Source organism: Capra hircus, chromosome 29 (assembly GCF_001704415.2).
Source record: "Capra hircus breed San Clemente chromosome 29, ASM170441v1, whole genome shotgun sequence".
Lineage (NCBI taxonomy): Eukaryota > Metazoa > Chordata > Mammalia > Artiodactyla > Bovidae > Capra > Capra hircus.
In genome coordinates this window covers 51,238,601-51,308,356 of record NC_030836.1, presented here as the reverse complement: position 1 = coordinate 51,308,356, position 69,756 = coordinate 51,238,601, and the positions used below count along the sequence as shown (strand labels likewise).

The following is a 69,756-nucleotide window of genomic DNA, read 5'->3' as shown; positions in this document are numbered from 1 at the left end:
ATAGACAATCACCCCACAGGGTGTTCTGGGTGACTGGGGATAGACAATCACCCCGCAGGGTGTTCTGGGAGACTGTGAATAGACAATCACCTGCAGGGTGTTCTGGGCAGCTGTGGATAGATAATCACTCTGCAGGGTGTTCTGGGTGACTGGGGATAGACAATCACCCTGCAGGGTGGTAGGTGGTGCAGCCCTCACCTCTCTTGGAACCGCTCAGATTCCCCAGTGGCCCACGGCAGCCTCTGAGCCTGGGGGGCTCTACCAGCTCTGCGCAGGGCGGGCACTGGGGGCCGTCCTTCCGTCTCCACCTCTAGCCCTTCTGGAAGTGTCTTTAGTCCTGGCACGTCACTCAGTTGTGCCCAGGTGTTGAGGTTTCCATTTCTCTCAGTGGGTTGCCCCTGAATCCCTTTCTTCTGAGGACTTTCATTTTTTACTGTGGGAAAATGTTCCATTATTACTTTAACACTTTCCTTCTCCATTAAAATTTTAAAACTTTTTATCTGTGGTAAGAAACACATCACACAGAATTTGCCATGTCAGTCGTTTCCAGGCGCACAGCTCGGGACACTGAGACGTTTCCCTGGCTGTGTTACCTTCCTCACTGCCATCCCCAGAACCTGTTCATCTTCCCAAACAGATACCCTGTCCCCACTGGACACTCACTCCCCTGCCCCATGGCCCCAGGCCCTGGCCCTCCATCCGCTTCCTATGTCTGTGGAGGAGACACCCCCAGGGACCTCCTCTGGGGGGAAGTCAGAGAGCACCCGTCCTTCTGTGCCTGGATTATCTCTCTGAGAACCACGTCCTTGAGGGGCATCCATGCTGCAGCCTGTGTCAGAGTTTCCTTCCCCTTTAAGGCTGAGCAACGTCCACCGATGGACAGACTGCATTCCGTGTGTCCATCCGCTCACCCACCGATGGGCACTCGGGTTGCCCACCTGGGCTGCTGTGAACACTAATACACAGGCCCTTGGCACCTGCTCTCAGCTGCCTGGGGGCCTCCAGGGCTCTCGAGGAGAAAAAGGGCTGAGCCCAGGCCCAGATTCACCCTGACATGTCCCCCTGGACCAGATCCTCTTGGTCAGACCTTCCCCAGGATGCTCTGGGGGAGGCGCATATGCAGGCCTGACTCTCCAGCCAGGAGCTCAGAGTAGGATGCAGGGAGGAGGGATTCTGGGTGGGCTGGTCCATGGCCCTGCCCGGCTATTGCCATTACAGTACCCATCGTCTCCCTCCCACCATTCACTGCTGCCAACCTCTGACCTCTGACCCCAGAGCCCAGGAGCCTGTTTGGGGCTGAGACCAGAGAGTGGCCAGAAGGCCTCATCCGGCCTGCCCACCCGGCCACCTGGCCACCCAGCCACCTGCCCCCCCAGCCGCCCGCCCGCCCGGGCAGCAAGGCCACCTGCCCACCTGCCCACCTGCCCACCCGCCCACCGGACCAGCAAGGCAGCCTCCGCTCTCCCGCTCAGCACCTCTGTGTCTGTCTCTCTCTCCCCATCTCTGTCTGTGTCTCTCTCATTCTCTCTGTCTCTCAGACCATTCCCCACTCTGGGTGCTGATCAGTAACTGCGTCAATAGATAGGACTTAATTAAAACCTTGTAAATCTCAAAACTAAATAAAGCATCTGGGCCAGCCCTGTGTGCAAACAAGAAGCATCCGTGTGGCCTCCGCCCCACTGCTGGGGAGGGCAGGACAGCCCCCAGCCTCCGGCACTTTCCTGCCAAACCCATGGACACCTCCGGCTCCGAGGCTTCGAGGCGGAAGGAGGCTGCATCTGTGCTGGGATTCTCACAGAGGAGGGGCCGCCCCAAGGCTGAGAGAGCCCCGAGAGCAGGTGGGGGGTGCCCAGCATACCCGGGGCTCAGATCCATTCCTGGCCTCCCTGCCTCCCGCGGACCCCCCAGCACCAGGCTCTGTCCTCGAGGGTGAAGGGGGGCGGGAGCTTCCTGCCCTTCAAGCCCTACCTGTGGGGTTGGTCACCTGCGGGCTGGGCTGATGCCACCCTCCTGCCCACGGTGCCCTGAAGGGACAGAGGGAGTAAGGCTATGGGGGCCAATCCCCCACCAATAGGCATCCCCTCACTGAGGTCCCTGGGGGCTGCAGGACCACTGCCCGGGGTCTAGTGTCCCTCTGGGATGGGATGGCCATAACCCGAGCATGGGCTGACCTGCTGGTCCCCAGCGGTGAGTCCGGGAGGCAGGCCATGTTCACAGGTCCCTGAGCTCCACCCCCAGGCCCATGTCTGTGGCCCCAGAAAAGCGGTGTCCCCGGGGGCAGCGGGCCAGGCCTGCGTCCCTGAGGCCAGAAGAGCAGGCACTCAGGCAGCTCCAGGAGGCCTGGCCCGGCCTGCAGGTGGTGGCTGCCCTGCCCTCTGGGGCTGGGCCGGCATCGCTGAAGACAGGGCCCCCTCCCTCCTGCACAGGCCTGGATGTGGCCTCAGGGTCCTGGTGAACAGCCTGCCCTGGGCAGCCCCGTGCCCAGGGCCACTGTGTAAGGAGCACCCCCCGCCGTCTGGGAAGCCTGGCTTCCCTGTGTGATGAGGGTGCTGCTGGGCAGAGAGTCTGATTTGCCAGGAGGGGTCTGTAAGAGTGGGGCACCTGGAGGCCCCGACACGGGTGTCTCTCACCCTCAGTACCCTGCTGTGGAGTGGGAGCAGCAGCCACAGAGACGTCTGGTCGACCTGTAGGCAGCCTGGGGCTTGGCCACATTCTGAGCCGTATTCCCTTCCTTCCTTCCTCTCTGGCCTGGAGCCTTTGTTTTCCTGGGGAGGGGAGATCCCAGGAGATCTCTCCTTTGCTGGGGATAGCCCTGCTTTCACTGGCCCCAAGCTGAGCGCACGGCTGCAGGCCTGAGGACCCACAGATCCGTGTGGACCTGGTGAACCCGGCTCCCAACGGGAGGTGCCGGCCCTGGGCTTGAGAGACCCCCATGAGCCCCTGAGGGCAGCCAGCTGCCTGTGCCAGCCCGTCCTCAGATCCCCTTGGGAAGCAGTGCCCGCCTGGCCCCTCCCTGCACAACCCCGGGTCAGCCTGTGGGGTTCGGGCAGACAGCAGTGTCCCGCGTGTGTGCACGGCGGGGCTTCATCAGTATCTGCGGCACAAGAAAAGGAGAGAATGGTTCCAGCCCCGGTCAGCGGGACGTGTGTCCATGCAGCCCCCAGGAAATCTCAGTCCTCCTGGTCTGGAGCTGCAGGTCAAGTCCTCTGGTGTGGAGGGTGGGCAGGGGCCAGGTCTGTGCTGGGAGCGGGCCTGGACACAGCTCTTCCCTGACCCTGCTCCTCCGTCCAGGAGGTGCCCTGCCTTCTTTCCTATAGATTACGCTGCCCAGAGGGGTTGGTTTTTAAAGTTATTTTTTTAACAATGTGGCAAAATGCACACAACCTAAAGCCTGCCATCTTAACCTTTTGTAAATGGGGTTTCAGCAGCGCTGAGCTCATTCGCATGGCTGTGCAACCATCACCAATATCTGCTCCAGAAATTTCTCACCTTTCCAAGCAGACCCTCTGTCCCCACTGAAGGCCCGCTCCCCTCCGCCTCCGCCAGCCCCTGCCCCTCCACACACTTCTTGTGTCTATGGCTGTGGCCCCTCCAGGGACCTCCTGTGGGTGGAGTCAGACAGCATCTGTCCTTCTGTGACTGGATTGCTTCTCTGAGCAGCGTGTCCCCCAAGTCTGCCCAGGTCGCAGCTCGTGTCAGGGTTTCCTTCCTCTTTAAGGCTGAGCGCTGTTCCACCGGTGGACGGACCACGTTTTGTGGATCCACTCACCCACGGCTAAACACTGGGTTGCCTCCTCCTCTTGGCAACTGTAGCCCTGCTGTGAGCACAGGTGTGCAAGGGGCTGACGTTCTGTAATGAGTGGGCAGGTGTGATCTGAGGTCATGCAAGAAACATGGGGGCTCCCACACCCTGCAGAGGCGTGGCCCCTGCATGGGCCCAGCGGCAGCTGGCTGGGGCTCAGTGCGCAGGGGCTGGGCAGGGATGGGGCCCCCCAGCCCCCCCACATGCTCAGTCTTGCTGGAAACCCCTCATCGAATGTCTTGCAGGTCTGGTGAGAAGCCCTGGGGACCCCTGCCCATGATGGCATTGCAGTGGGCTCAGAGTGGGCAGCCAGGCGTAGCACTCTCAACTTTAGAGTCCCTGAAAAGCCCCAAGCCTGTTCTCAGGTCAAGGGTGGACCTCAGCCTGACCCTGGGGCTGAAGGTGGCAGAAACCACGAGCTGACCAACATGTCAGGGTCTGCCTAAAGCCGTCTATCCTCAGCGATGCCCCGTGGCTGCCCCCGCACCTGGCGGTGCTGAGCTGCTCTCTCTCCTACAAGGCCCAGTGGGCCCACCCCCACCCAGGAGCTCAGATTTCCCTCTAGACCTCCAGCATGACGTTCACATAAGAAGGCTTTCCTTGTTATTTTCTGGAACTCGGCACTCAGCTGGGCATATCTTTCCCTGCGGCTTCCCTGATGGCTTAAATGGTAAAGCCGTTGTCTGCAATGCAGGAGACGTGTGTTCGATTCCTGGGTCAGGAAGATCCCCTGGAGAAGGGAGTGGCAACCCACTCCAGTCTTCTTGCCTGGAGAATTCCACGGATGAGGAGCCCGGCAGGCTACAGTCCATGGGGTCACAAAGAGCTGGACACAACTGAATGACTAACACCTTCATTCTGATCTTTCCCTTTCTCCTTTGCCTTCAGCTTCTCTTCTTTTCTCAACTATTTGTAAGGCCTCCTCAGACAATCACTTTGCTTTCTTGAATTTCTTTTTCTTTCGGATGGTTTTGGTCTTGCCTCCTGTACAGTATTATGAATCTCTATCCATAGTTCTTCAGGCACTCTGTCTATAAGACATAATCCCTTGAATTTATTCACCATCTTCACTATATAATCCTAAGGGGTTTGACTTAGGTCATACCTGAATGGTGTAGTGGTTTTCCCTACTTTCTTCAATTTAAGCCTGAATTCTGCAATAAGGAGCTGATGATATGAGCCACTTCAACAGTACGTGAACCATGAACTTCCAGATGTTCAAGATGGATTTATAAAATGCAGAGGAACTAGAGATCAAATTGCCAACATCCATTGGATCATAGAAAAAAGAGAGAGTTCTAGAAAAACACCTACTTCTGCTTTATTGACTATGCCAAAGCCTTTTACGTGTGGATCACAACAAACTGTGGAAAATTCTTAAAGAGATGGTAATTCCAGACCACCTGATCTACCTCTTGTGAAATCTGTATGCAGGTCGGGAAGCAACAGTTAGAACTGGACATGGAACAACAGACTGGTTCCAAATAGGAAAAGGTGTATGTCAAGGCTGTATTTTGTCACCCTGCTTGTTTAACTTATATGCAGAGTACATCATGAGAAATGCTGGGCTGGATGAAGCATAAGCTGGAATCAAGATTGCTGGGAGAAATATCAGTAACCTCAGATATGCAGATGACACCACCCTTATGGCAGAAAGTAAGGAAGAACTAAAGAGCCTTTTGATGAAAGTGAAAGAGGAGAGTGAAAAATTTGGCTTAAAATTCAATATTCAGAAAACTAAGATCATCGCATCTGGTCCCATCATTTCATGGAAAATAGATGGGGAAACAGTGGAAACAGTGTCAGACTTTATTTTTTGGGTTAGAAAATCACTGCAGATGGTGACTGCTGCCATGAAATTAAAAGATACTTGCTCCTTGGAAGGAAAGTAATGATCAACCTAGACAGCAGATTAAAAAAGCAGAGACATTACTTTGCCAACAAAGATCCATCTAGTCAAAGCTATGGTTTTTCCAGTGGTCATGTATGGATGTGAGAGTTGGACTGTGAAGAAAGCTGAGTGCTGAAGAATTGATGCTTTTGAACTGTGGTGTTGGAGAAGACTCTTGAGAGTCCCTTGGGCTGCAAGAAGATCCAACCAGTCCATTCTGTAGGAGATCAGGTCTGAATGTTCATTAAAGGACTGATGCTGAAGCTGAAGCTGAAGCTCCAATACTCTGACCACATGACGCAAAGAAAAGACCCTGACGCTGGGAAAGATTGCAGACAGGAGGAAAAGGGGGTGACGGAGGATGAGATGTTTAGATGGCATCACCGACTCGATGGATGTGAGTCTGAGTGAACCCCGGGAGTTAGTGATGGGCAGAGAGGCTACAGCCCATGGGGATGCAGAGTCAGACAAGACTGAGCGGCTGAGCAGAATTGAACCGATCTGAGCCACAGTCAGCTCTGGGTCTTGTTTTTGCTGACTGTGTAGAGCTTCTCCATCTTCGTCTGCAGAGAAGAAATCGATCTGATCTCAGTATTGACCACTGGTGATGTGCACGTGTGGAGTCACCTCTTGTGGTGTTGGAAGAGGGTGTTTTCTATGACCAGTGTGTTCTCTGGGTAAAACTCTGTTAGCCTTTGCCCTCCTTCATCTTGTACTCCAAGGCCAAACTTGCCTGTTACTCCAAGTATCTCTTGACTTCCTACTTTTGCATTCTAGTCCCCTATGATGAAAAGGACATCTTTTTTGATGTTAGTTCTAGAAGGTCTTGTAGGCCATCATAGAACCATTCAAATTCAGCTTCTTCGGCATTAGTGGTTGAGGCATAGACGTGGATTACTGTGATAGTGAATGATTTGCCCTGGAAACAGAGATCATTCTGTCATTTTTGAGACTGTACCCAAGTACTGCATTTTGGGCCCTTTTTGTTAACTATGAGGGCTACTCCATTTCTTTATAATAGAAATAGAGGGAAACAATGGAGTGAGAAAGACTAGAGATTTCTTCAAGAAAATTAAAGATACCAAGGGGATATTTCATGCAAAGATCGGCACAATAGAGGAAAGAAACAGCAAGGGCCTAACAGACACAAAATAGATTAAGAAGAGGAAACAAGAATACACAGAAAAACTATACAAAAAGGGTCTTCATGACCCAGATAACCATGATGGTGTGATCACTCACCTAGAGCCAGACATCCCGGAGTGTGAGGTCAAGTAGGTCTTAGGAAGCATCATTACAAACAAAGCTAGTGGAGGTGATAGGATATCAGCTGAGCTATTTTAAGACCTAAAACTTCATACTGTGAAATTGCTGCACTAAACATGCCAGCAAATTTGGAAAACTCAGCAGGGACCACAGGATTGGAAAAGTTGTTTTCATTCCAGCCCCAGAGAAATGCAATGCCAAAGAATGCTCAAACTACCGCACAATTGTGCTCATTTCACATGCGAGCAGGTTCATGCTCAAAATCCTTCCAGTTAGGCTCCAGTAGTACGTGAACCAAGAACTTCCAGATGTTCACGCTGGATTTAGAAAAGGCAGAGGAACCAGAGATCAAGTTGCCAACATCCATTGGATTATAGAAAAAGCAAGGGAGTTCCAGAAAAATATCTGCTTCTGCTTCATTGACTATGCTAAAGCCTTTGACTGTGGATCACAACAAACTGCGGAACATTCTTAAAGAGATGGGAATACCAGACCCCTGGTCGGCCTCCTGAGAAACCTGTTTGCAGGTCAAGAAGAAAAAGTTAGAACCAGACATGGAACAATGCAGTGGTTCAAAATTGGGAAAGGAGTTTGTCAAGGCTGTACATTGTCACCCTGCTTATTTAACTTCTATGCATCATCCGAAATGCTGGGCCGGACGAAGCCCAAGCTGGAATCAAGATTGCTGGGAGAAATATCAGTAACCTCAGACATGCAGATGTTGCCATTCTAATGGCAGAAAGTGAAGAGGAGCTGAGGAGCCTCTTGGTGAGGGTGAAAGAGGAGAGTGAAAAATCTGGCTTAAAACACAACATTCAGAAAACTAAAATCATGGCATCTGGTCTCATCACGTCATGAAAATTTGTTGGGGTTGTTGTTCAGCTGCTCAGTCATGTCCGACCCTTTGTGACCCCATGGACTGCAGCACGCCAGGCTCCCCTGTCCATCACCAACTCCCGGAGTTTACTCAAACTCATGTCCATTGAGTCGGTGATGCATTCCAACCATCTCATCCTCTGGCGTCCCCTTCTTCTCCTGCCCTCAATCTTTCCCAGCATCAGGGTCTTTTCTAATGATTCAGCTCTTTGCATCAGGTGGCCAAAGTATCGGAGCTTCAGCATCAGCATCAGCCCTTCCAGTGAATATTCAGGATTGATTTCCTTTAGGATGGACTTGTTTGGTCTCCTTGCAGCCCAAGGGATTCTGAAGAATCTTCTTCAGCACCACAGTTCAAAAGCATCAACCCTTTGGCACTCAGCTTTCTTTATGGTCTAACTCTAATATCCGTACATGTCATGGCAAATAGATGGGGAAAAATGGAAACAGTGACAGATTTTCTTTTCTTGGGCTCCAAAATCACTGTGGACTGTGACTGCAGCCATGAAATTAAGATGCTTGCTCCTTGGAAAGAAAGCTATGAGAAACCTAAACGGTGTATGAAAAGGCAGAGACATCACTTTGCCGACAAAGGTCTAAATAGTCAAAGCTGTGGTCTTTCCAGTAGTCATGCATGGATGTGAGAGCTGGACCAGAATTTCTAAAACCTCTTAGCAGCAGAGCCCAGGGGAGAGGGCAGAGGGGCCGACCCGGAGGCCTGCGGGGCCCCTGGTGCGGATGGTGATCTGGCCCCATTCCCTCCGGTTGCTGGGTCTGGCCGACCCTTACCAGGCTGGGCTGGTGCTGTCCTCACAGCCTCCCAGACGGCGGCAAGTACACACCTGCCCTAGGGACGGGAGACCCACCTGCCCTGGCACAGGGGTGCAGTCATACCAAGACTCACCTGCCCTGGGGGTCCCAGCCTTGGGGGCCCAGATGCATGGTGTCCAAGTAGAGTCCCCTGCTCTCTGACCCAGTGGGGGTCTAGCACTTGTGACTGAGCCTCCCACAGACTCACCGGGGTCAGAGTCCCTGCTGTGCCTGCATCACCCCTCACCCTGCTGCGCCCGCATCGCCCCTCACCCTGCTGCGACCGCATCGCCCTTCACCCTGCTGCGCCCGCATCGCCCCTCACCCTGCTGCCCCCACAGCATCGCCCCTCACCCTGCTGCCCCCATATCACCCCTCACCCTGCTGCATCAATGCCCATGAACAGTGTGTCCCCCAAACCTCAGGGGGTCTGAAGCAGGGGCTCCATAAACAGTGGGATAAACAGATGACTGAAGGTGAGCACAGGTGAGCCAGTGGCATCTGACCAGCTGCTGAGCCAGCTGCAGGCACGGCCCTGGCGTCCTCAGAGCCTCCTGGGTTGAGCTGGCCTGGCAGTCAAGGCAGGAGCATCTCCCGGCCGGATCTGCCTGCCCCACGTGCCCGTGCCCCCACCCTGGTGCTGACCTGTGGGGATGGGGGCAACAGGCAGGGGGCCGCAGCCAGCTCCCTCGCTGTGCGGCCACTCAGGGCCTGTCAGCCACTAGGGTGCCCGTGGCTGCTTAGCATAGGGCCACACCCTCCCAGCCTGAGCTCCTGGAGGTGTGTGGTGATCCCGGCCACCACGACCAATGACCCAGGCTGGAGAACATCACCCCCAGAGAACATTGCTCCAACCAGGGGTCGGAGGTCAGGGAACTGGAGGCCACAAGGATGTGGCTTTGGCCACTCAGTCAGCCCCAGGGGCGCTGGTGTCCTGGGCTCACGGCAGCAGCCCTCCTGTGCTCACCCCATCTCCAAGGCCGTGCCCCCTGTGGCTCATGTCTCGCCTCCGCCTCCCCATCCGCTCACCACGACCCTTGCCTTGGAGCTGGACCCATCAGGGAATCAGGATGAAGAGGGCTCAAGGGCCTCCCCTTAGTTACAGCCGTGAAGACCTGTTTCCCAAATGAGCATACTCATAGCTTCTGGGGCTGGGGTGCAGGTGTGAATTTTGGGGGCCACTATTCACTAGCTTCACTCGCAGCCCAAGACAGGGTGGTCCAGAGGGCAGGCAGGGCATCCCGCACGGCCGAGGGTCAGAGTCCCCGCAGGCCTGACCGTGCCAGATCATGGTCACATCTGCCCTGGGCTGTTCCCACTTTCTGGAAAGTCCCCAGGCCTCTCACCTCTGGGACAAAGACCCTGGGGGTCAAGCTGACTGGTCACTAAGGTCCTTCAAGCACTGGAGGTGGAGCCACATCACCTCCCCCGCCCCTCGCCCCCACGGACTAAACCCACTGTGTCCCCTGCTCCCAAGATAACAGCCAAGGTCCCTGGAGACACAGAGCCTGTTCCTGGGCTCCACTCCGCAGCTCCCAGGCAGGCCCGGGGGCTGAGCATCCCTGGGACCCCCTGCCATTTGGGGAGGACGCCATCCAAGCCCTCCAGGCTGGCCGTCTCAGGCACAGTGGCGCACAGCCGACCCGCCCACCCGGCCTGTGTCCTGGCCCTCACCTTGCCCACCTGACAGCCCTGCTGGGGGAGGGCATCTGTGGGGACCAGCGGCCTGGAACCTGCCCTCAGAGCCTGCATACCTCCCAGAGGCCCTGTGTCCTTGCTTCTGAAACCACCGCCCTGCCCCGCACCACCCTGCCCTGCATTGCCCTGGCCCGCACCACCTGGCCAAGGTCTTCCTGGGGTTTATCGCCGGCCACCAGCATCAGAGCCGCAGCGGGGCGGGGGTGGTCTGTGCTGAGAGCAGGCCCGCGGCCGGCCTCCCGACTGAAGGAAGCGGCGGCTCACTCACGTGCCACCAGCCGCGTGTCCCCCGGCTTCATCCTCGCAGCCGCTGCGGGGTGGGGGGTGTCCTCACAATGTAGGAGGGGTCCCCAGCCTGCAGTCCCGAGTGGGGCTCCCCGGGGCCAGGGTCAGCATGAGCACTGGGCACCCAGGGGGAGGGGAGTGAGAGCCACCTGCCTTGTGGGCGAGCTGGGGGCTGGGGGCCAGCGGCAAGCATGCTCCAGCCAGAGCTGCCCGGTGGGGAGGGGCACAGGCCACGTGTGTGGACACAGTCCAGCGATGGGAGGGGGTTAGGATGGCCTGGGCTGAGGAGGCTCGGACACCACCGTGGAGGAGGTCCCTTCCCGGCCCAGGTGTCCTGCAGGTGGACACGACTCCACGGTGACCCCTGCAGCCGTGGGGCATGGGGAAGCGGGCACGCCAGGCGCTCAGCTCTGGCCTTTGCCGACAGGCTAGCTGAGCTGGGGTGGCAGACACGCCTCCCTCCTATCAGGCCCAGGGGCGCTCCTCAGGGAGTGGCCTGGTGGGTCCCCACGTCAGCAAGTCGAGGCTGTGAAATCAGCCTTATCGGCAGGGATGTTGTCTCAGGCGGAACTGGGCTGCCAAGTCTGGAGGGCGTTCCCTGCCCCTCCCGCGGCCCGGGGGGCAGGGTGGCAGCAGCTTGGGTTAGGGGCCTAGGAGGGCCAGGCGGGGCGGGCAGCAGGGTGTCCACTGCTCGGTGCGTGGCCTGGTCTCCAAGGGCCTGTCCTGCCCCTGATCCTCTTGGAGCTTCTGCATTGGGGGCCAGGTGACGCTAGGGTACAGGGGGCCTGGCCTGCCCAGGGCCCTGCTGGGGAGGGGCCGCGGGAACCGGCTGGGCAGTGTCTACAGTGGCATCGGGGTGCCTGGTGTGCCCAAGAGCACATGCCCTCTGCCTGGATTCTCAAGAGGGGACCCCCGCCCACAAGTGAGGAAAAAGTCTCAGGGGTGCGTCTGCCTCGCATGAGGTCACTGGCTGGTGGTTCTGACCATCACGGTCAGAGCTCACCTCATCCCGCAGGGCCGGGCACCTCGCAGAGACACGCAGTGTAGGAAAAAAGGCAGCCCCGTGGGGAAACAGGGAAAGAGAGGCTGCCCGGAATGCGGGTAGGGCCAGGCCGGCAGTGGGCACTGTTTAGGTGGGCACTGCTCACTCATGGCGGGGGTGGCACCAAGTCTTCCTGTCACTGCTGCCTGGATGTGGGAGGTGGGGTCACAGAGAGGGAGGGGGGCCAGGGCTCCAGGGCCCTGGGGGTTACAGGAGGGAGGGGCAGAGGGCCGGGGGTGCAGACTCACAGCTGCCGGGGCCTCCACATCCGCCAGGCTGAGCCTCATCTTCGCTCCCAGAACATCAGGTTCTGGGTCTGCCCCCAGGACCCCTGCCAGCTCCCAGCTCTGTGTCCACTTCATGAAGGCCCAGCCTGCATCCAAGCCCCCCTGCACACCCCTGCACGATGCCCTTCCCTGCCCCGAGCCTGTCCTCACCCCACCTGCCCCTCGGCCACAGGTGGGCAGCTGGTCCGAGGTCAAGCTCCCAGGCCAGGCCCTCCGGCTGGCCCTGGACCTGGGTATTCGTCCTGGGAGCTGCAGCCCCGAGGCGCTCTGGGCGGGGGGCCTGGGCCTCGCTCTGGCCCAGAGCCAGGGGGCGTCTCCAGCGAGAGAGGAAGGCAAACACCCCTTTGTCTGCAGCCTCAGCTTCTGCTTGAGGGTCTCAGGGGACAAAAGCCAGGTGGGCCAAGGAGCCTGCAGGCTGTCTAGACGGCCCCACCGGCGGGGGAGGACAGGGACGCACAGGTGTGGTGGCCGGGTGCCTGCAGAGGGGCTGGAGCCTGGGCACGGAGCCCGGCCGTGGTCCCGCCCTGCCACCCTTCTCCTGCCCCCGCTTGGCCCTCCGCGAGGTCACCTCCTCCAGGAAGCCGGCAGGATGTGGCTTCCCTCCTGTCTCCCCCACTGGCCTCAGAGCCCCTCCAGCAGGCCTGTGATGGGGGAGCCGCCTGCGAGACTTGATCTAAGGGGCTGGCCGGGGAGTGATGTCCTGCTGTGGTCCAGTGTTGCCCGGCCTCTGCCACTGGCCATCGAGACCCCCTGTCCTGGGAACCGGTGGGCTTCATGCCTGCTTCCAACCATCGCCCCTCACAGGCCCCCACTTCCTCTCTGCATCCCAGCCCCCGGCAGCTTGTCACCAGCGTCCATCCTCAGCACGCGGCATCCTCCCGGCCCCGTGCAAGCGTTCCTCACCCAGGTGTGCGCGCTGTTGGAAATGCCCTGCGGCCTCCGGGCAGGCCCCCCTCCTTGGAGCACTGCTCCCTTGGCCTCCTGTCCGTCATCTCCAGACCTGCCAGAGACCCGGTCATCACCACCCCATTCTTACTCCATCAGCCCTGCCAGGATTTAACCCTTCAAGGCCATTTTCTCCTGGCACCAGCCTTCTCATGTGCTCACAGCTCTCTGCTTATTCAGGATTACTTTATTGCCCTGGGCAATAAAGATGCAGAAATAGGAACATCTCTAGCAATACTCTTGGCCCAGGGTTCTGTCCTCTGCCACAGCGTGGGGCAATGCCCCAGGAGCCCAGGTCCCGCAGCGACAGTGCCAGACACAAGGCCCCAGCCAGTCCTCAACGGACGTGCCTGCTGCGTGGGCCCCAGTTAGAGCTTGGAGAGTTTGAACCTCGGACTTTTAACAAACTGACTGATACACTAACCAGTCACTGAGCCCTGGGACGAGGAGAACGCATGATCCGCTCCACAGAAAGTGCCAGAGGCCTGGAGAAGTTACTTCATAGCAGGCAAACCACAAGCAAATAAAACCAACTGGAGCGGAGCCCTCAAAAAGAGGCATTCGCTAGTATGAAGGAAACGTTTCTGCTGAGAGACAGAGGAGACGTAATAGTTTTGTAAGAAAAAAATACAGCAGAGAAGTAAAGTGTGCTTCAGAAGGTATCTATTAATTCAAGGAACTACTGACTCTGAAACAAGCAGTGAAAGATGCAGCATGAGAGATGGCTGATTAGTCCCCCCAAGACCAAGTGACCCGCCGAAAGGTTAACTCCCTGCTGACCCAGAACACAGCCTTCTCCTGAGGACGAGAACAGGACCCAGAGCCTCGGCATGCATCCTGCACAAGGGTCCTGTGTGCAGTGAAATCCACTGGGGAGTAAAGAGAAGGGGCAGCCGAGGACGAGACGGTCAGACAGCATCACCAGCTCAGTGGACTCGAACCTGAGCAAACTCCAGGAGGTAGTGGAGGACAGGGAAGCCTGGCGTGCTGCACACCATGGGGCCAAAGAGCTGGACACGACTGAGCAACTAAGCTGCCACCAGCATCCCCACCGTAAGGCCACAGGGACCGCGAGGATAATGCCAGGCCATACAGCAAGTCTCAACAGACTTTTGAGAGTTGGTATCATCCAAGCATGTTCTCTCACTGAAATATAAATTCACTAAAACCCAGAAACAATAGTTGGTAAGAACACCCTTAAATGTTTGACAGTCAAGCAGCATCATGAGTTCTAAATAACCTATGGATTGAAGGTGGCCCAGTAAGAATGACAGCTGATTTCTCCTTGGAAATAACAGTGGCCAGAGGATGATAGAAGAGCATCCTTCCAGAGCAGCAGCCAACCACCAGTGGAGCTGAGGTGAACAGGAGCAGAGCGCCAGAAGCAGCAATTAGAAGGCAAACACAGGTGAAAGAAATTTCAGCTTTCTTAGTTTCTCTTAGAGAACTATTAACTGTTTAAAGCAAAAAAAAGAAGGACTTGACTGGTGGTCCAGTGGTTAAGAATCCTTCTGTCAAGGCTGAGGATGTGGGTTCGAGCCCTGGTCCAAGCAGACTCTACATGCTGGGGAGCAGCTAAGCCACACACCCCAACCGCGACAAGAGGAGGCAGCGCGGTGAGAAGCCCTCAGACCACAGCGAGGAGCGGCCCCTGCTCGCTGCAGCCAGAGCACGCCTGTGCGGCAGTGCAGACCCAGAGCGGACAAGAGCAAGCAAATCAGGAAGGGAGGCGAAACACCGGCCATGAGCGCGAGCCGCACACGCGGAGTAGCGCGCAGGGAACAGCGCCCACGCAGTAGCGCCTGTGACACGGATAGCGCCTCCCACTGGGGAGAAATGGAACCAGAATGTTCTAAAGTCCTCACGGTTCAGCCATTTCCCAACAAAACCTTTGCTTGAGCCCTGAGAACCGCAATGTCAATTTCCAAAAGAAAATATTCGTTTCAACTGTAAGTTTCTAGGGCAGACATGGAAGCCCAAATTCACATTTTTGTTTATGACACTCATCAGATCAATGTTCTCACACACAAAAGAAATAAAGTTCTTACACCTCGCATTGAGGTATATGATGTTAATTCAAAATAGATTCTGATAAGTTAAGGATGGTGCTATAATATTTTAAAAAGCCACTAGAAATATAAACGTAGGCAGATGAAAAGACAACATGTGTGTGCGCGCGCTCAGTCGTGCCCAACCCCTTGTGGCCCCACGGACTCCCGCCAGGCTCATGCTATGGGCCCCCTGGACTCCTGCCAGGCTCCTCTGTCCATGGAATTTTCTAGGCATGGATTCTGGGCAGGGGTGTCATTCTCTCCTCCAGGGGTTCTTTCCGACCCAGGGATTCAATCTGCGCCTTTTGCATCCCCTGCATTTGCAGGCAGATTCTTCACCATCACACCACCTGGGAAGCCCCAAAAGTCGATGGAGGTATTCAAATTACATATTGAAAAATACTTAACCAACTATGCCAATTGTTGGCAAGAATGTGGAATAAGTGTCCAACTTTTCGCGACCCCATCTCCTCTGTCGACGGGATTCTCCAGACAAGAATTCCGGAGTGGGTTGCTATGCCCTCCTCCAGGGGGTCTTCCCAGCCCAGGGCCTGACTGTAGAGTGGAACAAACAACTCTTTTGGAGGTGGAGGAAATGTCATATCTGGATCGCAGTGGCGGTTTTGTGAGTGTAAACGTTTGTTAAAACTCATTGACTAAGAGCTTGAAACGAATTAATCTTATGGTGTGTGAATTATATCTCAGTAACGTTTACTTTAAAAGAAGAAAAAAAATTAATTGAAAGGAAATCAGGAGAGGAACAAAGAACAGGAGCGTAAGACACAGAACAAACTGAGAGATGGGAGGCTGAAGCCCGACTGTGCGGGCGCCTGGCAGCTGAGGACACGGCAGGAGAAAGCCTTTCTGAGCTGAGGCACGATGTGAGTTTTGCTCATTTATTTAGCTGTTTGAGAACCTGACTGTCCTTTTTCACTGAGCAAAAGTCACAAGAACAGACAAAGCCCTTGCTCTCATGGGAAATAAAACATAGTGGGACCATCATCTTCTGGTTCTACAGTCTCATTAATCAGGGTATAGTTGAAAAAGGAACATAATTCTATGGGAATACACACTTCCTGGGAGGTGAGCCACCGGAAGCAGAGAACAGCCAGAGAAGGTGTCCCTAACTGGGTGATGGAGGCTCAGACACAGGTGTTCAGCTGGAGAGGGAGAGGACAGGGCCTCTGAACACTGTTCAGTCCAAGGATTATTATTTCTATTCTTTTTTTAAATGATTTTTTGATGTGGACCATTTTAAAGTCTTTGTTGAATTTTGCTACAATATTGTTTCTCTTTAATGTTTTAAAGGCATGAGGCATAGGGATCTCAGCTCCCTGACCAGGAGTTGAACCCACAGCCCCTGCCATGGACAGCAAAGTCTTAACTGCTTCAAGCTCTTAGACCACCAGGGAATCCCAAAGGATCAGAAAGAATAAATACTCCCCATGTACTTTTCCTGGAAACTAAAAGGACTCAAAGACATGCTTGGAGATGATACAATCAAGAAACGATCTCTGTGGATGTCCCTGGCTGTCCATTGTTTGGGACTCTGCCCTCCCAGTGCCTGGGGCAAGGATTCATCCCCTGGATGAGAAATAAGATCCACAAGCTGGATGGAGTGGCCTAAAACAAAATTCTTAATAAACTTTCAAATTCTGTTAAAAAAGAAATTGCAGCCTGAATAGGAATGCTCAAGAATGAGGAAGCTGCAAGCTAAGGAGGCCAGCGGGGGTCCTGGAGCACTCTGGCGTGGGCGCCACTCAGGTGGCCTCGTGCTGTGGCAACAGCTCTGAGTGCGAAGATGACAAATAGCTCTTGCGGGACAGACACAAGGGGTGAAATTGTTATCACCATCCGGGGTGAACATTCCAGAATAATGCCTGGAAGAACAGAAGGGTGGTGGCTTTTCTGCCATCCACAGTGGTGAGTCAATATTGTTGGAAGAAAAAGATAGTCTCTATGGTGAGGTGAAATTACAGAGTGAGGGCTCACAAGGCAAAAAAGGCAAAGCAAACATGAGCCAAGCGGCGAGAGAAGGCGGGCTGAAGAGAGAGGCAGAGGGGCACCGACATGGCCCGGGGAGCCCACTCTCACCTGTGACGGCAAAGGCCCGTCCAGCCCCTCCTGAGCACGAAGCTGCCAGTCAGGCCGAAAAGGGATGAAGGTACCCACAGGCTGACTGCACGTTCTGTGTAAGAGACGTGTCTAGAAACCACGCCACAGCACCCGAATGTTCGTTGCAGCACTATTTACAACATCCTGTTCATGGAAACCACGTAAATGTCCATCAGCAGAGAAATGGGCAAAGAGGATGCTGTGCATCTGAGCAGTGGAATATTACTCCACCACGAGACAGAGTGAAATGGCGCCATTAGCAGCAGCATGGATGAACCCAGAGATGATACCGATTCAAGCAAGTCAGGCAGAGAGGAGAAATATCGTTTGACACCCATTACATGTGGAGTCTAAAAAGAAATGATCCAAATGAGATTAGAAAGCAAAAAAAAAAGATTCACAGACTTAGAGAACCACCTTATGGTTGCTGGGGGGAAGGATGGGGGAACGGATAGTTAGGGGGTTGGGGATGGACACGTACACACGGCTGATTTAACATGGGTGATCGACAAGGACCTGCTGTACAGCGCTGGGAACGTTGCTCAGCCTGGATGGGAGGGGAGTTTGGGGGAGAATGGACATGTGTATGTGGGGCTGAGCCCCTTAGCTGTTCACCTGAAACAGCCACAACATTGTTAATCGGCGATACCCCAATATAAAAGAAAACGTTTAAATAAATAAATAAAAACCCACGCCACAGAAAAGTCAGAGGAGAAAAGCAACACAAAGTTGACAAAGGCCAGAAGCAGAGTCACCGCAACAGTGTCAGTAAACCAAAAAAGCAGGGTGGGAGCAGGGAGTGTAATAGGACAAAGGGGAAGACCTGGGTCAGCTGACTACCCTGAGTATCCTTGATAGAGCAAGAGACAGAAAATCAACAAGGATGCGGAAGAATCGAATGCTGTCCACCAACAGGATCTAATCACCATTTGCAGAACGCTCCACCCAGCAGTAGCAGAATGCATGGTTTCAGGTGCCCACAGAAGATACACACCAAGATGGGCTGTATCCTGGGACACAAAACAAATTCAGCAAACTTAATGTGACTGAAACCACGCGGAGTCTGTCCTCTGACCACATAGCCAGAGAATCAGATTAGAAACCAGTCGACGAAAGTTAACAAGAAGACCTCCACATGCTCAGAACCGCGTTTCTAAATAATTCATGGAGCAGCGAGGAAGCCTTGAGGGAAACACAAAGATCCATGCAAAGGACTGAAATGAAAACTCAGCCCATCCCAATCGAGGGGCAGAGCTAAAGCAGCGCTGGGGAATGTTATATCAGCAAGTGCACATCCTAGGAAAGAGGGAGCATCAGATCGGGACACGAAGCTCCCACCTCAGAACCTAGGAAGAGAAGAGGGAAAACAGACTCAGGTCAGAAGGGGGAGTAAGCAAAGACAACAGCAGATTTCAGTGAAACTGAAAACAGGAACAAAATGAATTTTAATTCATTCCAACGAAGGAAAGGAAAGGAAAAATGTCAACAAAATTAACAAAACTCTAGAAAGTCTGCAAAGAAAAAAGAGAGACGACCTAAGCTGCCAATATCAGGGATGAAACAGAGGCTATCACTACAGACCCCACAGTCATAGAAAGGGTGATGAGCAAGTGCTGGAAACGAGAGACAGAAACGACAACTTAGACGAAATTCACCAGTTCTTCAGAAAGCACAAGCTACACAGCTCGATATAGACAGTTTGTACAGCCTTGTGACCCTTACGAAAATTAGATTCATAATTTTAAACTCCAAAAGGTGAACCTGGGGTCAGACGGTTTCAGGGAAGAATTTTCTCAACCTTTTAAAGAATTGACACCAAGTCTTCACAATTTCTTCCAGAAAATAGAAGAGGAGGGGCTTGTCCCAATTTATTTCACAAAGCTAGTGTTACCCAGATATAATCATAGAGACAGCACACAAAAAATTAAAACCAACTCTCAAAACTACAGATCAACATCCCTGATAAATATAGACAGAAAAATGGTCACTAAAGCCACAGCACACAGAGATCACTGGAGAGGGTTCATAAAGAGAATTGTACGTTACGGCCAGGTGGGGGAAGTAAGAGATGTAAGGCTGGTTCAACTTAAAAAGGTGATGAAATCAACTGTCTTAACAGGCCAAAGAGGAAGAATCACACGAGCTCATCAGCTGATGCAGAAAACACTCTTGACAAAGTTCACCACCTGTTCATGATAAAAGCTCTCGGAGGAATAAGAATGAAGGGAGCTGCCTCAGCTGGATGAAGGCCATCTACAAAGAGCTGTGTTTCTAACGCTGAACTTTGCAGGGAGAGGTGAACACTGGGAACCAGAGAAGGGCATCCATCTCATCACTCTTGTTCAACAGGCCTGGAACTTCTGGTCCAGGCAATAAGGTGAGGGAAGGAAGTGAGCGTCCAGGTTGGATGAGATGAAGCTGTCCCTATTTGCTAATAACACAAACGTCTACACAGAAAACTCCAAATAATCTATTAAAAACCTGCAAGCACGAATAAGCCAATTCTGCAAGTTTCAAGGATACAGGATAAACGTGTAGCCATGAGTTGAGGTTCTACGTCTTAGCAGTGACCAGGTCGTCGCTGACCACTGTATTAAGATCACAATATTGTGGGCTCAGTGGTGTGGAATCCGCCTGCGAGTCAGGTTCAGTCCCTGATCCAGGAGGATCCCACATATTGTGGATCGGCTAAACACACGCACCACAGCTACTGACTCTGTTCTAGAGCCTGGGAGCCTCAACCCCTGAGCCCACGGGCCCTGGAGCCTGCCCTCCACAACCAGAGAGGCCACTGCAATGAGGAGCCCATGTGCCCACAGCTCAAGAGAAATCTGTGCAGAAATGAAGACCCAGCACAGCCATAAATCAGAAACCAAAATGATGGAGAGAGTATAGTGCCATTCGCAACTGCTCACATCGATTGAAAAGTTAGGTGTGGCTCTAACAAAGCGTGTATAGGACTCGTGGGCTGAAACCTGCAAAACACTGATGAAAGAAATCTAAGAGGGTCTGAACAGACGGAAATGTTCCTGAACTCAGCTGGCTGCTCACCTGAAGGATCCAATGCTAAGAGACAGATGTTGGGTAAATGGAAAGGTAGCTTTACTGAGGAAGCTGGCAGCCCTGGAGAAAAGGGGAACTCATGTCCCAAAGAACCAACTCCCTGGCTGCCAGTAAGAGGGCAAGCGATTTTCAGGGATTGTTCAGGGTGCACAGGTAGGGCGAGGGGGCCGAAAGAAGCAACTGAGTCAGCGCTGACCTTGTCGTGAAACTGGTCATGTAGTGGTCTCATGAGCGTCATCTTGACTGTTTTAATTTTAAAGTTAATCTTCAACTCCACGGTCATTTTTTTTCCTTCCTGTTTCCTTGAGGCCAGTTCTTAGAATTGTGCAAGATGGAACAGCTTATGTAATGACTAACGTCTGATCATCACGCAATTGGCTTTTTCCAGTTTCAGCATCCATGAAACAGCTCAGCGGGTATTATCTGCAGCCCCTGAGGAGGAACAAAGACCCTTGACTTTGTTTTATGGCTCAACTATTATTTGGTCTTGTGTGACTGTTTCCCTTTGCTTTTGCGTCTTCTCACTTCTCAGATTAAAGTCATCATCTGGAACTCAAGGAATGTCTAGGAGGCTAGTTTTTTCCATAAACAAGAGGAAGATGAGGACGGGAGTGAGGTCTGTTCCAAGAAGGCCCCACAGGGTCCTGTTCTCTTAGAGACACGCCCTGTTTATGCACTGGAGGACTTGGCAGAGTAAACCTGTCAGTTCTGCCCAAATTAGCATACAAGTGCAATGCAGCTCCTATCGAATCCCAGCAGGAATGTTTGTAGATACAGACAAGATTATTCTAAAACTCACAGGTAAAGACGGAGGAGCTAGAGCACTCAAAGTGACTTTGAAAAAGAACGATGGGGGAGGATCACTGTGCCTGATGCTAACATTTCCTGTGTAGTTGAATGAAAACTGCATGATGGTCGTCGTTGTTGAGTCGCTCGGTCGCGTCTGACTCTCTGTGACCCCATGGACTGCAGCACGTCAGGCTTTCCTGTCCTTCCCCATCTCCTGGAGCTTGCTCAAATTCATGTCCATTGAGTCGGTAGTGCCGTCCAACCATCTCATCCTCTGTCATTCCCTTCTTCTCCTGCCTTCAATCTTTCCCAGTGTCAGGGTTTTTTCCAGTGATGGGCATTTTGCATCAAATGGCCAAAGTATTGGAGCTTCAGCTTCAGCATCAGTCCTTCCAATGAATATTCAGGACTGATGTCCTTTAGGATGGGCTGGTTGGATCTCCTTGCAGTCCAAGGGACTCTCAAGAGTTTTCTCCAACACCAGAGTTCAAAAGCATCGATACTTTGGTTCTCAACCTTCTTTATAGTCCAACTCTCACATCCATACGTGACCACAGGAAAAACCATAGCTTTGACTAGATGGACCTAGTCAGAAGAGTAAGGTCTCTGCTTTTTAATATGCTGTCTAGGTTGGTCATAGCTTTCCTTCCAAGGAGCAAGCATCTTTTAATTTCATGGCTGAAGTCACCATCCACAGTGATTTTGGAGCCCAAGAAAATGAAGTCTCTCACTGTTTGCCTGGTTTCCCCATCTATTTGTCATGAAGTGATGGGACCAGATGCCATGATCTTAGTTCTTGAATGCTGAGTTTTAAGCCATCCTTTTAACGCTCTTCTTTCACCCTCATCAAGAGGCTCTTTAGTTCTTCTTTGCTTTTTGTCATTGGGGTGGTGTTATCTGCATATCTGAGGTTGCTATGTTTCCTAGCAGTTTTGATTCAAGCTTGAGCTTCATCCAGCCCAGCATTTCACATGATATATTCTGCACAGAAATTAAATAAGCAGAGTGACAATATACAGCCTTGACAAACTCCTTTCCCAAATTTGAACCAGTCCATTGTTCCATATCTGGTTCTAACTGTTGCTTCTTTACCTGCATACAAGTTTCTCAGGAGGCAGGTAAGGTGGTCTGGTATTCCCACCTCTTGAAGAATTTTCCACAGTTTGTTGTGATCTGCGAAGTCAAAAGCTTTGGTGTAGTCAGTGAAGCTGAAGCAGATGTTTTTCTGGAGTTCCCTTGCTTTTTCTAGGATCCAATGGATGTTGGCAGTTTGATCTGTAGCTCTTCTGCTTTTTCTAAATCCAGCATGAACATCTGGGAGTTCTTGGTTCACGTGCTGTTGAAGCCTTGCATGGAGAATTTTGAGCATTACTTTGTTAGCATTTGAAATGAGTGCAGTTGTGCGGTAGTTTGAACATTCTTTGTCATTGCCCTTCTTTGGGATTAGGATAAAAACTGACCTTTTCCAGTCCTGTGGCCTTTGCTGAGTTTTCCAAATTTACTGGCATATCGAGTGCAGCACTTTCACAGCATCATCTTTTAGGAGAAAGGAGCAGCGACCCCACAAAAGACTGAACCAAACTTACCTGTGAGTGTTTTGGAGTCTCCGGTGGAGGTGTGGGTCAGAAGTGGCCTGCAGTGGGCTCAGGGGCACTGACATGCTGGCCTAAGTCCTTTTGCAGAAGGTTGCCATCACCCCTACCCTAGTTTGGCTTGAGGCCAAACTACAGGGAGGGAACACAGCCCCACCCATCAGAAGAAAATTGGATTAAAGGTTTAATGGGCATGACCTTGCCCACCAGAGCAAGACCCAGTCTTCCCAGCAGCCAGTCCCTCCCATCAGGAAGCTTGCACAAGCCTCTTATCCTCCTCCACCAAAGGGCAGACAGCATGAAAACTAAGATCACAGAAAACCTACCAAAATGACCGCATGGATCAAAGCCTTGTCTAACTCAATGAAACCAGGAGCCATGCTGTGTAGGGCCACCCGAGACGGACGGGTCACGGCGGAGAGTTCCGACGAAATGTGGTCCCTGGAAAAGCGAATGCCAATCACTTCAGCACTCTTGCCTTGAGAAGCCCATGAGCAGCATGACAAGGCACAAAGAAAGATCCTATACGAAGATACAAAGAGAATGTAGCCACTGGGAGAGCATATTTGCAAACCTCATATTCACCAAAGGATTAGTACCTAGAATATAGAACAAACACTCAAAATTCAACTTTAAAAACCAAACAATCCAATTAGCAAATGGGAAAGAGATTTGAAGAATCACTTCTCTGAAGACACGGAGGCAAAGAAGCACATGGGAAGATGCTTGACCCAGTCTTGCTGCTCTAGGCTGTTGCTGGTGCTCAGCCTCTCAGTCGTGTCTGACTCTTTATGACCGCATGGACTGCAGCACGCCAGGCTTCTCTGTCCTTCACTGTATCCCAGAGTTTCCTCAAACTCATGTCCATTGAGCTGGTGATGCCGTACAACCATCTCATCCTCTGTCGTCCCCTTCGGCTCCCGCCTTTAGTCTTCCCCAGCATCAGGGTCTTTTCCAGTGATAGGCTCTTCTCATCAAATGGCCAAAGTATTGGCGCTACAGCTTCAGCATCAGTCCTTCCAATGAATATTCAGGACTGAAGTCCTTTAGGATAGACTGGTTTGATCTCCTTGCAGTCCAAGGGACTCTCAAGAGTCTTTTCCAACACCACAGTTCAAAAGCATCAATTCTTTGGTGCTCAGCTTTCTTTATGGTCAAAGTTTCACATCCATATGTGACTACTGGAAACACCATAGCTTTGACTACTTGGAACTTTGTTGGCAAAGTGATGTCTCTGCTTTTTAATACACTGTTTAGCTTTTTCATAGCTTTTCTTCCAGAGCGAAATGCAAATTAAAGCCATACTTGTCAGCCTGGCTAAGAAAACCACGATGCCAGGTGCTGGTGAAGACATAGAGTGGCTCACTCACCCATTGCTAGTGGGGATGAAAAATAATACAGTTACTCTGATGGCACTTTGTTGCCAAGTTTTTAAAAATCTAAATATGTAAATGCTGTTTAATGCAGAAATTGCACTCAGATATTTCTTTATCCCAGAGAAACGAGAACAGATGTTCAAACCAAAGCCTGTGTACGTGTCTTCACTGCAGCTTCATTCGTAACAGCCGAAACCTGGCCACAGCCCAAACGTCCTTCCACAGGTGAATGGATGGACACGCTGTGGTCCAGCCACACCCCGGGGTCTCACTCGGCACTGGAAAGCAGGGAGCACAGAGTAGTCTGAGCGAATCTCCAGAGAATTATGCGGAGTGAAACGAGCCGGTCCGCAAAGGCTGTGTGGCATCCTGGGAACAAGCATTACCGAACTAGAGGAGAGACGTGTGGTTGTCAGGGGCTGAGCAGGAGGAGGCAGTGACAGCAGAGGCAAGGCGGGCTCCTGGAGGGGCTGCAGAGGCTGAGTGTCTTGGCCGCGTCGGCGGCAGACACGCTGTGAAACGTTACCCGCCAGGGAGGCTGGGGACCGGTGCCTGGAGTCTTTCTGGGTTATCTCTTAGAGCTCCATGAGGGTCTACTATCTCAAAATAAGAAGCTCAGTTGCGAACAAGAAACAACACCTCACAGGGCTTCCCTGGTAGCTCAGCGGCAAAGAATCCGCCTGCCAACGCAGGAGACACAGGCTTGGTCCCCGATCCGGGAAGACCCCACGTGCTTAGCCGCTAAGCCTGCGCTCCATGGCTACTGAGGCTGTGTCCTGGAGTCCAGGACCCGCAGCTGCTGAGCTCACACATCCCAACTACTGAGCTCACCCGTCCCAACTACTGAGCTCACACGCCCCACCCCGGAGCCCGTCCCACCCTGGAGCCTCTGCTCTGCAACCAGAGAAGCCGCTGCGGGGGGGCCTCTCACCGCAACCGGAGACTAGCTCCTGCTGCACCTAGAGAGGCTTTATCTTCTCGGGCTCCAGAATCTTCTCAGGACTTGAAATAGCTCAGCTGGAATTTCATCACCTCCACTAGCTTTGTTCGTAGCGATGCGAACACCATCCTGGTTTATCTGTGTCCTTAAGATCTTTTTTTAATATAGTTCTTCTGTGTATTCTTGCCGCCTCTTCTGAATATCTTCTCTTCTGTTAGGTCCATACCATTTCTGTCCTTTATTGTGCCCATTTTTGAAAAGGCAAAAAGATATGACACCAAATTATTTACCAGGATTTTCTCAAGTTGAGGGTGGCAACTTTTGCTTCATTTTCTCTCTCATTAAAAAGAACCGCGTTGGCCTCTCCTTTGGGGTCGGCCCACCCTAATGCCTCAGGGGCGCACTATCATTTGTTTACAGAAGAAAACTGTGAGCTGTTAAAAAAAATTGTGTTACTATCTGTGTGACAAAGGGCTTCCCAGGTGGTGCTAACAGTAAAGAATCCACCTGCCAATGCAAGACGCATAAGAGACGCGAGTTTGATCCGCGGGTCGGGAAGATCCCCTGGAGGAGGGCATGGCAATCTACTCCAGTGTTCTTGCCTGGAGAATCCCATGGACAGAGGAGCCTGGTTGGCTACAGTCCACAGGGTCAATAAGAGTCGGACATGACTGAAGCGACTTAGCATGCATGCACACACGTGTATTTATCACGTTAACCACATCTAAGTGTACAGCTCAGATGTACAGAGCGACCCGCGTCCCTGTGCGTCATGCCCACCGTCCAGCTGCAGAATCTCAACCGCCGGCTGAGCCCTCGCTCCCCTCCCCCACGGCCCCGGCCCCTGGCCCGCTTCCTGTGTCTATGGCGGCGACCCCTCCAGGGGCCTCCCGGAGGCAGTCAGACAGTGTCCGACCTTGGTGACTGGCGTATTTCAGCGAGAACCGTGTCCTGCAGGCTCCTCCTGTGCCGAACGCCCTTCCTGCTCGAGGCTGAGTGACAACGTCCACCGTGTGGGTGGAGCTCCGTCCGCGTCCCCCTCATCCGTCCATCGACCATGGACCCCTGGGCTGCCTCTCCCTCTGGGTGACTGTGAGGACCTGCTGAGAGCGCGGGGTGCACGCATCTCGCTGAAATCCTGCTCTCACTTCTGGGGACACATCCAGAGGCGCCCTGGGTCACACTGTGAAAGACACCTTGAAAATGTGCTGATGCATTCGCCCCCACCCCCCGCTCCAACTGCTGACCCCTTCGTCCTGGGCTCAGCCGCTGAGCTGAACAGCTGACCCTCAGCAGGCCCCCGCGGTCATGGTCAGGGCCGATTGGACGGCCTGGCACTTGGCCGTGTTCTCCTGTCTTCTTAGAGGCTGATGGGGCAGCGATGGGGATGCTTCCCTGTCCTGATGCAGGCAAGTGGCCTGGCAGCCCCCTGCCTGTGGATGGCAGTGCCCAGGGAGGGGCTGGCACAGAGCTCTGAGGGCAGAGGAGGGGCCTCTTCGAGGGTCGGCTGCTCCCTGGCCCTTGGCTGCCGAGGGAGGCAGGTGCCTCCTTGGAATGGTCTCAGCGGGCCATCCCTCCCCGGCCCTGGGAGGCGGGAGATGACTGCTGAGCGGGGCGGGGGCTGCGGAGGGAGGCGTGGGGAGGGGGCAGAGGCCTCTGGGCTTCCTGGGGCAGGTGCAGTGAGGAGGCAGGCAGGGCTGAGAAGCTGGGCCCGGGCAGGTGAGCGACCCCAGGGCTGGCACTGCCCTACCAGGCCTGGATGGAGCGGGGCCCGGCCGCGGGGTGCGGATGGGCAGGGGCAGCCACGGGCAGTGCTGCTGGAGCTGCGGGTTGGGGCTCAGGGCTTCTGCTTCCAGGCCCGCTCTCGGGAGGAATTCTGTTTGCCCAGTGACTCAGATGAACAAACACGTGCAGGAGGGTCCAAATCAGTGCAGCCCCACCGTGAAACCAAATTTACTCTCCTCCCGCCCCGTGGGCATCTCTTGGTGTCTCTGCCTCCCAAGCCCCAGGGCCAGGCAGGAGGGTGAGGGCACCTTCCTTCTTATCAAGGAAGTCCCCGGGCTGGAAGAAACTCGGGGCCACCCTGCCCTTTCTGTCAACAATGTGATAATTCCTGTAAGCTATCGCAGGTTCCCAGCGCCTCCTGCCAAGGTGGCACCCACTTCCTCTTCGTGGGCTCGAGGGGTTCCGTCTGTCTTTGTCCTGGAGTCGTCCCCTGCCACACGGGAGACGTGGCAACCTTTCCCCAGACTGCTGGTTTCCCACCTGTGACATCAGGGCCCAGAGCAGCCCGTCTGGTGCGTGGCCGGGGGACCGCACCCTTGGCCCCACAGGGTCCCCTCAGTCAGGCATGGCCACGGGTCCCGGATGCTGAGAATCTGGGTCATGAGTTCAGACGCCGCCAGGCGAGGAAGGCGCTGCCCTTTCGACTGTCACAGTGCAATCAGGCCCGCGACGCTCAGTGACTCCAGACTCGTCAGAACACACACAAAGTCAGGGGTGACACCGCGTGGCATTAGGAAGTCTCCTTGGGGGGCCCCGTGAGGGTGGTGGGGGCTCTTCTGGGGACCAGACGCAGCTCGGGAGACGCTCCCCTGAAGTCCATTCTGTCCTGTGATCACTGATTTCCAGACGAGGCACAGAGAGGGTGATGTGCTTGCCAGGGACACACAGGGGCCAGGACACCACCTCCTCCCAGGGTCTGGAGCCCCTGGCCCTGGGTTCAGATCCTGGCCAGCCCCCCTGAGGTCAGGTGCTTCCCACCTGTGTCACCCAGAAGTGGGGACACCCACAGACCCTACCTCTCAGGAGTTGTTGGTGTCCTATGGACTGAATCACACGGTGAAGCCTCCAACAAGGGCACCTGGCCCGTCAGGGCCCCCGATTGTGTCGGAGCAGCCTGCCCTGTACTCAGGGCGTCTGAGACGGGGTTGGCAGAGTGTCCGCCGGGGAGACGGCCGTCCACTCCACCGTCTGGGCACCATCTGTGGCTGGTCCAGGCCTGTCCTTTTCCTCAGGGGACAGGGTTGGAGTGACCTGGCATTTGGGGTGCAGGCATCCACCTCCAGGTTGGAGGTACGCCCCAGGTGTGAGGATGGAAGTCAGGTCTCCCCCCTACGGCCCCTTGAGGGCACCAGGCTTGCGGAGGGTGGCCTGGCTTCCAGCCATCTGGCCACTCAGCTGTGCTCACTTCTTTGGCCTGGAGGGGCGGAGGTCAAGCCCCGAGTCCCACACGGGAAGGGCCATGAACTGCCCTCTCTTGCTTCCCCGAAGCTGTACCTGCGTCCCCAGACAGAGCAGCCACCTCGGCAGGGAGCAGGGAGTGTCAAGCCTGAGGGCAGCTGACGGGACTGCTTGGCGCCCCAGGTCCCGAAGCCACCGCAGTGCAGACCGCAGGCGCCTGCCCTGGGACGGTGACCGCCCCCCAAAGCTGGGAGGGGTCCCAGCGCTGGGCAGGTGGTGCTGAAGCCGATGTCCCCTGCCTTGGTCACTGGTCAGAAACAGCTGGGCTGGGCTGGGCCAGGCCAGGGTCAAGATCAGGGTCGGGGTCAGGCAGCCCCGGGTCCAGAGGGGCGGATGGGTGGGCTGCGTGTCTGAGGAGAGATCTGTGAGGACCGTGCTCCCCCCGGGTGCCTGGGGTACCGCCCGCCCTGGGAGGAAAGCGCTGGGCCGGCTCCCTGACCCTGCTCCTGCCGGCTCCTTGCCCACCATGGGGCCTGGTTCTCAGCGGATCCCGGCTGGCAGGCATTTCCCCATCATCTGGTCAGTCACTCATAAGCACAGGGGCTGTCTAATGCTCACCTCCCATCCTGAATCGGAGCTGCCAGAGCAAGTCTGGCCTGGCCTGCATCCTGCCCATGTCCCGCCACAGTTTTCTTGTCGCCATGGCAACCCGTGGGAGCTCCAGTCAGGGACAGATCCCAGTCCTCTGTCCACATAGGCACTGCCCTGCTGGACCCCGGCCCTCCGTCCACACAAGCACTGCCCTGCTGGACCCCAGTCAACCCACAGTTCATCAGGTCCAGGTTGGGGCTGGCAACAGCCCAGGGGCAGGTGACCCCGAGGAAGCAAGGCCTCTGGGACCACTGCCCTGCACCAGCCACGTTCCCATGCGTAGCACCCTATGTGAACCCTGGACTCCATTTAGACGGGGAATCTGAGGCGGCCCCAGCTGGGCCCCTTCCCTGTGCAGCCCCTCTCTGAGCATGCAGACCCCGAGAAGAGGACGCTGGAGTTTAAGGGGTCCCCCTCCAGCCCCGACCCTTCCAGAGCCCCCACTGGGTGTAGGGGGAGGTCCCAGGGAAAAAGGCCCTGGGTTCCTGGGCTGGGTCACTGGGCCACCCCGGCCCCGATGCCAGGCCCTCTCCCCCCAGGGTGCTTCTTACGGGGTTCCCCTGCAAGGCAAGCCAGCCCTGGGGTGGGGTATACGCTGGTGGCTCAGACCAGGCAGGGGGCGAGGGGGACCCATGTCTGTGCCCCCTGCCAGTGGCGTGGACGCTGGTTGTCCTGCTGCCTCCCTGCCTGCCTGGGGTCATGAGGAGGGTGGGCTCACGTCACTGCAGCCTCCAGCCTCCACCCCCTGACCCGAGCTCCTGCCCCCTGAGGCCGACCCTCAAACCTCCCCCAAGACACGAGTTGCCCACATCCAATACCCCAACCACAAAAGCCACAGCCCTTTGGAGCCAGACGCATCCCTTGGCCTGTCCCCTAGGGACGCCCCCGGCCCCGCACAGCACCAGGCTGCCTGTGGTTCAGCTCTAGAGCCGGGCAGCCGCGCAGGGACCGTGGGGGCACGAGGCGGCAGCCGGGGTGCGGGGCCGCTCACGCTGCACCCCTCAGCCGGGCCTGTGCGAGCGGCCAGCAGCGCTCATCACTCACACACTCCTCACTCACTCACTCACTCACTCACGCACACTCACATAGTCACACACTCATTCACATTCACTCACACTCACTCACACACTCACACACTCCTCACTCACTCACACACTCACACACTCACTCACACACTCACTCACTCACTCACTCACACTCACTCACTCACACACTCACTCACTCACACACTCACTCACACTCACTCACTCATTCACTGACACACTCATTCACTCACACACTCACTCATTCACTCACACACTCACTCACACACTCCTCACTCACTCACTCACACACTCACTCACACACTCACTCACTCACACACTCACTCACTCACTCACTGACACACACTCACTCACACACTCACTCACACTCACTCACTCATTCACTGACACACTCATTCACTGACACACTCACTCATTCACTCACACACTCACACTCCTCACTCACTCACTCACACACTCACTCACACACTCACTCACTCACTCACTCACACACTCACTCACACACTCACTCACACACTCCTCACTCACTGACACACACTCACTCACACACTCACTCACACTCACTCACTCACTCATTCACTGACACACTCATTCACTCACACACTCACTCATTCACTCACACACTCACACACTCCTCACTCACGCACACACTCACACACTCACTCACTCACTCACTCACACACTCACACACTCACTCACTCACTCACTCACATACACACTCACTCACACACTCACTCACTCACTGACACACTCACACACTCACTCACTCACTCATTCACTGACACACTCATTCACTCACACACTCACTCATTCACTCACACACTCACACACTCCTCACTCACGCACTCACACACTCACTCACACTCACACACTCTCTGACACACTCATTCACATTCACTCACACACTCACACACACACACACTCTCACACACTCCTCACTCACTCACTCATTCACTCATTCACTCACTCATTCACTCACACACTCATTCACTGACACACTCATTCACACACACTCACTCACACTCACTCACATTCACTCACACACTCACTCACACACTCATTCACTCACACACTCACTGACACACTCACTCACTCACCATGCCCCACCTTCACACTCTTGTTCTGTGTGAGGTGTTCTTTCTACCAGATACCAGGGTAAACCGGGGGCATAAGGAGGGAAAGGCTCTGCGATAGAAAGCTAGGTGCCCAGAAGGAACTCAGGACAGGCCCCAAGAGCCAGAAGCCAAAGCTCCGGTCAGCTCCCCGGGGCCCCTGAGCCAGGCCTGCCTCAGCGTCAGAGGCCCGGCCTGCTGCTCCGCCCCAGGGAGAGCCTCCTGGCCAGCCCCTGTGGCAGTGGAGCCCCCCAGCTGCGGCGGCTGCTGTGTGTGGCCACCTGGGACTGAGGTCCAGCCCCAGCACCCAACACCCTGACGGGCCCGGAGCCCACACACCCACGACCTGAGTGGGTGGCCATCACCAGCGTGCTTCCTCAGGCAGAGTCTATCATGGTCAAGACCACCAGGCCAGTTTCTGGGCTGGTTCACTCGGCATCGCCCCTGCCCCTCAAGGAAGACACAGGCCCACGTGGGATGAGCTAGCCTGGGGCAGCACTGGTCCGGGAGGCAGGGTCCTGTCACTGGGAATGCCGCCCCTGAGCCCCTGTGCAGTGAGGGTGGGGCTGGCCCAGCAGCCCCGGCAGCAGGAAGCATGGTGGTGGCCTCCAGGCACAGGAGCTCAAGGGTCAGCCTCACAGAAGCCTGCCCAGCCAGGGTTCAGAGCTGGGTGCCCAGTGAGAGGATGCCTGAGCCAGAGCTTAAGGACCCAGGAACCACATCCCAGCTGCAGACACACCCATCTCTGCTGTCTTCAGCCGCGGGCCATCCCAAAGCCAGTGGCCACTGTTTACCTGGGTGAGGGGACTTGCAGGTGTGGCCCCGCCCTCCCACGTGAGGCTGATGGGGCTGCAGCCAGCTCCAGGACTACAAAAGGCTCCTGCCTGCTCACAGCCGTCCTCAGAGGCCGCCTTGGGACTTTCTCCCACACGCCATGGGTGTCGGCCGGAGGAGGCTGGCCCCACTCTGGGCCCTGGCCCTCACTCTGGCCTGTGCCCAGCACACAGGTAAGGTGCCCGCTGGCATCCCCAGGCTGGCTGTGACGGGAGCCTGGAGCCCCCGCCACCTCTCAAGCCCTAGAGAGGCCCTGGTGCCAGGTGGGCAGCAAGCAGCTCAGAGGCCTCGCCCAAGGCTCTGAGAAGCTGAGGGTGCCCGTGGGCCGCTCTTCCAGCTCGCTCCTGCTCCAGGAGACTGTGGCATCGGGGAGGGGCTTCTGGGGCTGTAGGGTCCAGGTAGGGGTCGGGGAGGGGTCAGCCGTGCATCTGTGAGCCCCTGGCTGCAGGGTGCCGTCCTCAGAGGCCTCTCCCACTGGGGCTGGCATCTCCCACCTGCTTCCCAGGGCACAGCTGGGCCCCAGACATGTGTAGGGGCTGCTCGGCCCCCAGCGCTTGGCAGCTCAGGGACCATGCTGTGTGGCTGAGGTGCCCCTGCCCCAGGTGGCTTGCACGCCCTGGTGCCCAGCCTCCTGCAGCCGGCTGCCTGCAGTGCTCAGGCCGAGGCTGCCCGGCTGGGGGCTCCCTGGACGCGCCTCAGAGGCAAGGCCAGGTTCTTGGGGAGGCCTCTGGGCTGACTCTGCCGGTCCCCAGGCGCTGCCTGCCCGGCCTCCGCGGCGCTGAGCTCTGCAGTGGCGCTGAGCTCCTTGTTTCGGGTGCGGCTCTGTCTGCACTCTTGGTCCCAGATCTCCAGCCGGCTCTGGAGGGGCTGAGCCAGCCCACGGCCCCAGGGTCTGCCCCTCGGATGGGCTGCTGCCTGGCGGGTGCTCCTGCCGGTCCCCCTGTGTCCTGAGCAGGGAACCAGGGTCTGGTACCTGGTGGTGCTTGGCGTGCGTGAATGCACCGTGCTTGAAGGAAGGGCCCCTGGAGAAGCTGGCTCAGGGCCGGGGGGCTCACCGGAGGGCATGGTTGAAGGAGCCGTGGCCCAGCGGAGGGCCTGGGGTGACTCAGAAGAGGGCCTCCCAGGCCCCCAGTCCGCGTGGAGAACCCCACCCTCCAGGCCCGCCCCCTTCCGTCGTTGTGTCCTTTGGGGCCAGCTCCAGCCCAACGCCCACTCCCCTTCCTGCAGGCCAGGCCCGGAACAGCGCTGCAGAGGTCAGCTTCGAGCACCCAGACCTCCCTCCTGCCCCTCAGGGGCCTGGCGGTGAGTGGATCCCCCACCCGTCGGAGCCCCGGCCCCACTCAGGAGGCACCGCTCAGGCTGCTCGCCGTCTCCCGGTCTCACGGCGAGGCCACTGGCCGCAGAGCAAGGGCAGGCTCGGGGACACGCCTCGGTCTGCTTGTCCCCTGACGGGGCTCCCCGGGAGGCTCGGGGACACGCCTCGGTCTGCTTGTCCCCTGACAGGGCTCCCTGGGAGGCACACCTGGGCCTGAGCTCAGCACGGAAGCATGGTTTGCAGCCACAGGTGTTGATTCAGGCATTTTTGAGATTCCGGAGCTGGGAACTCCCGGGTGCAAACAACATCAGGGCCACGTGGGCATGAGAGCTGACCTCCGCTGCTCGGCTGTGGGAAGCTCTGCTGGCCCTGGTGCTCATGCAGCAGCGAGGTCACACACACGGCAGAGCCCAGAGCTCGGGAGCGGGCAGCCCTGCAGCGGTGGAGGCCCTCCTGGGGGTCGAGCTGGGGGTGCTCGAGTGAGCGTGTGAACACCTGCCTGTTCCCTCAGGCACCGGCCTCCGTGGAGTGACCATCCACCCGCCTCTGAGGACCGCCCCCGTGGTGCAAGGTGAGGCCATGAGGCCAGGTGGGGGGCGGGCAGCCATGTCCGTGGAGACCTGTCTCTCTGGAGCCGGAGGTGGCGGGAGGGTGCGTGGCTCCTTGCGGGGATGAGGGCACGGCTTTCGGGAGGTCCAGGCCATGTCGCCAGTGTCCCTCGGAAACGCCCCGCTCTGTTTGACCGCAGCCCTGAATGCGGCCCACGGCGGGCGGGTGTGCAGCACGTGGGGCGACTTCCACTACAAGACCTTCGACGGCGACGTCTTCCGCTTCCCCGGGCTGTGCAACTACGTCTTCTCCGCGCACTGCGGCTCGGCCTACGAGGACTTCAACCTGCAGCTCCGCCGCGGCCCCGGGCCCAACAGCACTGCGCCCAGCAGGGTCACCATGAAGCTGGACGGCCTGGTCGTCAGGCTGGCCAAGGGCTCCGTCCTGGTCAACGGCCGCCCGTGAGTCTGGGGCCCGGAAGGCACGCGTGCTCCCGGGACCACGCAGGGCGGCCCCAGGCCCCCAGGCCCCCACGCTCTGCCCCTGTCTCTCCTAGGGGCTCAGGCTCTGGCACTGCGCCCGGACGCGGCCCCTCCTTTGTGCTGCTGACGCTCGAGCTCCATGCTCTTGGGTCTTGGTGACCTGGTCGGGATGTGAGCTGAAGGGCCTCCCCGCCTGTCCTGACCTCTGCTGCCTGGGCCCTCGGGCCCCACATGCCTCAGCCAGGCCCTCTCCCTGCAGAATTCAGCTGCCCTTCAGCCAGTCTGGGGTCCTCATCGAGCACAGCCACGGCAATCTGAAGGTGGCGGCCAAGCTGGGCCTGGTCTTCATGTGGAACCAGGACGACAGCCTCCTGGTGAGGCCGGGGCCGGGGGTGGGGGTGGGGGCTGGGGGCTGGAGGTGAGGGGCTGGGGGCGGGGGTCCTGGCACATACCTCCAGCCCAACAGCCTCCTGGTGAGGCTGGGGCCGGGGGGCCGGGAGTGGGGGCCAGGGCTGGGGGCTAAGGGCGGGGGCCCCAGTAGGTACCTCCAGCCAACAGCACGCCCCCCCAGGGAGGGAAGAAGGTGCTCTGGGTGAAGGAGGGTGAGAAGGCAGATCCCACCCCGCTGGGGGCCCAGGGCCCACACCCCATGGAGACGCCATGTGTCGGGGAAGTGTCTCCTCCAGGACACACTCCTGCTCGGGGTCCCAGCTTGGACGAACGAGTTGGGGGGTCCTCTGTGAGGAGCTGCAGCTCCGACCTCCTCGGGAGCCTGGTCCATCGTTCTGGCCCCGGGGCGTCCCTGGCGCGGCTGGAGTCCGATGTGTCCTCTCCCTGCAGCTCGAGCTGGACGCCAAGTACGCCAACCAGACTTGCGGGCTGTGCGGAGACTTCAACGGCGTCCCCGCCTACAACGAGTTCTTCTCGCACAGTGAGTTCTCCCCGGCGCCTCCCCGTGCCCTACCCCCGCCCGCGCCCGGCTCCTCAGCGCTCCCTGAAGCCTGCCTCCAGAATCCCAAGTCAGAGATGTCAGTCTGAACACGTGTGCACAGCCCACATGTGCAAGCAGACCTGTGCACTCACACGTGCCACACACATGTGCAGACCCGGGCACGGCCCCCCCCCACCCCCTCTGTAGAGCAGGCAGCCCCCGCCACGCCCTCCTGTGAAGCTGAAGACCTGCCTCTGTCCAGACCCTGTCTCTGCATCTTAGTCCTGACACTTTGCCACCCAGCCGTGGCCTTTCTGGCGACCCACGCCTGCCACGGCCCCGAGCTTGGGGTCCCCTCTGCCGGGCCTGTGGAGCCCCATGCAAAGCCCATCCATGAGGGCTGCTTACCAGAGGCCAGCCCAGGGGCCTGGGGGTGGCCGGCAGGGGCTCAGGCACACTTTTCAGCCCCCTGGGCTGCGAGCCGGCCCCAGGCCCACGGAGCATCAGGTAAAGGGCTGAGCCCACGGCCCTGTGGCCTCGAATGCCCAGGGGCCCCTCACTTCATCTCAGACGCCTTGAATATCCTGCAGAGCTGCCACTTAACCGGGCGGTGTGGGCAAGGAAGGCGGGCGTGGCCAGAGCACCCTGAGCGAGGGATGTGGGGGGCCCTTGTGCTTCCGGCAGATGTCAGACTGACCCCCGCCGAGTTTGGGAGCCTGCAGAAGATGGACGGCCCCATGGAGCAGTGTCAGGACCCTGTTCCCGAGGACGCTGGGACCTGCTCGGATGACTCTGTAAGGCCCAGAGTGGACGGGGTGGGGGTCTTGCTCCCACAGCCCCGGGGCTGAGCTGGGGACATTCCAGACCCGACTGAGCGAGGGGTCTGGGCTCTTCCCCAGGGCATCTGCGAGGAGATGCTGAGCAGCGAGCCGTTCTCGGGCTGTGCCCGCTTGGTGAACACCAGCAGCTACCTGGAGGCCTGCCGGCACGACCTCTGCCACTGCAGCCGGGCCAACCTCACCAGCTGCCTCTGCCACACCCTGGCCGAGTACTCCCGCCAGTGTGCCCACGCCGGGGGGCTGCCCCCGGACTGGCGGGGCCCCCAGCTCTGCCGTGAGTGCCCGAGTGGCCTGGGGCCTGGCCTGCTGTCCCCCAGGGCCGGGGGCAGGGCAGGGTGTGACACTGCCCATCCTCCCCCGCAGCCCAGACGTGCCCCCTGAACATGCAGTACCGTGAGTGTGGCCCGCCCTGCGCGGACACCTGCTCCAACCCTGAGTGCTCCCAGCTGTGCGAGGACCACTGCATCGCCGGCTGCTTCTGCCCTGAGGGTGAGAAGGAGCCCCTCCCCGGCCCCCCAAATCACACAGAGGCATCACGGGTCCCAGGACGGAGCCCCTGAGGTGTCCCGTGGCCCCTGGGTCCGAGGAGCCCTCTAGGGCAGGCCTGTGGTGGGCAGGGGCCGCGCCGCTCCCCACACCCTCTCAGCAGACAGTGTGGCACGTGCCACACGGCCTGCCTGTCTCTGCAGGGATGGTGCTGGACGACATCGGCCAGGCGGGCTGCGTCCCCATATCCGGGTGCTCCTGCATGTACAATGGGGCCACCTACGCTCCAGGGACCGGCTACTCCACAGGCTGCACCAACTGGTAGGGCCCCGGGCCCTGCCCTCTGCTCCCTTGATCCGCCCTGGGACGGACGCTCCTGGGAGGCCCCCTGGGGGCTGTGGCCAGGTGCCACGGGTCTGCTCCCACCTGGGGCCTGGGGCAGAGGCCAGCGGCTCTCTGGGGAGGGGCCAAGGGGCTCCAGTCTCTGTAGGGAGGCAGGCAGGCCTGGGCGAGACCGCTGTCGGCCTGCCAGCTGGGTGGAGGCCGTGCCTGGGGCCCAGCACGCACGCGGGGCCTCCCTGCTCTCAGCACCTGCTCTGGAGGCCGCTGGACCTGCCAGGAGGCGCCGTGCCCGGGGACCTGCTCGGTGCTGGGCGGCGCCCACATCTCCACGTTCGACGAGAAGCAGTTCAGAGTGCCTGGGGACTGCAGCTACGTGCTGGCCAAGGTGCGGGGCCTCCCCGGACGGGCCCGCCGCGGCTCCCGAGGCCTTGGCAGACCATCCAGGAGACCACCCCGGCTCTGGGCGGGCGGAGCGGGGAGGCCGAGGCGGGCTGGGGGCTGCTGAGCTCTGCATGGGGGCCTGTGTTTCCAGCCTTGTGACAGCAGTGCCTTCACCGTGCTGGCCGAGCTGCGCAGGTGCGGGCTGACCGACAGCGAGACCTGCCTGAAGAGCCTGACACTGAGCCTGGGCGGGGGCCACACGGTGAGCACGGGCCCGGGCGGGGTGTCCCTCCTGGCAAATGGCCTCTGCCCAAGCCGTGACCCCACAGAGGCAGTAGCCTGTGGACACCCCCACTGCGTCCCACCTGCACCGCTTGTGGGTCTTCTGAGCAACCGTTTCCAGAGAGACCAGCTCTGAGACGGGCTCTAGGGGCCCCTCACCTGTCCAGCGTGGCCCAGGAAGCTTCTCTGCTGAAACTGACTTAAAAAAATAGTACATTAAAAAAAACTTAGGCTTCCCCAGGCCCTGGCTGCGGCCTGTGGGATCTTCTCGTGACATGTGGTGCCTCGCTGCGGCGAGCGGGCTCTGGAGCGCCGCCTCAGTAGTTGCAACTGACAAGCTTAGTTGTCCCGCAGCCTGTGGGGTCTTAGTTTCCTGACCAGGGATCAGAACCACATCAGCTTCTTTGCAAAGTAGATTCCTAACCACTGGACCACCAGGGAAGGCCTTGAAGTCGACTTTCTTACTTTAGTAAATCTCTTTGCTCAGTTCAGCTCAGTGCAGTCGCTCAGTCGTGTCTGATTCTTTGAGACCCTATGGATTGCAGCACGCCAGGCTTCCCTGTCCAACACCAACTCCCGGAGTTCACCCAAACTCATGTCCATCGAGTCAGTGATGCCATCCAACCGTCCATCCTGTCTCCCCCCTCTCCTCCTGCCCTCAATCTTTCCCAGCATCAGGGTCTTGGGTCAGCTCTTCCCATCAGGTGCCCAAACTATTGGAGTTTCAGCTTCAGCATCAGTCCCTCCAAAGAACACCCAGGCCTGATCTCCTTTAGGAAGGACTGGTTGGGCTCCTTGCAGTCCAAGGGTCTCTCAAGAGGCTTCTCCAACACCACAGTTCAAAAGCTTCAGTGCTTTGGCACTCAGCTTTCTTTATGGTCAAAGTTTCACATCCATATATGACCACTGGAAAAAACATAGCTTTGACTAGATGGACCTTTGTTGGCAAAGTAATGTCTCTGCATTTTCCATATGCTGTCTAGGTTGGTCATAGTTTTTCTTCTAAGGAGCAAGTGTCTTTTCGTTTCAAGGCTGCAGTCATCATCTGCAGTGATTTTGGAGCCCAAGAAAATCATCTCTCACTGTTTCCATTATTTCCCTATCTATTTGCCATGAAGTGATGGGACCAGATGCCATGGTATTAGTTTTTTGAATGCTGAGGTTTAAGTCAACTTTTTCACTCTCCTCTTTCACTTTCATCAAGAGGCTCTTTAGTTCCTTTTCACTTTCTGCCATAAGGGTGGTATCATCTGCGTATCTGAGGCTATTGATATTTCTCTCTTCAATCTTGATTCCAGCTTGTGCTTCATCCAGTCTGGCATTTCGCATGATGCATGTAAGGGGTTTTCCAAAATTTGCTGGCATATTGAGTGCAGCACTTTCATAGCATCATATTTTAGGATTTGAAATAGCTCAGTTGAAATTCCATCACCTCCACTAACTTTGTTTATGGTGATGCTTCCTAAGGCCCACTTGACTTTGAACTCCAGGATGTCTGGCTCTAGGTGAGTGATCACACCATTGTGATTGTCTGGGTCATGAAGATCTTTTTTGTATAGTTCTTCTGTGTATTCTTGCCACCTCTCTTTAATATCTTCTGCTTCTGTTAGGTCCATACCATTTCTGTCCTTTATTGAGCCCATCTTTGCATGAAATGTTCCCTTGGTATGTCTAATTTTTTTGAAGAGATCTCTAGTCTTTCCCATTCTATTGTTTTCCTCTATTTCTTTTCATTGATCACTGAAGTAGGCTTTCTTATCTCTCCTTGCTATTCTCTGGAATTCTGCATTCAGTTGGGTGTATCTTTCCTTTTCTCCTTTGCCTTTCACTTCTCTTCTTTTCTCAGCTATTTCTAAGGCCTCCTCAGACGACCAATTTGCCTTTTTGCATTTCTTTTTCTCAGAGATGGTCTTGATCATTGCCTCCTGTACCAATGCTATGAACCTCCATCCACAGTTCATCAGGCACTCTATCAGATCTAACCCCTTGAATATATTTCTCACTTCCACTATATAATCATAAGGGATTTGATTGAGGTCATACCTGAATGGTCTGGTGGTTTTCCCTACTTTCTTCAATTTAAGTCTGAATTTGGCAATAAGGAGTTCATGATCTGAGCCACAGGCAGCTCCTGGTCTTGTTTTTGCTGACTGTATAGAGCTTCTCCATCTTTGGCTGCAAAGAATATAATCAATCTGATTTTGGTGTTGACCATCTGGTGATGTCCATGTGTAGAGTCTCCTCTGTGTTGTTGGAAGAGGGTGTTTGCTGTGATCAGTGCACTCTCTTGATAAAACTCTGTTAGTCTTTGCCCTGCTTCATTCTGTACTCCAAGGCCAAACAAAGGCACTGGGGTCTCTGTGGGGTCCCTGGGTCCTGGTGCGCACAAGATTTTGTTTGAGCCCCCCGAACATCTCTGGCAGGGAAGGAGTTTGACTCTTAATGCGATTCCGCCCCCCCCCCACTCTCTTGCTGGGGCCTCTCGTTTGCCCTTGGATGGGGGGCATCTTTTTTTGGTGGGATCCAACACTCTCGTGTCGACATCTGCTCAGCGGTTAGTTGCGGTTTTGGAGTTCTCACGGGAGAAGATAGGCGCACATCCTTCTGCTCCGCTGTCCTGAACAACTTTTATGTCACCAAAAAAAAGAAAAAAAGTCCTATCCTTGTGGAAAGCTTAGCAAAGCAGGCTGAGCCTGAGTTGGGCAGGGGTGGTCATCAGCCCTTCTCTGCCCTATGGGGACTGTCACGACCCCTGCCGTGTGCTTCTCCAGGTCTTCATGGTCAAGGCTAGTGGGGAGGTGTTTGTGAATCAGATCTACACCCAGCTGCCCGTCTCAGCAGGTAAGGGTGCCCGCCCCGGCCCCACTTCTGGTGGTTCCGCCTCTCGCACCCACTAAGACACGGGCCCCTGTGTCCGCAGCCAACGTCACGCTCTTCAGACCCTCCACCTTCTTCATCATCGCCCAGACCCAGCTGGGCCTGCAGCTGGACATCCAGCTGGTGCCCACCATGCAGGTGTTCGTGAGGCTGGCACCGCAGAACCGAGGGCAGAGCTGCGGTAAGAGGGTCACCGCCCGGCAGCCAGGCCCACCCCCCGCGGCTGGGCGCTCGGGGGCCTCACCCTGCCCTCTGCCCCAGGCCTGTGCGGGAACTTCAACCAGAACCAGGCCGATGACTTCCGGACCATCAGCGGCGTGGTGGAGGGCTCGGCCGCTGCCTTCGCCAACACCTGGAAGACCCAGGCCGCCTGCCCCAACGTCAAGAACAGCTTCGAGGACCCCTGCTCCCTCAGCGTGGAGAACGGTGTGTGTCCAGCAGCCCCGGGGCCCGCCTGGTGCCTCGGACCGCTCACACCCAGTGCTGCTCCTTACGGAGGAACTCGGGGCGAAGGAAAGCCGCTCACCTCGAGGGGGCTCCCGCTTGACATGCCGTCCAGCCCCACTGACCACCCCTCCTCTGTCCACAGAGAAGTACGCTCAGCACTGGTGCTCCCGGCTGACCGACCCCCACGGCCCCTTCGCCCAGTGCCACTCCGCCGTGGACCCCAGTACCTACTACTCGGTAATGCCGCCTCCCGGCTCTGTCCTTGGGCCTGGGCCACCCTCAGCGTCCAGGGCCAGGGCGACAGCGTCTGGGCCCAGCCGGGCTCCCGGGCTCTGTCCCCTCCCCCACTCCCCCACTCCCCCACTCTCTCATTCCCTCATTCATTCATTCACTCACTCATTCATTCATTCCCTCATTCATTTCCTCATTCATTCATTCACTCATTCATTCATTCACTCACTCACTCATTCCCTCATTCATTCACTCACTCGCTCATTCCCTCATTCATTCATTCACTCACTCATTCATTCACTCACTCACTCATTCATTCATTCCCTCACTCATTTCCTCATTCATTCATTCACTCATTCATTCATTCACTCACTCACTCATTCCCTCATTCATTCACTCACTCGCTCATTCCCTCATTCATTCATTCCCTCATTCATTCATTCCCTCACTCATTCCCTCATTCATTCATTCCCTCATTCATTCATTCCATCATTCATTCATTCCCTCACTCAGTCCCTCATTCATTCATTCATTCCCTCACTCAGTCCCTCATTCATTCATTCCCTCATTCATTCATTCCATCATTCATTCATTCCCTCACTCAGTCCCTCATTCATTCATTCATTCCCTCACTCAGTCCCTCATTCATTCATTCCTCATCATTCATTCATTCCCATCATTCATTCATGTCCCTCATTCATTCATTCATTCCCTCACTCAGTCCCTCATTCATTCATTCATTCCCTCACTCAGTCCCTCATTCATTCATTCCCTCATTCATTCATTCCCTCATTCATTCATTCACTCACTCACTCATTCCCTCATTCATTCATACCCTCATTCATTCATACCCTCACTCATTCCCTCATTCATTCATTCCCTCATTCATTCATTCCCTCACTCATTCATTCACTCACTCACTCATTCCCTCATTCATTCATTCACTCACTCATTCATTCATTCACTCACTCATTCATTCATTCCCTCACTCATTCATTCATTCACTCATTCATTCATTCCCTCACTCACTCAGTCATTAATTACTCAGTTGCTCATTTGCTCACCACCCATTGTGAGATTCCAAGCCCATCTGTCCTCCTGCCCTACACTCAGGCACTGGGGCAGGGGCTGCTACACACAGTGAGTGAGTAGCCCGCTGGGTCTGGGGTCAGTGAGAAACTGGTGTCTGGGACTGACCGCACGGGGCTGGACCGCTGGGTCACAGAGATGAGGGACTGTGACCCCTCCGGCAGCCCCCCACCAGCCCAAGGACGTGAGTGCAAGATGGTCTGTTCACGCTCTGCTGAGGGAGGGGGAGCCCCCGTGAGCCTGGGGACAGGGCCTGGGGAGGCAGGGGCTCTGGCCGCGGCATGCGGAGTGATCGCCGCGTGTGGGCTGGGGTCCCTGATGCCCCGGTGTGCCCCCAGAACTGCCTGTTCGACACCTGCAACTGTGAGAAGAGCGAGGACTGCATGTGTGCGGCCCTGTCCTCCTACGTCCGGGCCTGTGCCGCCCACGGCATGCTGCTCAGCGGCTGGCGGGACGGCGTGTGCAGTGAGTGTCCTGCGGCAGATGCGCCACAGATCCCACCCCGAGCCGGGCACGGGGGTTGAGGAGCACCGAGCCCACGGCCCCAGGACACTGCCCGGGGGCTATAGGGGCCGGGGGTGCCCGCCAGCTCTGGCCTGAGTGCCACCCTCCCTGCACCCACAGCAAAGCCCATGGCCACCTGCCCCAAGTCACTCGTCTACCGCTACAACATCAGCACGTGCCCACCCACCTGCCGGGCCCGGAGCGACGAGGACGCCACCTGCAGCATCAGCTTCGTCCCCGTGGACGGCTGCACCTGCCCCGACGGCACCTTCCTGGACGACTCCGGCGCGTGTGTGCCGGCCGCCAGCTGCCCCTGCTACCTGCAGGGCTCCACGATCCCCAACGGGGAGTCGCTGCATGAGCAGGGCGCCATCTGGTAGGAGCCCCTGCTGAGCGGGCAGGGTGGGGGAGGCTGGGGGCTCTCTGACCATGCTCTCCTGGCAGCTCCTGCACCCAGGGCACACTGACCTGCATCGGAGGCCACACCCCAGACCCAGGTGAGCTGGGAGTGGGCGGGCGAGGGGGAATCTCTGCACGAAGCTCCTCCGCGAGGCAGCGAGCTTGGGTGGCGGCAGGCTCCCTGAGCGCCCCCTCCCTCCCCAGTCTGCGCCCCACCCATGCTCTACTTCGACTGCCGCAACGCCACGCCCGGGGCCAGCGGGGCCGCCTGTCAGAAGAGCTGCCATGCCCTGGACATGGACTGCGTAAGTGTCCCCTGCTGTCCCTGGGGCCCCTCTGCAGGCCCAGGTCATCCATTAAGCGGGGTCTGTCCTCCCACAGTACAGCACCAAGTGCGAGCCCGGCTGTGTGTGTCCCGACGGGCTGGTGGCCAGCGGCGATGGCGGCTGCGTCCCCATGTCTGCCTGCCCCTGTGTGCACAACGAGGCCAGCTACCAGCCAGGCCAGACCATCCACGTGGGCTGCAACACCTGGTACGGGGCTGGCGGGGGGGCGGCTCCAGCAGCGGGACGAGGCACAGCCCGGCCAGCTGTGGGGGCGGGCAGCTGGGGCCTCGAGGAGGGAGGTGTGGGCTGACGGGCACTGTCCCCCAGCACCTGTCAGAGTGGGACGTGGCAGTGTACCGACCAGCCCTGCCTGGCCACCTGCACGGTGTATGGGGATGGCCACTACCTCACCTTTGACGGGCGGCGCTACAGCTTCAGCGGGGACTGCGAGTACACGCTGCTCCAGGTACACGGCCACCGAGCTCCGCCCCCCCCAAGCCTGCTCGCTGCTCCCGTGCATGCTCACCCCAGCGGGCCGCTCCTCTGCCCACAGGACCACTGCAGTGGGAACGGCAGCACCCAGGACAGCTTCCGCGTCGTCACAGAGAACGTGCCCTGCGGCACCACAGGGACCACCTGCTCCAAGGCCATCAAGATCTTCCTGGGGGTGAGCAGGGGAGGGGGTCCAGGCAGGAGCCCCCCAAGAAGGCCGTGCTCCCATAACTAAGCCAGGACAGGGGTGGCCAAGCCTTGGACCCACCCAGGTGGTGGCCAGTGTCCTCAGCCACCCTCACGTCCTTGCAGAGCTACGAGCTGAAGCTGAGTGACAGGACACTGGAGGTGATCGAGACGGGCCCGAGGCCGCCCTACTCCATCCACCAGATGGGTATCTACCTGGTGGTGGACACGGAGCTGGGCCTCACGCTGCTGTGGGACAAGGGTACCAGCATCTTCCTCAGACTCAGCCCCGAGTTCAAGGTGAGGCCTCGCCCTGGACCAGGGGCGGCTGGTGATGGAGGTGCAGGCAGGGGAGAGACAGAGACCCCGAAACAGACAGAGAGAGGCAAGCAGAGGACACAGGGGAGGCAGAGAGAGGCAAGCGGCACAGGAGGAAGAGAGGCACCGAGAGATGGAGAGAGAGAGAGGCAGGGCTGACGGCACAAACCCTCGGCCGCGTCTGGGCCCTGCAGCTGCAAGAAGGAGGACCCCAGACTGGGGCCCCTCCTCCCCAAGGCTGGACACCGAGCCAGCCCAGGGGCCCCTTCACCCCCGACCCTGGTGCCCACGTCCCCACACCGTCTTCGTTGCATGGACCCTCGTTCCATAAGGATGCACCCACCAGATCGGCCACCTCACGCCAGGGAGCCCTCGTCCTGCAGGGACCTCACTCTCACGCTGGGCTGTAGGGGCTTCCAGGATGAGGACCTGAGCCTGTCTTTGGGGGCACCCCATAGCTGCTACGCCGCGTTGCCTGTACCCTCTGCTCCAGGAGACGCCAGCGCCCAGTGGGCTGCACCCAGGGCCGCCCTCACACTCACTAGGGCTGCTCTGGGGGCTGTCCTGGGGCAGGTGGGGGCCCGAGGGAGTGAGTGGGCCCCTCCTGCGCCCGCCCGGAGCTGCTGCCATCTCTGTGTCCATCTGTCTGCAGGGGAGGGTCTGCGGGCTGTGCGGGAACTTCGACGACAATGCCCTCAACGACTTCACCACGCGGAGCCAGTCTGTGGTGGGCGACGTGCTGGAGTTTGGCAACAGCTGGAAATTCTCCCCGTCGTGCCCGGACGCTCTGGCCCCCAGGGACCCCTGCACCGCCAACCCGTACCGCAGGTCCTGGGCCCAGAAGCAGTGCAGCATCATCAACAGCGCCACCTTCAGCGCCTGCCACGCCCACGTACGCGGGGCTCCTCCGGGCACCTGGGGAGGGAGGGATTTAAGTGGCTCTGGGCTCCCCACCACCCTCTGAGGCCAGTGGTGGCCGCGCAGGACCCCGTGCTCCAGGGGAAACTGGCCCAGGTGGACATCAAGCCACGTGGGTGCCCAGGAGCCCCCCAGTGTCTGAAGCCTTTCTCTCCCGCAGGTGGAGCCAGCCAGGTACTACGAGGCCTGCGTGAGTGACGCCTGCGCCTGCGACTCGGGGGGCGACTGCGAGTGCTTCTGCACAGCCGTGGCCGCCTACGCCCAGGCCTGCCACGATGCGGGCGTGTGTGTGTCCTGGCGGACCCCGGACACCTGCCGTGAGTATTCTGGAACCTGCCTCCCAGGTGGCATGGGGGTGCAGGGGCTCACGAGAGTTGGGCTGAGAGTGGGAGGGGAGGCAGGGAATGAGCAGGGCCCCCTTCCCCCGCCCCAGGGCCCGGGTGCCGGGGGCGGGCATCCCCAAGAAGCCAGATGCTTGCCCCCTCTCACCCATGGGCCTTGTAGGCCCACACCCTGCAAGGCCACGTCTAGGAGGCACAGAGGACAGCCGTGGCTTTAGAGCAGCTCTCAGGACTCGGGCAAGGATCAGGGTGTGGGGGTGGCCCCGGGCTGTCCTTCTGGGGCAGCCCTCCGCCTGGGGCCCCCCGACCAGACTCCTGGCCCTGAGTGACCCCTCGCTGCCCCTCGCCCACAGCTCTGTTCTGCGACTACTACAACCCCCAGGGCCAGTGTGAGTGGCACTACCAGCCCTGTGGGGCGCCCTGCCTGAAGACCTGCCAGAGCCCCAGCGGCCAGTGCTGGCCCGACACCCGTGGCTTGGAAGGTGGGCACCCTGCTGGTCCGGGGCGGCGGGGGGGCGGCCGTGCTGGGGGCCCTGGGTCGGGGCTGGGGTCTGTCCTGGCGATCCTGGGACTGTTGACCGGGCTGAACTCCCCCTGGCCCCTCGAGGTGCCTTTGTGGCCATAGCCTCGAGCTCCCTGCTGCCTGGGGGGTGAGGTCCAGGGCTGGGGCCTGAGGTGGGAGCGAGGCCATGGGTGACTGGCCTGGCTGGGACTCACGTCCCTCTGGCTCGCAGGCTGCTACCCCAAGTGCCCACCAGAGGCCCCCATCTTCGACGAGGACCAGATGCAATGTGTGGCTTCATGCCCGACCCCATCCCCACAACCCCCCTGCCACGTTGGAGGCCAGTCTTTCTGGCCAAACTCCACGGTGCCCTCGGACAGGAACTGCTACTCCTGGTGAGTCTGGCCGGAGCTGCGAGATCCTGGAGCACGTGGGGGATTCGCCTGGCCACCTCCTAGCAGGGTCTCCTTCCTTCAGGGCCAGAGGGTGCCCCGTTCTGGGTCTCCTGTGGGGGTCCATGGGGAGCCTCCTCACTGCTGGATGAGGGTGGGGGGCCTGGGGGTGAAGAAAGGGGGCAGAAGGGAACCTGGGTCGTGACACCACCCGAGGCGCCCTCCCCAGGAAGAGGCCCTGGGGAGGAAGGGGCCTCCGGAAGGTCCTTGGGTCCAGAGGCTGTGCTGGAACCGCCTCCTCTGCTCATTGGCTGAAAGGCGCCCTGAGAGGGCGTGGCCTCCGGGCTCAGGCCCTGCCGCAGGGACCCAGCGGGGTGGCTCCGGCCTGCCCCCGGCACAGGCCAGAGGACGCCCGGCACCCCCAGACTCACCTTTCTTGTGTCACCAGCGTCTGCACCAAGGGTGGCGTGCAGTGCGCCTACGACGCGAACGGTGAGCAGCAGACCGCCCTCCTTGCGCCCGGGGCCTGGGGCTCCTGCCCGCGTCCCCGCCGGGTAACGCTGGCGCTCTGCTCCCCACAGCCTGCGTCTGCACCTACGACGGGAGGCCCTTCCATTCTGGGGACGTCATCTACCACACAACGGATGGCTTGGGGGGCTGCATCTCGGCCCACTGTGGGGCCAACGGCACCATCGAGAGAAGGGTCTACACCTGCAGCCCCACCACGCCCACACCCCAGACCACCTTCTCCTTCTCGACATCCCTGCCCGGTAAGGCAGACACGTGGGTACCGCGCAGGGCTGCGCCCCACCCCCACCCTGAGTCAGGAAAGAGCCGGGACCCAGCAGAGCCTGTGACCCTTGTCCAGTCACCCTGCAACCAGGAAGGGCCAGCCTCCTCGAGGCCCCCTGGCAGGATCGATGCCCTTGTCGTGCTTTCAGGGCTGAGGCTCCCAGCGAGGGGCAGGCGCTGTAAGCGGAGGTGTCCCAGGCCGGTCCCAGGAAGAGGACCACGGGAAGCCCAGCTCGAGCACCCCTGCCCAGACCTGCTGCCCTCGAGGCCGCTCTGAGTTCTCACTCTTCCAGGGGCACCTCAGGGCCTTATTAGAGCTTCTCCAAAGGGTGACGAGCCCCTGGAACTCTGGCCTTAGGTTCCAGGAAGCAGGCTTCCTTACACAAGCTTGACTCACCTCTTGACTCAGGAGCGGTGAGCCCCACACCTGCCAGGTGTGGGCGCCCTGCCCCCCAAGCTCCCGTCGGGGCAGACAGATGCGGTGGAATGCCCCAGCAGCTGATGCTGAGAGAGCGGCAGGGTGGGGTGTCCTCGAGGGCCGTGGGGAGCCCCGGCCTCTGATGCTCGTCCTCTCTCTCCTGCCCTCAGGTGTGAGCTCGACGATTCCACCCGGCAGGCGCCCCAGCCCTTCCGAGAGCACAGCACACACCCCAAGCACGGCCCCGGCCTCCAGCCCAGGAACCTCTACACCTGTCCCAGGACCCTCTACACCTGTCCTAGGAACCTCTACACCCATCCCAAGTACCACAACACCTGTCCCAGGCACCACAACACCCGTCCCAGGCACCACAACACCTGTCCCAGGACCCTCTACACCCGTCCCAGGCACCTCAACACCTGTCCCAGGACCCTCTACACCTGTCCCTGGACCCTCTACACCCGTCCTAGGCACCACAACACCCGTCCCAGGACCCTCTACACCTGTCCCTGGACCCTCTACACCCATCCCAGGCACCTCAACACCTGTCCCAGGACCCTCTACACCCGTCCCAGGACCCTCTACACCCGTCCCAGGCACCTCAACACCTGTCCCAGGACCCTCTACATCTGTCCCTGGACCCTCTACACCTGTCACAGGACCTTTTACACCCATCCCAGGACCCTCTACACCCGTCCCAGGACCCTCTACACCCGTCCCAGGCACCACTACACCCATCCCAGGCACCACTACACCTGTCCCAGGACCCTCTACACCCGTCCCAGGACCCTCTACACCCGTCCCAGGCACCTCAACACCCATCCCAGGACCCTCTACATCCATCCCAGGAACCACTACACCCGTCCCAGGCACCTCAACACCCATCCCAGGAACCTCAACACCCGTCCCAGGCACCTCAACACCCGTCCCAGGACCCTCTACACCCATCCCAGGAACCACTACACCTGTCCCAGGCACCTCAACACCCGTCCCAGGAACCTCAACACCCATCCCAGGCACCTCAACACCCGTCCCAGGACCCTCTATACCCGTCCCAGGAACCTCAACACCCGTCCCTGGACCCTCTACACCCGTCCCAGGCACCTCAACACCTGTGCCAGGGCCCTCTACACCCATCCCTGGACCCTCAACACCCGTCCCAGGACCCTCTACACCCGTCCCAGGCACCTCAACACCCGTCCCAGGACCCTCTACACCCGTCCCAGGCACCTCAACACCCGTCCCAGGAACCTCAACACCCGTCCCAGGAACCTCAACACCCGTCCAAGGAACCTCAACACCCGTCCCAGGACCCTCTACACCCGTCCCAGGCACCACTACACCCATCCCAGGCACCACTACACCTGTCCCAGGACCCTCTACACCTGTCCCAGGACCCTCTACACCCGTCCCAGGCACCTCAACACCCATCCCAGGACCCTCTACATCCATCCCAGGAACCACTACACCCGTCCCAGGCACCTCAACACCCATCCCAGGAACCTCAACACCCGTCCCAGGCACCTCAACACCCGTCCCAGGACCCTCTACACCCATCCCAGGAACCACTACACCTGTCCCAGGCACCTCAACACCCGTCCCAGGAACCTCAACACCCATCCCAGGCACCTCAACACCCGTCCCAGGACCCTCTATACCCGTCCCAGGAACCTCAACACCCGTCCCTGGACCCTCTACACCCGTCCCAGGCACCTCAACACCTGTGCCAGGGCCCTCTACACCCATCCCTGGACCCTCTACACCCGTCCCAGGACCCTCTACACCCGTCCCAGGCACCTCAACACCCGTCCCAGGACCCTCTACACCCGTCCCAGGCACCTCAACACCCGTCCCAGGAACCTCAACACCCGTCCCAGGAACCTCAACACCCGTCCAAGGAACCTCAACACCCGTCCCAGGACCCTCTACACCCGTCCCTGGACCCTCTACACCCGTCCCAGGAACCTCAACAGCCGTCCCAGGACCCTCTACACCCGTCCCAGGCACCTCAACACCCGTCCAAGGAACCTCAACACCCGTCCCAGGACCCTCTACACCCGTCCCTGGACCCTCTACACCCGTCCCAGGAACCTCTACACCCGTCCCAGGCACCTCAACACCCGTCCCAGGCACCTCAACACCCGTCCCAGGCACCTCAACACCCGTCCCAGGAACCTCAACACCCGTCCCAGGAACCTCAGCACCCGTCCCAGGAACCTCAACACCCGTCCCAGGAACCTCAACACCCGTCCCAGGACCCTCTACACCCATCCCTGGACCCTCTACACCCGTCCCAAGAACCTCAACACCCGTTCCAGGACCCTCTACACCTGTCCCAGGAACCTCAACACCCGTCCCAGGCACCTCAACACCCGTCCCAGGCACCTCAACACCCGTCCCTGGACCCTCTACACCCGTCCCTGGACCCTCTACACCCGTCCCAAGAACCTCAACACCCGTCCCAGGAACCTCAACACCCGTCCAAGGACCCTCTACACCCGTCCCTGGACCCTCTACACCCGTCCCAAGAACCTCAACACCCGTCCCAGGACCCTCTACACCTGTCCCAGGAACCTCAACACCTGTCCCAGGACCCTCTACACCCGTCCCAGGCACCTCAACACCCGTCCCTGGACCCTCTACACCCGTCCCTGGACCCTCTACACCCGTCCCAGGACCCTCTACACCTGTCCCAGGACCCTCTACACCCGTCCCAGGCACCACTACACCCGTCCCAGGACCCTCAACACCTGTCCCAGGACCCTCTACACCTGTCCCTGGACCCTCTACACCTGTCCCAGGACCCTCTACACCTGTCCCAGGAACCTCAACACCCGTCCCAGGACCCTCTACACCCGTCCCAGGAACCTCAACACCCGTCCCAGGACCCTCTACACCTGTCCCAGGACCCTCTACACCTGTCCCAGGACCCTCTACACCTGTCCCAGGACACTCTACACCCATCCCAGGACCCTCTACACCCGTCCCAGGACCCTCAACACCTGTCCCAGGCACCTCAACCCCTGTCACAGGTAACTTGACTCCTGGGAAAACAACCCTCTTGACTCCCAGCCCAGTGCCAGTTTCAACAACAATTTCAAACACAACTTCTGTGTTGTCCACAGCTCCAAGGCCCTCAGAGTGGTCCTCACCTGAGCCCACCACGGTCACCTGTTTACAAGTTTTATGCAACTGGACTGAGTGGATGGACGGCAGCTACCCTGGGCCAGGGAGAAACAGTGGAGATTTTGACACTATTTCGAATCTCAGAGCCGAAGGTTATAAATTCTGTGCAGAGCCCAGGAGTGTGCAGTGCCGGGCAGAGCGCTTCCCTGACACCCCGCTGCAGGAGCTGGGCCAGGATGTGGTCTGCAACAAGTCCGTGGGCCTGATTTGCTGGAACAAGGACCAGCTGCCCCCCATCTGCTACAACTACAATGTCCGCTTCCTCTGCTGCGAGCTGGTGGACACTTGCAGGACAAACACCGCTTCCCCTGCCACGCCTGCCGCCACACGGACAGCCACAGCTGGAGCCAGCTCTGCCTGGGCCACTGGGGCCCTCTCCACTTCCACAAAGCTCAGCACTGCCAGCTCACCTCACGTGACCCCAACAAGATGGGCCACGCCCAGCACACACGAGCAGTCCTCTCCAGGGACCACCCCCTGCAAGCCAAAGTGCAGGTGGACCCAGTGGTTCGACGTGGACTTCCCAATGCCCGGGCCCCACGGGGGAGACAATGAAACCTTCAGCAACATCATGAGGAATGGAGACCCCATCTGCCACCGATCTGAATCCATCAGCAAAGTGGAGTGCCGAGCCGAGAACCACCCCGGGGTCAGCATCCACGAGCTGGGCCAGCTGGTACAGTGCCACCAGGATGTAGGCCTGCTGTGTCGGAACCAGGACCAGAAGGGCAAGACCAGGCTGTGCCTCAACTACCAGATCAGAGTGCTGTGCTGCGAGCCCCAGGAACACTGCTCTCCTGCCACTGTTACAGTAACCAGCACCTCCAGTGTGAGTGTCACTGGGCACACAGGGACCACCTTCCATGAAGCCACATCCAGTGCAACCTCTGTGCAGACAAGCAGCACAACCTCGGCTCCTACAACCAGTACAACCTCTGTGCAGACAAGCAGCACAACCTCGGCTCCTACAACAAGCTCAACCTCTGTGCAGACAAGCAGCACAACCTCGGCTCCAACAACCAGCGCAACCCCTGTGCAGACAAACAGCACAACCTCGGCTCCTACAACCAGCGCAACCCCTGTGCAGACAAGCAGCACAACCTCGGCTCCTACAACAAGCTCAACCTCTGTGCAGACAAGCAGCACAACCTCGGCTCCAACAACCAGTACAACCCCTGTGCAGACAAGCAGCACAACCTCAGCTCCTACAACCAGCGCAACCCCAGTGCAGACAAGCAGCACAACCTCGGCTCCTACAACAAGCTCAACCTCTGTGCAGACAAGCAGCGCAACCTCGGCTCCTACAACCAGTACAACCTCTGTGCAGACAAGCAGCACAACCTCAGCTCCTACAACCAGTACAACCCCAGTGCAGACAAGCAGCACAACCTCGGCTCCAACAACCAGCGCAACCCCTGTGCAGACTAGCAGCACAACCTCGGCTCCTACAACCAGTACAACCTCTGTGCAGACAGGCAGCACAACCTCGGCTCCTACAACCAGCGCAACCCCTGTGCAGACTAGCAGCACAACCTCGGCTCCTACAACCAGTACAACCCCAGTGCAGACAAGCAGCACAACCTCGGCTCCAACAACCAGCGCAACCCCTGTGCAGACTAGCAGCACAACCTCGGCTCCTACAACCAGTACAACCTCTGTGCAGACAGGCAGCACAACCTCGGCTCCTACAACCAGCGCAACCCCTGTGCAGACTAGCAGCACAACCTCGGCTCCTACAACCAGTACAACCTCTGTGCAGACAAGCAGCGCAACCTCGGCTCCAATAACCAGTACAACCCCAGTGCAGACAAGCAGCACAACCTCGGCTCCTACAACAAGCTCAACCTCTGGGCACACAAGCAGCACAACCTCGGCTCCTACAACAAGCTCAACCTCTGGGCACACAAGCAGCACAACCTCGGCTCCTACAACCAGTACAACCTCTGTGCAGACAAGCAGCACAACCTCGGCTCCAACAACCAGCGCAACCCCTGTGCAGACAAGCAGCACAACCTCGGCTCCTACAACCAGCGCAATCCCTGTGCAGACAAGCAGCACAACCTCGGCTCCTACAACAAGCTCAACCTCTGTGCAGACAAGCAGCACAACCTCGGCTCCAACAACCAGTACAACCCCTGTGCAGACAAGCAGCACAACCTCAGCTCCTACAACCAGCGCAACCCCAGTGCAGACAAGCAGCACAACCTCGGCTCCTACAACAAGCTCAACCTCTGTGCAGACAAGCAGCGCAACCTCGGCTCCTACAACCAGTACAACCTCTGTGCAGACAAGCAGCACAACCTCAGCTCCTACAACCAGTACAACCCCAGTGCAGACAAGCAGCACAACCTCGGCTCCAACAACCAGCGCAACCCCTGTGCAGACTAGCAGCACAACCTCGGCTCCTACAACCAGTACAACCTCTGTGCAGACAGGCAGCACAACCTCGGCTCCTACAACCAGCGCAACCCCTGTGCAGACTAGCAGCACAACCTCGGCTCCTACAACCAGTACAACCTCTGTGCAGACAAGCAGCGCAACCTCGGCTCCAATAACCAGTACAACCCCAGTGCAGACAAGCAGCACAACCTCGGCTCCTACAACAAGCTCAACCTCTGGGCACACAAGCAGCACAACCTCGGCTCCTACAACAAGCTCAACCTCTGGGCACACAAGCAGCACAACCTCGGCTCCTACAACCAGTACAACCTCTGTGCAGACAAGCAGCACAACCTCGGCTCCAACAACCAGCGCAACCCCTGTGCAGACAAGCAGCACAACCTCGGCTCCTACAACCAGTACAACCTCTGTGCAGACAAGCAGCACAACCTCGGCTCCTACAACGAGCTCAACCTCTGTGCACACAAACAGCACAACCTCGGCTCCTACAACCAGTACAACCTCTGTGCAGACAAGCAGCACAACCTCGGCTCCTACAACGAGCTCAACCTCTGTGCACACAAACAGCACAACCTCGGCTCCTACAACCAGCGCAACCCCAGTGCAGACAAGCAGCACAACCTCGGCTCCAACAACCAGCGCAACCCCTGTGCAGACTAGCAGCACAACCTCGGCTCCTACAACCAGTACAACCTCTGTGCAGACAAGCAGCGCAACCTCGGCTCCAATAACCAGTACAACCCCAGTGCAGACAAGCAGCACAACCTCGGCTCCAACAACCAGCGCAACCCCAGTGCAGACAAGCAGCACAACCTCGGCTCCTACAACCAGCGCAACCCCTGTGCAGACAAGCAGCACAACCTCGGCTCCTACAACCAGTACAACCTCTGTGCAGACAAGCAGCGCAACCTCGGCTCCAATAACCAGTACAACCTCTGTGCAGACAAGCAGCACAACCTCGGCTCCTACAACCAGTACAACCCCTGTGCAGACAAGCAGCACAACCTCGGCTCCTACAACCAGCGCAACCCCTGTGCAGACAGGCAGCACAACCTCAGCTCCTACAACCAGCTCCACCTCTGTTCCTGTATCTGGGACCACACCTTGCTCCTGCAGTGTGTCTGGACAGTTGCACTCCGCAGGTATGCAGTCTTCCTGGGCATGTGCTGTGTGCCACCTCTGGTCCCTGGCGCCCTGTTCACAAAGCCTCCGTGTGCAGGAGACACAGTTGTGTCTTGTCTCTGTGACAGGCTAGGTCTGTGTCTAGGACTGCAGTAAGCTCTCCATGAAGATGCAGTCTAAACCTGGGCGGGAGGGCTCCAGCCAGGCCGGCTCTTCTCTGGAGTCACTTCCTGGCCTACAGTGTCTGCCTCTTTCTTTTTCCTGCAGGATCCAACATCTATCAAGTGACTGACCTATCGGGCCACTGCTATTATGCCTTTTGCAGCCTGGACTGCCACGTGGTCAAGGGAACAGCCCCCACCTGTCCCACCAGCATGCCACCTCCCACCCCGACCACCTCCTCACCAGAGTCCTCCCCTTCTACCTCCGTGTCAGTCCCACCACAAGGGTGCCCAAATGCAGTCCCCCCAAGAACGGTAACCTCACCTCTCCTGCCCTTCTCAGGGACTCAGGGGGCCTGGGAAGGGACCCTCAGCGGTTTCCAACTAGAGAGTATGGCATGAAGCGTGGGTGAAGGTCAGTGACTCCTGGGCTGATGCAGGCTGGCCATGACAAGTGGCCATCTGGTCTCCAGCTCTTCTGGGTGGGGAGCATGGGGCCCAAGGTTGAGACTCCGTTCCCTGTAAAGGGGGCTGGAGCAGGCTGTTGTTTCTCGGGGGGTGGGTGGAACAGCCAAGGACTGGAGACCAAAGAGTTGGAGGCAGGGGACAGGGTGGAAAGGGGGCCGCCTTCACCAGCTAGAGCTCCCCCTACTCAGCCCCGTGGCTTCTGGGTGGGGCTGGGGGAGGAGAGGCCTGGGGCAAGGCTGGCCCCTAGTCCCAGAAGAGTGGCTCTCCTCTCTGGGGAGACCCAGGCGAGCACTGAGCCCCGCGGAGTGGGTGCCAGATGGCGACAAGGCCCTGTAGCTTTCTCTGCTTCCACAGAAAGGTGAGACCTGGCCCATGCCCAACTGCTCTGAGGCCACCTGCCAGGGCAACGGGGTCATCACGGTGAGCCCGCGCCGCTGTCCGAGGGTGCAGAAGCCCACCTGTGCCAACGGCTACCCCGCCGTGCAGGTGGCTGACCGTGACGGCTGCTGCTCACACTACCAGTGCCCGTGTGAGTGTGCGGGGCGCGGCAGGGTGGTCAGGGGAGAGAAGGGGAGAACGGAATTGGGCTGGACCCAGGGAGGACACCCCAAGAGCAAGGCACCGGTGGTGGTGCTCAGCCTCCACTGGGGTGCTGCGCGGAGCCCTGCCTGGGCCTGGAGTCCCCGGGCCGCAGGGGCGAGGAGGCGGAGGGAGTCTGGTCCACCTCCGGCGCCTGCTGGACAGAGTTCTGTGTGGTGCCGGTGCATGGGCCCCGACGGCAAGGCGGTCACTGCTCCCCTTGGTGTGGGACCACGTGTCCCTGGGGCGGGGGCGGCGGTGCGGCCTGTAAGGCGCTCGCTCCTCCGTGCAGGCGTGTGCAGCGGCTGGGGGGACCCACACTACATCACATTCGACGGCACCTACTACACGTTTCTGGACAACTGCACGTATGTGCTGGTGCAGCAGATCGTGCCGGTGTACGGCCACTTCCGCGTGCTGGTCGAGAACTATTTCTGCAACTCGGAGGATGGGCTGTCCTGCCCACAGTCCATCATTGTTGAGTACCAGGAGAACCGCGTCATGCTGGTCCGCAGGCCCGTCCACGGGGTGATGACTAATGAGGTAGGCGCGCGGCAGGGCGGCCCGCAAGCGCCGGGCGGGCTGAGGGCGCCAGGCGCTGGCTGCTCACCTCCGCCCCCTTGCCCTCTCGGTCTGTTCCTCACGGGTCACTGTCTAGATCATCTTTAATGGTGAGGTGGTAAGGCCCGGCTTCCAGAAAGGTGGTATTGCTGTCTCCCAAGTCGGCATCAAGATGTACGTGAGCATTCCCGAGCTCGGTGTCTGGGTCATGTTCAGCGGCCTCATCTTCTCCGTGGAAGTGCCCTTCAGCAAGTTCGCCAACAACACAGAAGGGCAGTGCGGTGAGTGCCCAGCCCCCACTCCCCACCCTCCTGGCTCCGGGCTCTGTCCGTGGTCATTCAGCGTGGCTGAGTGTGTCCGGCATGAGAAGGGTTCGCCTTGGGTGTGCCCCCGGAGCCACACTCTTGGCCCCGGGCTGAGGCCACTGCATGGTGCTGAGCCTACAGGCAATTCTGCTTTCTGGCTGTACCAAGAATGTGTGACCACAGGGCCTAGGGCCTGGCCACACAGCCCACACCCAAGGCCCACCCCTGTCGTCCTCCCTGGGAACGGCCCCAGGGTCTGGCTTCTTGGAGGGAAAAGGAAGCACACGGAGGTGGAGGGGCAGGTTCGCACACTCCATCAAGGGCCGCCTGGAGATGCCAGGCCCGCCCCTCGGCTCAGGGACGCTGAGCCCCTGGCGGCGGGCAGGAGGCCCCCTGACTGCCGCCCCCACGCTGCAGGCACCTGCACCAACGACCAGAAGGACGAGTGCCGCCTGCCCGGGGGTGAGGTGGTGGCCTCCTGCTCCGACATGTCCAGCCACTGGAAGGTGGCATACCCCGGCCAGCCGCCCTGCAACGGGCCTCCCCCGACGCCCACCCCAGTGGAGCCCAGGACCTCGCCTACCCCGTGCCCACCTTCGCCAATCTGCCAGCTCATTCTGAGCAAGTGAGATTCTGGGGCAGGGCTGGGGCAAAGGCAGGGGTGCGAGTAGTCCTGTTGACCCCACGCTGCCGGGCTGGTGGGAAGAGGTTGGCTGCAAGGGGCTGCGAGGGAGAGGGAGTCACATCTGCTGGGACGCCATGTGCAGAGCCCCGTGGAGGCTGGCTGCAGGGCGGCCTCAGGCTCTGCAGCAGCTCATGGGGGGTCCAGGTGCAAGTCCTCAGCCAGCAGGGCACTGAGTGGGCAGGCCCCCGGGGAACTCAGCAGAGAATTTGCAGAAAGAAAAACTGTTCAGCCAGACTCCCACCCTGCCGCATACAGATGGCCTCACGGGCTGGGGTCTCCAGGCATGCAGGTCGGCCCAGTGACATCCCTCCCTCGGGGACCTTTCAGGGAAAGCCTGCAGCCGGGCAGCCCCTCCCTGGTGCTGCCCACAGCCCCCGTGTTTGTGCCACAGGCCCTTTGAGCTGTGCCACGTGCTGATCCCGCCCTGGCCGTATTACCAAGGCTGCACCTTCGACCAGTGCCACATGCCCGGCACGGACGTGGTGTGCTCTGCCCTGGAGCTCTATGCCGCCCTCTGCGCGTCCCTCGGCGTCTGCATCGACTGGCGGGGCCAGACCAACTACACGTGCCGTGCGTGTCCGCCACCCCCCTCCCTCTGGGCAGTGGCATTCAAGGGAATGGGCGCAGTGTGCAATCAGTGGGTGGGCTTGGGTGGTCAGGGTGGGCTTCTGGGAGGAGGAGGAGGGCTGGGCCCAGGATGGAGGGCATTTGTTTCCCGAGAGACAAGAGGGGGCATCCAGGTGAGTGCGCCTGGGCCTGGGGTGCAGGGGTCAGGGCTCCACCAGCAGAGCCTGGCCCGAGGCCCAGGCCAGGGCCCATGGCTGGTGCCCTGTGGCCTCAGGCGCATCCTTGCCCTCCACACAGCCTTCGCCTGCCCTGCTGGCATGGAGTACCGGCCGTGCGGCCCTCCCAGCCCCTCCTACTGCTACATGAACAGCAGCGCCAGCCCCCTGTAAGCACCTGCCTTCTGCCTTGGGGGCCCCCTCCCTGGCCCAGCCCGTGTCCCCGCCCTGGAGGGCGCGGCCCGCTCACCCTCTGCTTCCGCCCCCCTCAGGGCCCTCCTAGAACCCAGTCCCATCACGGAAGGCTGCTTCTGCCCACAGGGCACAATGCTGTACAGCTCGAGCAAGGAGGTCTGCGTGCCCACTGACTGCAACGGTAGGTTCCCGGGCTGGGGTCCCCGGGCTGGGCTCCAGGCTTCCAGGTACTGCCCCTGGCTTTTCAGCCGGACCCCAGGGCTTTCCACCTTGACCTGGGGTCCCCCGGCCCCAGACTGGGTCTGGCCGTGATGGGCTAGGGGCCAAGGTGGCCCAGCAGTGATCTCGTCTCTCTTCCTCCAGCTTGCCTGGGACCCAGTGGGGAGCCTGTGGAGGTGAGTGTGGGGCCCTCGGGGACTGGGGGCTTCTCTCAGCCCTGGAGACTCACAGGACGGGCAGGAGTGGGGCCGGAGTTCCCTGGCAAGGCTCAGGACCCCCACGTGCAGCCCTGGGGCCGGCGTGCCCCGTCTTCCCAGGGACCCCTCCCGAGCCACAGCGTGCAGGACCGCCTCCTGCCTCCAGGCCCTCGTGGGCCTCAGCCGCACCCGCACCTCTGGAGGCCCCCTGCAGGCCCCGAGCCGGGGGTTTCTGCCCCTCCAGCCGCGGCCATGGGCTCCCTTGTCCCTCCCCCGACAGCCCGGCCACACGGTCAGCGTGGACTGCCAGGAGTGCACCTGTGAGGGCGGCACGCAGACCATGAGCTGCCGGCCCCGGACCTGTCCCCCGGCCCCCGCCTGCCCCGAGTCCGGCCAAGTGCCTGTGCCTGAGGCCATGCAGACTGGCCAGTGCTGTCCCCAGTACCGCTGTGGTGAGCCCTGGGCGGGGCGGGGGTGGGGGCTCCAAAGTGTGGCTACCGTGAGGGCAGAGCTGAACAGGAGCCTCGTCCCTTGCGCAGCGGGCACCCCTCCAAGAGCCTACCCCCTGCCAGAGTCCTCCCCCGTTCAGGAATCCTGGAGAGCCCCCATAGGGGTGGCGCTCAGGGTGGGGTGGGAGGCAGATCCCTGACGCCCCCTCTGTCCACTGTAGCCTGTGACATCAGACACTGCCCCGAGCCCGAGGCCTGCCCAAAAGGCTCGCACGCCGTCCAGACCTACAGAGAGGCGGCCTGCTGCCCCGCCTACAGCTGCAGTGAGTGCCCTGGCTCAGCGGTGGCCAGGCGGGGGGAGCGGGGCTGCCACCTGGGGCCCGCTGCTGTGCCGAGGCGCGTGGCAGCCACCCTCGGGGCTGAAGGCGGGTCTGCAGCTTTGCTTTCTCCCCCGAGCAGGCTGGACCGTCTGCAGCATCAATGGCACCCTGTACCAGGTAGGAACCGGCGAAGGTCAGGCCCCCCCTGGGACGCAGGGACCAGAGTCCCCGTCCCGCAAGCTTCTGCATGGCTGAGGCTGCACCCCTGCGAGGCCTGGGGAAGGGGCGCTTCAGAGCAGCAGTGGGCTCTCCTGGGACCACAAAGCTCTTGTCCTGAACTTGACAAGTTCCCCAGGCAAGCTTTCCCCTGGCCAGGCCCTCCAGGGCATGTGACGCAGCCTTTGGACTCTGTCCCCAAGACCGGCAGGGGGCACTCCCGAGGGACGCCCGGGGGAGGAGTCTGCCTGGCAGGGCCAGGCCTGTCCCGCTGACGCTGCCCCTGGCTCCTGCAGCCCGGCGCCGTGGTCTCCTCCGGCCTGTGTGAAAAATGTTGGTGTGAGCTGCTGGGGGGAGCCTTGTCAGACACCTTTTCGATCAACTGTGAGACCCAGATCTGCGGCACCTCCTGCCCCCTGGTGAGTGCCCCTGCCCCCAGCCTCCGCACCCGCCTCCGCAGCGTCCAGAGGGGCTCAGGCCACGTCCCGCCTCCCACAGGGCTTCAAGTACCAGGCTCGGGCCGGGCAGTGCTGCGGTGAGTGCGTGCAGGTGGCCTGCGTCATCAACACCAGCAACAGCTCTGCCCACCTCTTCTACGTGAGTAGTGGCCGCAAGGCCTTGGGGTGTGTTCTGGGCGGGGCGAACCCCAGCCCTGTACAGAGGGCAGAGTGCGCAGCGACGGTGGGGGTGCAGGGTGGGTAGCATCCTGGCGCACTGGCGACCCTGGGGAGCCGTCAGAGCTAGGCGGCCTCTGGGCAGAGCCGCGGGAGCTCTGGAAGCCTGTGGGCTGGGGGCTGAAGGACAGATACAGCGCCCGCCCCAGCTGGAGGGGGCCCTGGGGAGGGCCGCTTACCTGCCGGCTGGGACTCCCTGCAGCCGGGCGAGTCCTGGTCAGACCCCGGAGACCACTGCATCTCACATGAGTGTGAGCGGCACCAGGATGGGCTCGTGGTGGTGACGACGAAGAAGGCGTGTCCCCCGCTTAACTGTTCTGCGGTGAGTCCCAGCAGCCCGCCCGCCCTTCCTGGGGGACCCACAGTAGCCACGGAGAATCAGTCCCTGGACAGGAGTGGGTGGCCACGATCAGCAGGTGGGGGGCATGGCTGCACCCTCCTGGTACCCGCTCCCCACTGATGGCACCGTGGTCCACGCAGGACAAGGCTCTGCCAAGCGAGGACGGCTGCTGCCTCTTCTGCCCCCTACCCAACCGTGAGTGGGCTGCTGTGCCGGGGAAGGGACATGAATTCCCGCCTGCCCCGGGCCAGGGCTGACCTCTGCACACCCCCTGACCCTCCCCAGGGTCGGCCTGCGCGGTGCACCACCAGCTCCAGGTCCTCCGGCTGCAGGGTTGCAGCTCCCCCCGGCCCGTGCGCCTCGCCTACTGCCGGGGCAACTGCGGGGACACCACCTCCATGTACGTGAGCCGGCCCCCGCCCCTCCCCGCGGAGCCACCACTTCCCTGGGCGTGAGCCCCGACCCCCCACCCCGCGGGGCCACCACCCCCGTGGGCATGAGCCCCGCCGCCACCCCCCGCCGCGCACAGAAGGCTCCTGCGGGGCAGTGCTCGGGAAGGTGCAACGGGGCCCGCCCGCGGGGGGCCGCGGGAAGTCCCCCAGGAAGGGACTGGAGGGACCAGGGGCCAGCAGGGGGCTGGGCTGGGGTCCAGGGACGGTGGCTCTCAGCCTGTTTGGAATCACGCTCTTCTATTTACTAAGAACCCCGCTTGGGTCCCAGTGCTGGTGGTTCAGGAGCCTGGCGGGCTCCTCCCTGCGGCGGGCGGGCTGCCCGAAGGCGGGGCCTCGCGGGGCGGTGCTGAGCGGGCCCCGCCCACAGGTTCTCCGCGGAGGCGAACGCGATGGAGCATCAGTGCAGCTGCTGCCGCGAGCAGCGCGTCTCTCTGAGGAACGTGACCCTGCGCTGCGAGGACGGCTCCAGCCGCGCTCTCACCTACACGGAGGTGGAGGAGTGCGGCTGCGCGGGCCTGCAGTGCGACTCCCCCGGCGGCCTCGGCCTCTCGGCGGTGGCGCTGGAGCCAAGCCCTGAGAGCGGGCTCAGGCGCCGCGGGAGAAGGGCCCCGCGGGCCCGGCCCCTTCAGTAGAGGCCACAGCCCCGGCCTGGGCTTGGCGGCCGCGCTCCTCGACACGCCCGCAGGAACGCTTCTACTTGCTGCCAACGGGCTCTCAGGCCGGTGGAGCCTGAGCCCGGGCCAGGGAAGCGCCCCCACCCCTTCTGTCCCTCCCAGGGTCCAGCTGCCCTGGTGTGCAGGGGCCCCAGGGGCCTGCTCAGGACCAGCCCCGCGGGCGGGGGGTGGGGAGGCTCCGCTGGCCGCGGGACCAGCCTCCTGGCCCCAGGCCTCTGCATCACGCGGGTTCCTCAATGTGGAGACTGGGGCTGCTCCGCTGGCTGCTGGGAGGCGAGCCTCACCCCCCCCTTTCCTGGCCCTGGGCCTCAGGAAAGGGCCAGCGGGTTTGTGAATACACTTGGAGCATTTTGCAATTCCTGGACTCCGTGTGATTTCTTAAAGCTTGCCCGTAATAGCCAGGAGAGGGGCAGGGGGTGGGCATGGGCCCAGGGTGTGGCCCGGGCCGGTCCTCTCTGCGCTTGGACGGACAGAGGGTGTAAACGAGGGGACAAGGGCGGGAGTCTCCTGTGTCCGCCCAGCTGGGCCTCAGACAGGAGGGACTTCTTCTCCCGCAGACCTCTGGACTCTGCCATCGTGCCAGAGCCTGGCTCGGGGTGCGGTGCCTCTGTGTGTGTGTGGTGTGCGTGCAGGCCCGAGGGAAACCACTGCCCCAGGAATCCTGTCGCCCCCCTCCACTGCGACCCCTGACCCCCACCTGGAGAACCTCCCTGTTCCTAAACCCAGCCCCCTCTTCCTTGGAAGCCCCAGGGGAGCCCCTACCCCTCCAATGACACACTGGCTTCATGCTGGGCCTGGCCCCACAGCAGCGCTGGGAGGGTGGGCAGGGGCCGCTGGATGTACGGAGGGGGCCCCCTGCCTAGACAGGGCAGCAGAGTGGGGTGGGGACAGGGTCCAGCACAGAAATGCCCCCGGGGGTCCAGAGTCCCCCAGACCCCAGTGATGGGAGCGGCCCCCAGAGCAGAAAAGCCGACAGCACCCGAATCAGGCCCACTTCGTCCACCTCAGGCTGCCTTGGTTGCAAGAAGCAGGCCCAGGCTGAGCTGGGTCTGGGGACCGTAGTGAGGTTGGGTGGGCTAGGAGCCAGGGCTGGCGGCAGGCTGTGGCTGCAGTGTCTGTGGCCGCCACCAGGTGGCAGCACAGTGGTCCTGGTGCCTCCGACAGGCCGGGGGCTCAGGAAGCAGTCGGGGGTCTCAGGGCCCAGGTCGGCGACTTTTGTTGCCTGAGTCTGGGCCGCCTCTCAAGGCCAGCGGGGTCAGGAGGACCCTGAGTGAGGGCCAGGACCACCCTTTACAGTTACACACCCCCACTGGGCCGGCTTTCCCACTCCCGCCCCGTCCGCCCCGTGCTGAGCCCCGTAGCCATGCGGGTAGCGGAGCTAACCTTGCATCCTGACCCCACCGGTCAGAGACCAGATAGGGGCAGAGGGTCTCCCGCAGCCATGACCTCATCATCCCTTGGGCCTGGGGGGCGGGCGGGTGGCCAGGAGGTGGGGGCAGAGAGCTCACTGCCGCCCCCATGAGACGCTCCCCTTGGGAGCAGGAAGTTCCTGGCCCTCGCGGTCTGGGAGCCGCTGCCCCAGTGACCGGCTGACCCCGCAGCTGCAGGCGGCACCTTAATCAGCGCCTCTGCCCCCACCGAGGGCTCAGGTGTCGGGAGCCGCCTCTTCCTCTCTGGCCCGGCTGGACGCCCCCGCAGAGACTAATCCTCACCCCCCACGGAGCGCACGCCGCCCCCACCCCCAGAACTGACCCAGCAGCAGAAACCAGATAACGGCCCCTGCCCCACCCCAGGCCCCAGCCAGGTTGTGAGCAGGCGCTAAGGGGCTGGGCAGGGCCCACCGCAGCTCCGCCTCCTCCAGGCTGTGCTCAGCTCCTGGCATATGGCCAGAAGAGGCTCTGGGGCCGGGACTGCTTGGGGCGGTTCACCACCCCACCTCCTGTGGCCCTCCCTGGAGTCCAGCCTTGGCAGGGCCGTCGCTTCAGGGGCTGGACGAGGAGTGGTTCTGGGTTCTGCCCCAGTCAGATGGGGGAGGGGTGTCCCCGCTCCCGCGGGGGTCAGGCTGAGCGCGGCTTCTGCCCAGATGAAGGGCTGAGGGGTCCTGGAGATGGGCAAGGAGGCAACTAGGGACGCGAGATGCTGGCAGCCCCCTCCTGACCTCAGCCCCCAGCATGCCCACCTCACCCTGGGACACCTGGGCTCCCATCCTGGCCTCCAACCTTCAGGAGAGGGCTGCTTGGTCTGAGGCCAGAGGCGGGGTGCCAGCGGCCGGCTTGGTCCTGGGCGCTCGTGGGCCACACCTCTGTCCTCTTCAGACCTGAGCCCTGGGAAGCGGTTGGCGCTTCACAGCTGGCCCTGTGGGGACAAGTGGGGCCCGGGACATCCCGCAGGTGTCTCTGTGAGTGCAGCTCAGACGGCTGCACAGCCTCATCTTCAGAGGAAGTGAGCAAATTGGCTGCAGGGTCCACGTGGACGTCAGAGTCCTCAGGTCTCCGGGGGTCAGCGGTGACAGAGAGCAGGGGGTGCTGTCCACCGGTGCGGGAAGGACCACGGTGACCTCGGAGCCAGAGCTGCCCCGGAGCTGTGCTGCACAGCGGCCAAGACCCACCCAAGGCGAGCCAGGCTCAGGGCCTCCTAGGGAGCCACACCCAGCGTGAGCCTGGAGACAGCAGGCAGAGTGGACAGATCACCCAGAATGAGGCCACGTGTTGGTGCCACAGAAGCAAAGCAGAACCCCCCCGTCTGCTGGGAAGTTGGGCTGGCATCCTGCTAAGAGACCAGCACAGGTGGGAGGGAGGGTAGAGGTGCCCCTGCAGGGTTCGGCAGGGTCAGAGGTCGGAGCTGCGGGGACACAGGAGTACCTGTCGTGGGTGGTGGAGGGGGCTGGAGGGCGGCCGGGCCAGGCGGAGTGGGCCTCAGGGTCATCCAGGACCAGGCCTCTGCACAGAGGGAGGGGCACTGGGGGGCGGGCAGGGGTGGAGAAGCCCTGCCTTGTCCTTCAGACACCTCCGCTGGGTGAGGATGGGCACACAACACGGGCTGAGGAAGAAGCCGGCGGCCAGCTGGGGGATGGGCAGTGAGTCAGAGGTGAAGGTGACAGGTCAGCGGTGGGCCGGGCGTGGAATGTGGATGAATGGATGGACCAGCCCCCTCCATGTGGGAGGAGGATGGGGTGGCTGAGGAGGGGGGGTGGGGCGTGTGGGAGCTCGGTTGGGTCGAACTGTGTTTGACTTAATAGATGCCTGGTGGAGAGGTCAGGCAGGCAGCTGGACATGAGCGTCGGGGGCCAGAGCAGGAGCCTGCCTTTGATGGACGGTAAAGATGGGAGGATCACAGCAAACTGTGAAAATTCTTGTGTGCACCAGGGCCCAGAGACTCCACAGAGACAGAGCCGGCACTGTGTTGAGTGTCTGAGCAGGTATGCGTCAGCAGTGGACTGCTGCAGGGGCAGGGGCTCTGGGTGCAGCGGACCTGGGCTTGGCATGAGTCCTCTTGGAGGAGGTCGCCATTAACCCACCATAGAGCCGCCAGAGCTTACACCGGACCGGGGAAACAGACTCTTGGAGGGCACAGCAAGGCCTTGTGGGCACCAGGGCCCAGGAGAAAGGGGCACTGACCCCACAGGAGACTGACCCAGACTTTCCCGGGAGTGCCCAGGGGTCTCTGGGGAGGCGTGGGTCGGCGGGGGCCCGCTGCAGGGCTGGGGGCGCTGAGGGCAGCGGTGCATCATGGGACCTTCTGAAGGAGGCCACCATTATCCTCATCGCCTCCACCACCGTTTGGTCTCAGGTCAAACAACAGGGAGGGACCACAGCCCAGCCCATCAGCAGAAAAGTGGATTAAAGCTTTACTGGCCCCGCCCATCAGAACAAGACCCACGTTCCCCCTCAGTCAGTCTCTCCCATCAGGAAGCTTCCATAAGCCTCTTATCCTTCTCCATCAGAGGGCAGACAGACTGGAAACCACAATCACAGAAAACTAACCAATCTGATCCCATGGACCACAGCCTTGTCTAACTCAGTGAAACTAGGAGCCATGCCATACAGGGCCACCCAAGACGGATGGTCACGGTGGAGAGTTCCGACCAAACGTGGTCCACTGGAGAAGCGAATGGCAAAGCACTTCAGCACTCTTGCCTTGAGAAGCCCATGAGAAGCATGAAAAGGTGAAAAGATAGGACACTGAAAGATGAACTCCCCAGCTTGGTAGGTGCCCCATATGCTACTGGAGATCAGTGGAGAAATAACTCCAGAAAGACTGAAGAGTCGGAGCCAAAGCAAAAACAACACTCAGCTGTGGATGTGCCTGGTGATGGAAGGAAATTCTGATAATTCTGTAAAGAGCCATATCGCTCAGGAACCTGGGATGTCAGGTCCACGAATCAAGGCAAATTGGAAGTGGTCAAGCAGGACATAGCAAGAGTGAATGTCGACATTCTAGGAATCAATGAACTAAAATGGACTGGAATGGGTGAATTTAACTCAGATGACCATTGTATCTACTACTGTGGGCAAGAGTCCCTTAGAAGAAATGGAGTAGCCATCATAGTCAACAAAAGACTTCGAAATGTAGTACTTGGATGCACTCTCAAAAACTACAGAATGATCTCTGTTCGTTTCCAAGGAAAACCATGCAATATCACAGTAATCCAAGTCTATGCTCCGACCAGTAATGCTGAAGAAGCTGAAGTTGAACGGTTCTATGAAGACCTACAAGACCTTCTAGAACTAACACCCAAAAAAGATGTCCTTTTCACCATAGGGGACTGGAATGCAAAAGTAGGAAGTCAAGAGATACCTGGAGTAACAGGCAAATTTGGCCTTGGAGTACAGAATGAAGCAGGGCAAAAGCTAATAGAGTTTTGCCAAGAGAACGCACTGGTCACAGCAAACACCCTCTTCCAACAACACAAGAGAAGACACTACACATGGACATCACCAGATGGTCAACACCGAAATCAGTACAGTTCAGTTCAGTTCAGTCTTTCAGTCACGTCTGACTCTTTGCGACCCCATGGACTGAAGCACGCCAGGCCTCCCAGTCCGTCACCAACTCCCACAGTTTACTCAAACTCAAATCCACTGAGTCGGTGATGCCATCCAACTATCTCATCCTCTGTCATCCCCTTCTCCTCCCGCCTTCAACCTTTCCCAGCATTGGGGTCTTTCCAAATGAGTCAGTTCTTCACATCAAGTGGCCAAAGTATTGGAGTTTCAGCTTCAGCATCAGTCCTACCAATGAATAGTCAGGACTGATTTCCTTTAGGATGGACTGATTGGATCCCCTTGCAGTCTAAGGGACTCTCAAGAGTCTTCTCTGTCTTTAGAAAAGACAGAAGAACCAGAGATCAAATTGCCAACATCCGTTGGATCATCGAAAAAGCAAGAGAACATCAGAAAAACATCTAATTCTGCTTTATTGACTATGCCAAGGCATTTGACTGTGCGGATCTCAAAAAACTGTGGAAAATTCTGAAAGAGATGGGAATACCAGACCACCTGACCTGTCTCTTGAGAAATCTGTATGCAGGTCAGGAAGCAACAGTTAGAACTGGACATGGAACAACAGACTGGTTCTAAATAGGGAAAGGAGGACCTCAAGGCTGTATATTGTCACCCTGCTTATTTAACTTCTACGCAGAGTACATCATGAGAAACGCTGGGCTGGATCAATTACAAGCTGGAATCAAGATTGCCAGGAGACATATCAATAACCTCAGATACGCAGATGACACCACCCTTATTGCAGAAAGTGAAGAAGAACTAAAGAGCCTCTTGATGAAAGTGAAAGAAGAAAGTGAAAAAGTTGGCTTAAAACTCAATATTCAGAAAACTAAGATCATTGCATCTGGTTCCATCACTTCATAGGAAATAGATGGGGAAAGAATGGAAACAGTGTCAGACTTTATTTTTGGGGCTAAAAAATCACTGCAGATGATGATGGCAGCCAAGAAATTAAAACATGTTTGCTCCTTGGAAGAAAAGCTATGACCAGCCTAGAGAGCATATTAAAAAGCAGACACATTACTCTGCCAACAAAGGTCCGTCTAGTCAAAGCTACGGTTTTTCCAATAGTCATGTATGGATGTGAGAGTTGGACCATAAAGAGAGCTGAGCGCCCAAGAATTGATGCTTTTGAACTGTGGTGTTGGAGAAGACTCTTGAGAGTCCCTTGGACTACAAGGAGGTCAAATTAGTCCATCCTAAAGGAGATCAGTCCTAGATGTTCATTGGAAGAACTGGTGCTGAAGCTGAAACTCCAATACTGTGGCCACCTGATGTGAAAAAGTGACTGATTGGAAAAGACCCTGATGCTAGGAAAGATTGAAGGCAGGAGGAGAAGGGGACAGCAGAGGATGAGATGGTTTGGATGGCATCACTGACTCTGTGGACATGAGTTTGGGTGAACTCCGGGAGTTGGTGATGGACAGGGAAGCCTGGCATGCTGCAGTCCATGGGGTCGCAGAGAGTCTGACATGACTGAGTGACTGAACTGAAAGATGGGTGGGGGGATGGGCAGAGAGATGCCCTTCACTCTGGACTCCAGGAGACTCAGCATCACTCAGGTGAGGCCCCTGAGGCCACAGGGAGACGGGAGGTGGGGAGTGAGTCTCCCACGGGATGTAAAACACGAGATACACACCAGACATTGGCAACATCCCTGGGCTTTGATGACAGTAACTCCCTTCATGGTGGACAGGGTGATTGACCGGGGGTCACTGTGGACAGGGTGGCTGACCCGGGCCACTGTGGACGGGATGGCTGACCCGGGCCACTGGGTGATTGACCGGGGATCACTGTGGACAGGGTGGCTGACCCGGGCCACTGTGGACGGGGTGGCTGACCCGGGCCACTGGGTGATTGACCGGGGATCACCGTGGACGGGGTGGCTGACCGGGGCCACCGTGGACGGGGTGGCTGACTGGGTCACCATGGACGGGGTGGCTGACCCGGATCACTGTGGATGGGGTGACTGACCCGTGTCATTGTGGACGGGGTGACTGAGGGTCACTGCGGACTGGGTGATTGACCGGGGTTCACTGTGGACGGGGTGACAGACCCGGGTCACCGTGGACGGGGTGGCTGACCCGGGTCACCGTGGATGGGGTGGCTGACCGGGGCCACCGTGGACGGGGTGGCTGACCGGGGTCACTGTCTGCCTTGGCGGCCGTCTCATGGTTCATGGGACTCTCCTCAAGGCGCCCACCAGGGTTTTATTTCTTTGCAGAATAGAATGGAAACAGAACGTCAGCATGTTACCATTGTCCCCTGGGTCCTGGCTTCTGGAGGAAAACGTGTCCATGGCTGAGGTTTCAAAGGACAAGGTTCCCAGGGCCACGTGAGGATGGACAGAGGGACACGGGAGCCGCCTGGGCTGCCAGCAGACCAGCCCAGAACTGCAACGTGGCAGGAGTGACTGGAGTGTTCCAGCCAGGAGCCCGGGGGCTCTGTGCAGTCAGCCTGGGATCCAGGGCCCCCCCAGTGCCCACCCCCAGGGCCCACGCTGCCCAGCAGGGGTCTGCCCAGGCACGGCGGGCAGGAGAGCGCCCAGGGCAGGTCAGAGCTGACGCGGCCGGACGTGGACTGCAGCAGCCTGGGTGTTGCTCCCACTCCCCAGGGGCCCGGGGACTCGATGCCCCACTCCCCAGGGGCCAGGCCCTGAGGGTGCCCAGCGCCCAGGATGGGCTCAGGGCCACCCCGCCCTGCAGTGCCACAGCCCCACCCCACGCATCGAGGAGCAGGGGCACCCTTGGGGGCACGGCCATCAACAGGGGCCGCCACTTCAGGAGACCCTTCCGCACGGCGACTCGGCCACCGGAGGCTGGGGCTACCCGGGGGCGTGAGGCAGCCCCTCCCCCACCCCACCCTGGCCCCTCCCACCCGGCTTTCTCCAGTGTCCGCAGAGCCGGCGGCCCCCGGCAGCCTGGGCGTCTGGAGACTGTTCCCCAGGTGAGAGGGTGGCCTGGGCCCCGTGGGCTCAGCCTCAGCCTCACCGACTCCACACTGAGCCCTCGGTGGAGGGCCTTCCCGTCCTGTCTCCAGACCTGCTCTTTCCTGGACCCCGTCCTGGCCCTTAGCCTCCAGGACCAGGAAGTGGGCCCGGCCTCCTGCCTGGGGTGGGGGCTCTGCTTCCTGCCGACTGTGTGCACGCCGTGTTCTCTACCAACGGCCGAGCCTCCGTGGCTCCAGGAGGGGGCTGTTCAGTGTGTGTGAAGCCAGCAGGGACCCAGTCCTGCTGAGAGCGGAGGGCGCGGGACTGCTGCCTGGGTGGATGCCACGCT

The 69,756-nt window shown here is 59.1% G+C and overlaps 1 protein-coding gene across 1 annotated transcript; it reads left to right on the top strand.

The window, feature by feature from the left end:
- MUC5AC (mucin 5AC, oligomeric mucus/gel-forming) lies at positions 31,731-61,831 on the top strand. Its single transcript, XM_018043242.1, has 50 exons — positions 31,731-31,824; positions 32,879-32,953; positions 33,478-33,537; positions 33,715-33,976; positions 34,257-34,371; positions 34,838-34,928; positions 35,613-35,722; positions 35,828-36,041; positions 36,131-36,256; positions 36,457-36,574; positions 36,842-36,980; positions 37,128-37,238; positions 40,030-40,099; positions 40,179-40,316; positions 40,397-40,561; positions 40,725-40,819; positions 42,241-42,367; positions 42,527-42,782; positions 42,851-42,903; positions 43,010-43,110; positions 43,187-43,338; positions 43,459-43,597; positions 43,685-43,798; positions 43,936-44,109; positions 44,780-45,019; positions 45,206-45,362; positions 45,740-45,868; positions 46,121-46,283; positions 46,729-46,772; positions 46,862-47,050; positions 47,661-50,522; positions 50,616-54,218; positions 54,466-54,674; positions 55,182-55,356; positions 55,699-55,949; positions 56,065-56,248; positions 56,690-56,897; positions 57,349-57,527; positions 57,822-57,909; positions 58,012-58,115; positions 58,298-58,329; positions 58,631-58,802; positions 59,021-59,122; positions 59,259-59,296; positions 59,632-59,754; positions 59,834-59,932; positions 60,212-60,331; positions 60,490-60,544; positions 60,635-60,749; positions 61,169-61,831. Exons 1-50 carry the CDS (start codon positions 31,752-31,754, stop codon positions 61,431-61,433), a joined length of 12,984 nt encoding a protein of 4,327 aa, XP_017898731.1. The 5' UTR covers positions 31,731-31,751; the 3' UTR covers positions 61,434-61,831.

What these genes read in the sequence shown, in the direction of transcription:
- MUC5AC (XM_018043242.1), top strand. Translation starts at nt 31,752, where the DNA reads ATGGGTGTCGGCCGGAGGAGGCTGGCCCCACTCTGGGCCCTGGCCCTC. An exon ending in CACCTCAACCCCTGTCACAG is followed by an intron (nt 50,523 to 50,615) that starts GTAACTTGACTC and finishes TGTTGTCCACAG; the next exon opens with CTCCAAGGCCCTCAGAGTGG. An exon ending in GCGGCACCTCCTGCCCCCTG is followed by an intron (nt 59,755 to 59,833) that starts GTGAGTGCCCCT and finishes CGCCTCCCACAG; the next exon opens with GGCTTCAAGTACCAGGCTCG.